The sequence below is a fragment of the Pseudonaja textilis genome, chromosome 6 (assembly GCF_049901715.1).
Source record: "Pseudonaja textilis isolate UNSWEBS1 chromosome 6, rPseTex1.2, whole genome shotgun sequence".
Lineage (NCBI taxonomy): Eukaryota > Metazoa > Chordata > Lepidosauria > Squamata > Elapidae > Pseudonaja > Pseudonaja textilis.
The window spans coordinates 62,069,211-62,121,460 of NC_141995.1; the positions used below are offsets into that span (position 1 = coordinate 62,069,211).

General features: G+C 41.2%; 2 protein-coding genes across 2 annotated transcripts; both read left to right on the forward strand.

Moving 5' to 3' along the window:
• The first annotated feature begins 15,099 nt into the window (after positions 1–15,099).
• Positions 15,100–28,345, forward strand: TMEM128 (transmembrane protein 128). The gene is made up of 5 exons (XM_026699989.2): positions 15,100–15,209; positions 17,931–18,072; positions 22,593–22,754; positions 25,423–25,531; positions 26,267–28,345. The coding sequence occupies exons 1-4, from the start codon at positions 15,119–15,121 to the stop codon at positions 25,520–25,522; spliced, it is 495 nt and encodes a 164-aa protein (XP_026555774.1). The 5' UTR covers positions 15,100–15,118; the 3' UTR covers positions 25,523–25,531; positions 26,267–28,345.
• A 5,233-nt stretch (positions 28,346–33,578) lies between these two features.
• On the forward strand, positions 33,579–48,915 carry OTOP1 (otopetrin 1). The gene is made up of 5 exons (XM_026699988.2): positions 33,579–33,715; positions 34,994–35,052; positions 38,472–38,602; positions 44,157–45,091; positions 48,639–48,915. Exons 1-5 carry the CDS (start codon positions 33,614–33,616, stop codon positions 48,807–48,809), a joined length of 1,398 nt encoding a protein of 465 aa, XP_026555773.2. The 5' UTR covers positions 33,579–33,613; the 3' UTR covers positions 48,810–48,915.
• Positions 48,916–52,250: the final 3,335 nt, after the last annotated feature.

The following is a 52,250-nucleotide window of genomic DNA, read 5'->3' on the forward strand; positions in this document are numbered from 1 at the left end:
TTTACTTATTGGAAGGAAGTCTGGGATTTTCAGATTCGGGATTTCCCAGATGTGCCAGTTTACTACTCTAATAAAAGGGAAAGTTGAAAACATGTCTGGTTCGGAGTTATTTGTTGGAATCAAGTTTTTCTGGAATGCTGAAATTATCCTGAATCTCTAAATAGCTACCAGCACCCCGAAAGGGGGTTGTCTGGGGTGCTGAGCCCTAATACTGACCTAAAGTTCAGGTGGTGCAAAGACTGAGTGAAGATGGAGGAGAAGGAGGAGATCACAGAAGGAGCGGTGGGAACGGGTACCGGAGGACTAATTGAGACCTGGTATCCTCTTTCTGAAGAATTTGTGTGAGCCATTGAAGCTGCAGAGGAGAGAAGAAGGCTAGGCACTCGGCCCAAGGAAACGGATTCCTGGAAAAGTTGTCAGGCTGATCCAACTCCAGAGATGGGACCGGAAGAAAGGCCGCCGGAACATCATTACTACTCCAGCCCAGCCGAAGACACAAGCCTGAAGATAATGAATGAGACTTCATCGAAACATTGCCTAGATACTTCCAATCTTACGCGGGAGAAAACCCGAATAACCAAAGATCCATATATATATATAATCAGATTCTGCATGGTATTCTTTCCCTCAATTACATTCTAAGTCATTTATTATTTCAAATGTATTAATCTATTCAATTAATTATAGAGACTGATATTAACCTTTCTATTACCATCCTCATAATTCATTTTAACTTTATTCTTCTTTTTATTAAGTATGATTAAGTATAATTATTAAGTATGATTAAGTATGATTATGATTCTTATCATTTCACACTTTCACATTTATTCCAGTTATATCTATATATGATTTAACAGTAATCCTTAAAAAAATCAAATAAAAGAAGTATCAGTTCCAATCTTTTCAATTTTAAAATCTATACTCTTACATATCACAACACATTACCTTGCAGAATCCCCTTTCCTATTCTTTATCTACCCATTATCTCTAGTTCTCCTAACTGCATAATTTCTTTTCATTTTTGTTTGCTTTCTACATCCCCTTATTTTCTGGTCCTTTCTCTTATTTTTCCCTTTTTCCTTTACTTTTTCCCTCCATTTCTTACTCCAGTTTTTATCCCCCTACCTCTCTTGAGCTTTCTTTTGTAATTCCCTTTTCTGCTGTTTCCTTTTTCTTTGTTTGACTTTCCAAACAATTTCCTCTTTAATTATCCCCTCAAGCCTCCAGATTTTAATTTTCATTCTTTTTTCCCCTTGTTTTAATGTTCATTGTTCCATTTGTTCATTAAGGCTGGCTTCTTCTTTGTTCAACTCCTCCCCTTCTAGTTCTCTTTGTTCTTTTTTGTTCTTCAACTTTGCCATTTCTAATTTTTGTAATGCAATACTGCACATTTCCATTATTTCATTCCTTTATGCTTCTTAATTCCAATTTTATTTCCATACAAAGTTCTGCCATTTTTGTGCACTTCTTTTAATTTTTATTTTTCCTTTTTTTAAATGTTTAAGTCCAATCCAAATGTCCAATAATTTATTTCAACCAACATCTCTGATATTTATTTTGAACAATCAATGTCCATAAATCTTTATTTCCAGGTTCTTTCTGTTAATTCTTCTTTCAATTTTTTTCAAAGTCACCAAATAATCTCAGGGTAATTTCTTCACACTTCTTTTTTACCTTTATAATATTCTGTGTTTTTTTCATTTTTCAGGGTTTCTGTATAATTATAACAAAGTTCCTCTTCTTTTATATCAAGTTCCAGTTTAAAAAGGACCCAGCACTTTTCAAAGAGCCACTGAAATTTTTCCTTTACCATTAGGTGGTGGTCTCTGTTATGTCCAAGTTCCACCCTTTCTTTTCATTTTCTTTCTTTCTCTTTTTAGGCTTTTAAATTCCAATTATTCAATAATTCCAATTATTAGCTATTATTTTAGCTATTATTTCTTTTTAACACATCCAATTTCAGCATTTAGTTATGCCTGTTTAGTGCCAAATCATATATTTATCCAGTTTAATTTCCAAGTCTTTTAACTTACTCTTTCAATTTAGTTCTTTTCAAAGTTCTAAGCCACTTTCACCTGTTTCCAATTTTCTTCTCTCTCTCTTTCTCTAGTAGCTGCTTTTACAATCTTTCCTAACAATTTCTTATTTTTAATTCCGGAGTATCCTAATGTCCATAAATTGCACCTGGTTCACACTTCACTCACAGCTTCTCTGCTCCAGCACAGTCTTATTTTCCCGGACTGCCTCCTGTCTTCACGGTGGCTAGAATTTTAAATTTTTAAACTAGACATTTTCTCTTAAATTTTGAAATCTTTAAATGATCTGTTAGCATATCAAATTTCTCATTTTTCCTTTTAAAAAATATGTAGTAAAACCTCCTACATTTTCACTTTTAATTTTTTCAATCCACTCATGGGAATAAAACCTGATACTATTGTGATCTGCAAGACATGTTCCATGTATACACTTATGCCCATAGAAGACCTAGACTATATATGTACCAAATATGTTCTAGTAACTATTTGAGTTACTAGAAGTAAAGCTAAATTGTTTAAAATAACTCTAACCACTCTGAAACTCAACCTACAAAATGAGAAACCTCTTCACAAGAAGATAATGCCCAAATTGAACATAATAATGATAAGTATCTTCTAAAATAATTGACCTTGTAAATAAACTTTTAGAAGAAGATAACAAATGGAAACATGTCTCTCATAGGAAAAAAACCATGAACCTAGTACAAAACTCCTGTTCAACCCAGCCCATTCTGATGCAGCCTCACTGGAGCTAACCAATTGATTTCATAGAATCCCCCTGGAAGAAAACATTGCAGACACCTAGAAAAGAAGTATCATCAAATGTCCCTTAAAAAGTAGCTTCATCAAGTACTTCTGTGACAGGTAGAAAAATACCCCCAAACCTCCCTAGGAAAAAGGGCAAGTATTGGTAATTCAATTTTCAAGAAAACAGAACCAGCCATCTAGAGACAAGACAGTCAATCTAGAGAGCAAAAATTAAAGATGTGGCTGAGAACCTGTTGTGGTTAGCCGGCAGCAGATACTGATAGCTGAGGAGAGCGAGGACTTAGATGAGGGGCCAGGACCATTAGGGAATGGACTGCTGCCTTCAGAGATTGTGGGGGCTGGCAGCAATGAGGAGGAGGTTCCCGAGAAGCCTGTGCCAAGTGCGCGTGCATGCAAGATTGCTCATAGGAAAGAGCAGCTACAACAGCCCAGGCGACTCAGGAGTAAGGCTGCAAGGTAATGGTCCCTCCTTCAAGAAGATAAAAGCTTTCCAGCTGTGAAATGAGCGTACTTTGCAGAAGGCAAAGATGTTTTGAAATTACAGCCTCTTGGACATTCCAATATCCTGGGTTTGTATTTGAAGATTCTTATTTTGCAAATTATTTCTTGTCTGTTATCTTTTGGCAAGCCTTGCACAGTTTGGCAAGGCTTGTGCTTGTCACAGCTCATTATTTTGTAAAAGCATTACAAGGTTTCTGTTCTTTTTGAATTGCGTTTGATTTGTCGGAAAAGGGCATGGGTCAGAACAGTTTGCCTTCTGCCCCAAATGAAACCTGTTTTTTTTTTACCGTGAGATGGATCAGCTTCGAGCAGAGAATGCTCTGTTGCAACAACAGCTGGCCTTGTTAGCTAATCAGGTAGGTCAGCTCCAGGCTCTTGCTGCTCCACTTCCTCATCCTCGAAGAAAAGGCCTGGTTGCTGTGCCGAATAAGTTCAACACGGCAACCAGGCTATGTTTCCAGCATTTTGGGGACAGTGCCAGCTCTTCATTAGTTTGAGAGCAGAGGACTTCCCCACTGACCGGAATAAGGTGGGCTTTGTAATTAGCCTGCTCTCTGGCTCTGCAGCGTACCGGGCCACACCGTTACTGGTGCAGGATAGTGCTCTGCTGAAGGACTTCTGGGGGTTTTGTGACCATCTGCGGTTGATGTATGAGGACCCCATTAAGACCCAGACTGCTGCTCGTTGTTTGAAAGACTTGCAGTAGGGACAGCAATCCTTGCAGGAGTATGTCAGCGAGTTCCGGCTGCTTAGCCAGGTTTCGGCCTGGAATGAGGCAGCATTTATGGACACATTCCAAGACGGGCTGACGGACGAGTTGCAGGATGAGCTGGCACGGGTGGATTGTCCTGCGACCCTCAACGCATTGATTCATCTGTATCTGAGGATTGACGGTAGAAAAAATGGTAACTCTCATCAGCCTTTTTATGCATTGCCACCTTAGTATAGAAATCTTCCTGCCATCAGACCCATGGAGTAGATATACAGGGATTCCCACATCGAACATTGGTCTTCAGCTGGTTCACAGCGCCTCCAGCATTTGCCTTTGGCTGGGACAATTGTCCCTGTAGGTCTGCCATGTCCCTGTCATCTCATTATTGTTTTGCCACTTTCTACTTGCAATGGGCTATAAACTCCTTACTTTTCTTTTGATTTCTAGAATACCCCAAAGCACCCTTCTCTATTCTTTTTTGTATATCTTCCCAAACTCTTCTTGAGTTTTAGCTTTTCTGACATAATTTCTATGGTTTCTGGAGAGTCTTATGTGTTCTCCTTAATTTAAGTTCCTTCCACTTCCTGTGCCTGCCTTGTTTTTTTCTTCAGCATTTTAGGGAGTTCTGTATCCACATGGGCTCTTTGGATTATTCTCATCAGGAACTTGTACTCATTGTGATAAAAAGAAACAAAATATATCCTTTAAAGGAGCATATAAAAGTCACACTAAAACAATGTACTTCTCATGACAATAAGGCTTTAAATATTTAGAAAAAACGTATGTTTTGTAAAAGAATGATCTGCCTGAATTCGAAACTTCAAAGACACATTGAGTTTCTTTTTAGTAAAATATAGAGATGATTAAATTCGTTTTCTTTTGGAGCAGCTTAAGTTGGTTTTCTTATGCAAGGAACAAATCTTCACAACAAATGTTTTCTGATCCAACAGAATTTAACTTTCATATAAAGTATCACTTCCTCTTAAAGCACAGGTAGTAATTCAATATGCTTTCTTTGGGCAACAGAGTGGAAAAGAACGTTAGATCTGTCTTCTCTGAGGGAAGGGTCTTTTTCCCCTGGAAGCTTAATTGGGAGAAACAATTGCTGAATATATGGATTGTGAGATCTGGTAACCTTTGACGACAGCTCAGCATTCAGAACAATACAGCCTTTTAAAATGTACCATGAATAAGTTTAATGTTTATTCTCTAGTTTTCTTGTTAGAATACTGCTGCATCTTAAAAGAAAAAAAATACACGATTTATTCTTTGAATCCTCAAATATTCAAATATAAAGAAGTTCTGATAAGAGAAAATTGAAGATCATTGGTTTTCAACAGTGAGAAGACCTTAAAGTTTAAAAATGAAACAACTAACATTTCAGAGTAAAAGTTTCATCAAATCATAATGTTCTGCTTAGAAATTGATGATTTTAGATTGTTCAGTCTGCTGGGTAGGATATAAGATAAAATTTTCATTACAGGGAATGCATTTTTGTTATGGGAAAATTTTATGTACATCAAAAACAAGTTCTTATATAATCCAATAAATTATTAGCAATTTATAAAACTTTTCAGTTACTTGATTTCATGGTAAGCTTCAATCTACTAATTATAATCACAAGCTCTGCCTCTTTTCACTGGAAAATTAACAGATATAAACAAAATCACATTAAGAAAACAGTTTTTTACATCATTTCTTCCCACTACAATTTCCATCTTTTTTTAATTTGCTCCTGCAGATAGTCACAGCTTCTGTTCTCCAGTTTATAAGTCCCTCTTTTAAAAAATTAAACTATGTTTAAAAATTAAACTAAGAAATACCTGGCATGAGACAATCTGTGAGTAGACAGACGACCTTCCTCAATAGATCCTCAGAATCTAACAGTGATGTTGGGTTGTTGTTTTTTTACTGATTTCAAGGTTTCCTAATTCTCAACCTTAATGAATTTCTATCCTAAAGGGATTTCCCATTCATTTTGCCATGCAACTAACAAGAGTCAGAAAGGAGAAATTGGAGGTCTAGAATGATCCTGATGGGCAGACCAAAATGCCTCCATTCTTACTCCAAAGCTTCCCCAAGGAAGTTGACTTCACTATGAACCCTCCATTTAAGTGGTTACTTGACACCAGCTCCAAACCAGCCCTGCAGCCCTGTAGCTGCCACAAGTCTAAGACCAAATCTACACCAAATCTTCAAATCAAAGAACATGCTCCAATAAAAATGTACTTTAGCTTCCTAATTTCCTATCACTTTGTCTATTTTGTAGTCCCACCAGTTTTTGCTTGCAAGTAAATGGTATTTAAACACAGTCTTAAACTGTGTTTAAGAGGAATTTTATGGGAGATCGGATACCACATTGCAACCCTAAGGCCTGCAAATAGAAATAGAATAACTGAATTCACTCATTTCGTCAGAAGTGATACTGAGTGAATAGATAGACGAAAATGGAATGGTATGTCATGGAAATGAAGAAAAGAAAGAAATAGTGCAGAAGTATTATGAAAAACTATACGAGCAAGAGAATATTGAAGAAGGGAAAGTAAAACAGTATCTGCGAAAAGCAAAATTACCAAAAATACCTGATGAAACTAAGACAATGTTAGAAGGGAAAATAACAATGATGGAATTGACAGAAGCAATAGACAAAACATTGGGAAAGCACCTGGCCCAACGGATGGACTACCAGCAGAATTTTTTAAGACACTACAGGAATCAACCAGCACTATAATGCTTGAAGAAAGAACGAGGTATTGACAAAAACAAAGTTCCTGACTCATGGACAGAGGCTTATATTACACTTATACCAAAAGAAGACACTGATCTACAACAAATAAAAAATTATAGACCAATATCCCTGCTAAATGCAGATTACAAAATATTTGCCTCAATAATGGCAGAAAGACTTAAAAGATAATTGAATCACTTTATACATTCAGATCAAAATGGATTTCTGACTAAGAGGCAAATAAAAGACAACATGAGAATAATATTGAATACACTGGAATACTATGGAGCACATCCAGAGAAGCAAATGGCTTTGGTCTTTCTAGATGCACAGAAAACCTTTGATAATGTAAATTGGCAATTTATGTTGTTGCAAATGGAAGAGATGGGCTTTGGAGAGAGATTTATTAAGACAATTGAGGTAATATATTATAAACAGCCAAAGTAATGATAAATGGAGACTTGACAGATAATATTAACATCAAAAAAGGAACCAGGCAAGGATATCCACTGTCGCCATTGTTATTTGTATTGACCTTGGAAGTATTGAATAGAAATATTAGGGAAAATAAAGAAATAAACAGAATGAAAATAAAAAAGGAGGAGTATAAATTACAAGCATTCACAGATGATCTGGTTTTTATATTGGAAGAACCATTGGAAACAGGTCCTAAGCTGATAGAAAAGAAAAAAGAATATGGGGAGATTGTAGGACTTAAAATAAACAAAGGAAAAACTAAAATTTTAGTGAAGAATATGCAAGATGTGGAACACTTAAAGAGGACAACTACTATAGACTGAAACAACAGATTACAACAGACCTGGAAAAATGGAAAAATCTACAATTATCCTTAACAGGAAGAATAGCAACAATTAAAATGAACATATTGCCAAAAATACTATACTTATTCCAGACAATTCCAATAAAACTAGAGAAAAAATACCTTGAGGATTTAAATAAAATCATGTTGAAATTTATATGGCAGGGAAAAAAGACAAGAATTAAGTTAAAATTGTTACAGGACACTAAAATGAGGGGAGGTTTATAATTCCCAACTGGGAATTATATACCAGGCAGTAATACTGAAGTGGATGAAAGAATGGATTGTCTTGAGGAATATTAGACTGCTGACATTAGAAGGTCATGATTTGCAATTGGGATGGCATGCATTCTTATGGTATAAGGAAAGTAAGGTACATGGACACTTTCAGAGGCATTATATTTGAGATGCTTTATTAGTAATATGGGAGAAAATAAGGGAGCAGCATTATATGAAAATATCAGTCTGATTATCGACAACAGAGACATTTACATACCCAAATGTTTTTAAAATGGAACATATTACTAGATATAATAAAATTTTAAATGAAAAGGGTGAACTCAAAACAAAGCAAAAATTAGATGAATAAGGGATGAATACAAATTGGTATACATTTTTGCAGATATGAAAAAGATAGTAAGATAGATGGGTTCCATAAAGAATTGACTGAATTAGATAAAATCTGAACAGGCACTGAAGAGAAGATGATTAAAAAATTATATGGTTATTTACTAGGAGTGAAATTAGAAGAGCAAGTTAAAGAAACTGCCTGGACAAAACTGGAAACATGAGAAAATTCCGATAGAGGAAACAATTAAGAAAATAATGGAATGTGCAGAAATGAGTAGATTAACAATGGCAATTAGGGAACAGGAAGAGAAGGAGTATTATAAGATTTGGGATTATTTTATGAATGGCTAGAAAGAAGATTAAGAAATTGAAGTATATTGTAATAGTAATAATATATCATAATTTATTTCTAATAAGTAATAATATGAACATAACTTAGTAAGTATTGAGATGTGTTTTTGAAAGATAGCCTAGAACTAAATTAAACTTTAATGATAATATAATAATGTAATATGATATAGAATGTTGATTAGAATAAACTATGAATATAACTTAATAAGAAATGTATATCAATATTAGCATGTGCACAAGATACCCAACCGATACATTGTAAAATTGAAAGATGGTTTTATTTTTTGTTTTTGTTATGTATATATTTTTAAAGTCTGCCTTTTTTTGTTGCCATTTGGTTTAGCCAGAGACCTTACAGAGTCCAGAGAATGGTGAATCCAGCCACCCTCGAGAAGCCAGTTCCTGTCTGGCTTGCCAGAGAGGTTCAGCCAGCTGAGTATAACCAGCCTGGGTCAACACCCCCCCAGGGGGTCAGCCTGGCCTGATCCTGGCTCAACCGACCTTCACCTTCCCCAGCGAAGTGAGTGTGGCTGCCGAGAGTTGGATTTCCTCCTCATTCCACTCAGCACAGAGGAGATCACGGTTAACCACCCTCGCCAGTCCCGATCTACCAGACTGACATCTCAAGCCATGATCACTGTCAGCCAGCCATTGGGGCCCCTAGACCAGGCCAGCCTAGGATTGCGACAAGGAGCCATGGGCCTACCAAAGCCAAGCAACCTGCCTTGCCAGCCACCTCTCAGGCTGCCACTGGTAGACCAAATCTCTCCCAGATGGGCATACTACCCTGGCCAGGGGTGGATCCAATGCCAATGGGTGCCAGCACCCATGCCCCAGCTGGCTCCAGTTCCACCACCACTGACCCTCCACACACACTTCAGAGTTACTTTTGATGGAAGTCCTAGAAAGTTGGCATACATCTTGAACTGGATCTGGTCCCACCTCAATAGCTATGGAGGTCAGTACCAATCCGATCAAGAGATCATAAGACCAACAAACGGAAATAGAATAACTGAATTCACTCATTTAGTCAGAAGTGATACTGAGTGGACATATTAAAACAAAATTATAATACAACATGAACAAAAAATCTGTCATTGCAGAAATTTACACAGATTTTCTTTGTTGATGGTCTTGCTCTATATTTTTCCTACTGGGACAACATAGCTTTTGTCAGGACTTCTGGTTAGCCATTTTACATTTTTCTTATTTTAGTATAATTTGTAAACAAAGTGTGTGGTCCAGGATGTAATAACACACTATCTCCCCTTTTTCAGTTTTTAGTTTGGATTCCCAGGGGTACCTCACTGGGCTTTCTTGTTGATTAACCGTCCTCTCTTCTCATCCTGTTTAAATGCATGACTGTTTATAGCTACTGCATTCCTTGCATCAAACACACCATTATCCATCTCCTCTTCTTAAAGGGTCATTTTTGGATGGCAGAGTAATTTAATATACACATGAGAATTCTCCCTTGAACTCAACTGGTTGCTCAATGTCAAACTTTGATTGGACTGTAGCATCTAGTTGCATTTCAACAGATGGTTTGCTGATCATGTTTCCTGACTGAGCGTTCAAGAGTTTGGTGGTAATTTAAAGAAGAAGAATGCTCACAGAAATACAGTGTAAATTGTGTACTATTGATAAAGTATTATTAACTCTTCATCATCCAGTTAGGATCACCGTTTTTTTTTTTACATTACACCTAAATGCATCCTAAACACAAAGACATGGAGTCACATTTCTGGAGTGAGTTTGCTACAGAGCAAAAATTATTATCAAAGTCCGCCTTTTTCTTTGTTGCCATTTGGTTTGGTTATTTTGCCAAAGAAACTGATAGTTCTGCATTGGCAATTGAATTGCTAACTGAATCACTGTTTGCTTGGAAACTTGTTTACCTTGAAAGTGTCTAAGGATACAGGAACACCCAATCTAAGGGGTAATGCGCTGCTACCATCAGATTATCCACTAAACAACAAGCAACATGTGCAATTCTCTGTAAGAGAACCAGAGACCAGTTTTTTTAAAAAAAAACATTATAAAAAACCAGAAATGGCTGTGAGAAACTTCCTTGGCTCTTAGACTTTTCAGTGTGGCAGCTTGAAAATACCCAAGGAAGACAATTTGGTTGCTTCCAACTATGCTCTGCATGGGTTGCCCTTCAAAAGCATCCAGAGACTTCAAATAGTTCAAAATGCAGTGGCCGGGGCGCACATGGTTTTGTGCAGACCCAGGTGTCCACATGTGTCACCTCTCTTGCAGGAGTTGCATTGGCTGCTGATTTGCTTCTGGGGTGCAAGTCAAGGTGCTGGTTGTCCTTTAAAGCTCTACACGGCTTGGGACCAGGTTATCTGAAGGACCAACCTTCCTGGTTACCTAACTTATAGCAGGGAGGCAGGGAATGTTCTTTGTCCCATTTCCTAATGAGATACAACCGGTGGGACCCAGGAGGAGGGCTTCACCACGATGGCTCCCTCCCTTTGGAACGTGATCCCCATAGAGATTAGGCTGGCCCCCGCTTTGATACTCTTTTACAAGACCTGTTTTTTCCAACCAGCCTGGGCAACCCAGAGCAGGCTGGAACTCATCAAGTGCTTATTTGAGTGCTTATTGTTGCCATAGGGAAAGGGGAAAGGGGGTATTGTTTTTACTCTTTTTATATTGGGATTTTTCGTTGTTTGTAAGCCGACTAGAATCACTGAAAGGGAGTGGGCGGCCATATAAATTCTCTAAATAAATAAATAATCTAGACTGGACCATGTCTGTGAATGACAGGTGGAAACCTACCACTGTCTCCACGTCTTTGAAAGCCCCAATTCAAAGCAGCCCAATGTGGAACAGGCAGATATTAAGCTAGGCGGGGATCTTTCCCCCCCAGGGTACACAGCCATAGTTCTGCCAATTGTCTTGCCAACTGAGCATGTGTTCACTTCTAGACAAGTGCTGCTCCCGGATCCTGCTTCTGTGAGAAAGCGTCTTTTCACCTGGTCATTCCTGGCTTATTTCTCCACATTTTTGGCAGTTTCAAGATTTTCTATCTGGGCCAGAGTGGAAATGTGTCACTCTGCTGGAAGCTTATGCATGAAAACAACCGGTCTTAAAGTGATATAGTATTTACTAACTCAGAGCTCATTTCTTTGTTATCATGGGGAACAATTACTGACATCCATGTATATTGCTTAAGTGTGATTTTTTTTGCTCACACAGAATTGAAGTGAATCTCGTTATTATGTAATATAACTATAATGGCGACTAGGAAATGGATGCACAAAAAAAGGTGGTAAACCAACCGATACAATGTTTGTAAATCTATGAAGGAGGAGGATGTTTTTATGTTTTATGTCTTATGTTTTATGTGTTTTTGTTTGTTGTTAAAATCAATAAAACTTTTTCTTTTTAAAAAAAGAATTGAAGTGAATCTCCTTCTTCCTGCAGGTCTCCCCAGAAGCCTCAGGTCCTTCGAAGGACCTTTCTGGCTTCTGGTGTTTGGGCAACATCTCCAGAATCAGAATAGAGCTGGAAGGGGCCTTGGAGATCTTCTAATCAAACAGGAGATTCTATACCATTTCATACAAGTGACTGTCCAGTCTCTTCTTAAAAACTCTGATGAAGCACCATCCCACAACTTATGAAGACAAGCTGTTCCACTGGTTAATTGTCCTCACCGTTAGGAAATTTCTACTTAATTTCAGATTGCTTCTCTCCTTGATTGGTTTACATCCATTGTTTCTTGTCCTGCCCCTTTGATGCTTTGGAAAATAAATTAACCCCATCCTCTTTGTGGCAGCCTCTCAAATATTGTAAATACTGTAGTCTGCTTCTTCTCTGCAAACAGCAGGTGGGGCAATGCCGGCTAGGTGTAGATCTTATCTAGAGGGATAGGTTTAAGGCATTCAGTAATAATTCTGCTAGCTTCATTAAGGGCAATATCTACCTTCCCAGCATATCCTGATTTATACCAGACTGGGCAGCCATATTTGCCTGCCAAGAAACAAAGAGCTGGAGCTGTTGTCTTAAGAATCCCTGGTTTGGCACCAGAGGCAGAGCTCATTCATTTTCTAAAGATGTTTATTTTGTCTACTGATCTTCAGTTTAGTGTTCGTACAGTTCTGCCTATATGCTAGGGCCCTATCTAGAGTGACCCCCTAAATATTAAGGGCTGTGACAAGATTCCAATAACTTTGTCAAACACCTTACTGAAATCCAAGTGTACTATATCCACAGCAATTTGAGCCAAGTTGCTGCAGTGGTTAGAATGCAGTACTGCAGGCTACTTCTATCTTGGATATGGGATCCCAGATGGTGCTGTCGACGGCAGCCTCAGTGAAATGCTTTCTAATGGTTTTTTTATTCGTTATTATTCTCTGCAATTCACTACAGATTTCATACAAGACCATCTGCTAAGAATTGGGCAATGTTTGGTGTCAAAATGCCTTTCTTTCGAGGATTCGATTTTCTCGCTGGGAGAGCTCCGGCACAAGGATACAGACAACTGCTTGAAAACTGGATCTTTTTATTTTTCAGGAAGGCGGGGGACAGCGAGAAGCCTGCGTTCCTGGGCTAGCTAGCTTCTTATGGTAAGTCCCTGTTTTTTTATACCCTTTTCTCCCTTTGTAAGTTGATTTTGTGTCAATGTTTGTGCTTAATGTTTCAAATCCTGTTTGAGTTTGTCTTTATTCCCGCTGGAGGGCAAACTCTGTGGGATGGCTAGATTGTATTATTGGTTTTCTCTAATCTCTTTTAACTTTAAGATAGTTTTGCATATTTGTTCTGTGGCAATCTCCTGTCTGTCCCTTTTGTAATTTATATTTTGTGTCTTTTGTCTGTTTGTTTTGCTTATTTGGTATGTCCTGTGTTTATAAGGGTTTTCTAAATTATCTTTTTGTTTCCTTTTCTTATTTGTCTAGTTTTCTTAATTACTTAGGCTTTTGTCTATAGGGATTCTTTAATACCTTTTTTATTTGGTTCCTTTTCCTATGTAAGTTTGTTTTATGGCTGACCTGATGTTCCCCTTGGGCTTTTCCTGTTTTTGTGACACTACTGTCTTTGTGAAGTTCCCTTTCCACATGAGCACATCTGGGACATCATGTCTCACTCCATCCACCAATGCCACATGGCATCACAGGTTGTCCAGGAGTTGGGGGATGCTTTAGTCCAGGTGTGGGAGAAGATCTCTCAGGAGACCATTCGCCACCTCATCAGGAGCATGCCCAGGCGTTGTAGGAGGGCAACAACCCAGCATCAGGACCGCTACCTCCGCCTTTGTGCAAGGAGGGACAGGAGGAGCACTGCCAGAGCCCTGCAAAATGACCTCCAGCAGGCCACAAATGTGCATGTGGCTACTCAAAAGGTCAGAAACAGACTCCGTGAGGGTGGTATGAAGGGCCGACGTCCACAGGCTGGGGTGGTGCTTACAGCCCAACACCGTGCAGGACGTTTGGCATTTGCTAAGAACACCAAGATTGGCAAATTCGCCACTGGCGCCCTGTGCTCTTCACAGATGAAAGCAGGTTCACACTGAGCACATGTGACAGACATGACAGGGTCTGGAGACGCCATGGAGAACGTTCTGCTGCCTGCAACATCCTCCAACATCCTCCGGTTTGGCAGTGGGTCAGTAATGGTGTGGGGTGGCATTTCTTTAGGGGGCCGCACAGCCCTCCATGTGCTCGCCAGAGGTAGCCTGACTGTCATTAGGTACCGAGATGAGATCCTCAGACCCCTTGTGAGACCATATGCTGGTGCGGTTGGCCCTGGGTTCCTCCTAATGCAAGACAATGCTTGACCTCATGTGGCTGGAGTGTGTCAGCAGTTCCTGCAAGACGAAGGCATTGATGCTATGGACTGGCCCACCTGTTCCCCAGACCTGAATCCAATTGAGCACATCTGGGATATCATGTCTCGCTCCATCCACCAACGCCACGTTGCACCACAGACTGTCCAGGAGTTGGGGGATGCTTTAGTCCAGGTGTGGGAGGAGATCCCTCAGGAGACCATCCGCCACCTTATCAGGAGCAAGGCCAGGCATTGTAGGGAGGTCATAGAGGCACCTGGAGGCCACACACACTACTGAGCCTCATTTTGACTTGTTTTCAGGACATTACATCAAAGTTGGATCAGCCTGTGGTGTTTTTTTCCATTTTAATTTTGAGTGTCACTCCAAATCCAGACTCCATGGGTTGCTAAATTTGATTGCCATTGATCATTTTTGTGTGATTTTGTTGTCAGCACATTGAACTTTGTAATGAACGAAGTATTTCATAAGGATATTTCATGCATTCAGATCTAGAGTGTCTTATTTTTGTGTTTCCTTTATTTTTTTTGAGCAGTGTAAATTCCATAACATACGACCAACATATCATGAACATAAATATTCCTACAACGGTACAGAAACACACTCGGCTCCCCAGCTGTTCTTCCCCAAGGACGCGCCTCCCTGTTGGCGGACCCCGGGGGATCTACTCGCCAGCAGCCGAGGCTAGAGAGACGCGCTTCGGGCCCCTCTAGCCGCCTCAGAACCGCCTATTGATAACCCGCAGCAACGCCAGTTCCACAGAACTGAACGGGCGGGGAGGCTGTGTCGTGGTTTCCGCTAACGTCACTTCCGCCGCCCTCCGTTCGCCGGATCCAAGATGCCGAACGGCAAAGAAGTAGAGTTGTTGGTCCGGCGGCGGCGAGGGCGGGGGAGCGGCCGTGCAGCAGGACAGGAGAGCAGGACAGCGGGTAAGCGTTGGCTGACTCCAGGAACCGGGCGGGTGCACGAACCGAGGGACTTCGCCGTCTCCTTGCCGAGTGCTGCCGCGTCCGCTCGGCGTCTAACTCGGAAGTGCCCCGACTTGGGGGCGGGGGAGGTTTTCGGAGGGTCTCGTGTTGGGTGCATCTCCTTGCCCGGGAGCAGCAGTTCCCACTCGGGCGCTGATAAATACTTCCGGGGGCCAAAGTTCAGGATGACCCCGAAACCACTGATCGGTAGCAGGCGGTTTCCGCTATAGCAGGGTCTCCAACCTTGGCCACTTTAAGACTTGTGGACTTCAACTCCCAGAGTTCCTCAGCCAGCTTGCTGGCTGAGGAACTCTGGGAGTTGAAGTCCACAAGTCTTAAAGTGGCCAAGGTTGGAGACCCTGCGCTATAGGCCGGGCATCCCTTCCCTGTCGTGCCTGGACCGAGTCAGGCAGGGAAGGACAGCTCACTCCAACCCTCTCTTCATGGCTCTGGGCGGGGCGGTAGATCAGTTGGCGGTAGTCAAGCCACGAAGTGGGTTGGTCATCCATTGGTGAGGTGACTGGCGTGGATAACCCGGAAAGGGCAGGCTCCCGATATCCCTTCTGCGCTTCACTAACTCCTTTCAGCTGAATTTGATATCGAAGTAACAGTGGCATTTATTCAATCTATAGATTGCCCATTTCCCAGCAACTATGCAGTTTACAAACGTATAAAAAATAAAAGATGACACTAATCAAAAGGAGCAGCGTTGGCAAAGATAATCCAGACAGAAACAAGGGAAAAAAAGTTGGGCATTGATCTCACATATACACACACACACACTTAACAGCCTGAGTGAAGAAACCCAAAAAAAACGTGCTAACCCAACCAGACTGGGCCAAATTATAATGTTTTCATTGTCCATTCCTGTACAAATAGTACAGTAATAATAATACTTTATTTGCGGTCACAGACCAAAACACAAGCACAACAAAAGAAGAACATGGGAAAATTAATCATGAACAATTATTGGTCACCAAAAACTCGACTAAGGGGAATTACAGCGTTCTCCTCTGATGGTTACAGCTCTTAAAAAAACATTTGGGAACCAAAGAAGTGCTATATGAGGAGCCGTCCCCTAAATATAAGAACAAATTACTAACATTGCACCTAGAAGGGTCTGTTTCAAGGAGAGACAGTAACTTAGATCTGCCTGCGTTATACACAGGGCAATACAAAAGGACATGCTCCACAGTTACAACCTCAGCTGTATCACCGGGACATAGCCGCTCATTAATCGGGAGCCTCTTAAATGGCCCATCCAGTAATGCTGAGGGCAAGACATTAAAGCGAGCTAGGGAGAAAGCTCTTCTATACTTGGGAATGGTTAGAGTGTAAAAATAGGAAGCCATCCTCAGTCCGTAAAATAGTACAGTATTGGTTTGTTTTCATTATGGTTGAACAATACATTAATCTGTAGAATTCAGGTAAATTATTTCTGTTTTTCTTTAGGCAAGAAAAACCAAATGCACTGGTATAGAATAGGACAGGTGGTACCTGGCTCAATAGCACTAATTGCTTAGGAGTCCTAGTGGACAATTACTTAAGTTAGCAGGGTGCTGCAGCTGCTAAAAAGGTCTATGCAGTCCTAGGCTGCTGCATTAACAGAGGGATAGCACCAAAACCATAAGAATGGTTAGCACCCCTTTATAAGGCTTATTGCCTTAAAAATTGAAACATTGCATCCAGGTTCACCACAATATAAAAAAGATATTTCTACAAAGAGCGAAGATAAGAGCAACAAAGATGATTAGGGGACTGGAGGCTAAAATATGTGGAGAGGGTCAATCTGTTTTCCAAAGCATTTGAAGGTAAGAAAAGAAGCAATGAATAAAAACTAATCAAGGAGAGAACCGACCTGTAGAAATAAGGAGACATCTCCTGTCAGAACGATTAGTGGAACAGCTTACCGTTAGATGTTGTGGGTGTGCCGTCACTGGAGATTTTTCAGATTGGACAGCTGCTTGTCTGAAATGGTATAGTCATATATATATAGTGTGTCTTGTTGAAGAGGTTAGACTAGACGATCTCCAAGGTCCCTTCCAACTCTATTATTCTGTTATTGAGAAAAAATATCTTGGGAATTTTACCACCAGTGTATATAATTTTAATATGCACTGCTTGAATGTAGATTAAATATAAGATACAGTAGCTGTTCTCATGGCTTGAATTGGCTCTCATAGCTTTTAGGCAGATGGATATACTGCTTTAATATTTAGTGAGGTCTAAGAGGATTGATTAGGGTTTCTTTCACTCTGCATTGTAGCACAAAAACTAACTGGAGGAATGGAACTGTAAATTGAAAATACAGTTTGGCATTTTATATATTTACTGATTTTCAGGAAATGACGACAATTTCTTGATAGAAACATTTTGACAGGTTAGTTGGTTAGAAAAGGGTTATTGGGTGGGTTTTGGAAGTGATTTCTTTTTGTAGTTTTATCCTTTCTTCAGACAAAGTTCTACTGCTTCCTGGTACAGCCATGCTAAATCTTCGGGAATCCTGCTGGGTGCTCACAGGATATGCTTTCTAACAGGCATATAAGAAAGCCATGGAGCCTTGAGAAGAATCTGTTCAGGTTTAGCAAATTGTAACTAAGAATGAAATGACAAAGTGTTTTGTTTTATTTATTAACATTAGCTACCGCATTTTACAGTATAACAGTGGTTTTATTTTTACAGTTCCAGGTACAAGCATGGAGAAAAAGGATAAGCCTCTCCCTAGGCTTAACATTCATTCTGCATTTTGGATATTGTCATCAATAGCTATTACATATTATGTTGAATTTTTTAAAACTGTTAAGGAAATTATTCAAAAAGAAAGGTAAAGATCTGTTTCTATACAAATAAAAGTTGTTACTTTATTTGAACAATATGTTCAGCTTACATTTTAATTTGGAAAAAATACTTACTAAAATTATTTGTAGGTCCTGCCACCCGTCAGTACATTAGGCATGTTACAATTTGAGAAAGTAAATTTCTTATTCAAAAATCATTTGAATCATAACTCAGTATTCCTATCTATACCTTCATTGCAAAGGTTTAATAGAGGATAGTAACTGAAGTAGTTGGGATGGGAAACTAGCCAAGAAGACTTGTTTAAATGATTTTATTTATTATATAGATACAACCATAGTTATACAAAACACATAAAAACATGTATTCACTTCTCACAAGACCCAGAAGGGTTAACAAAGATAACAGTTGCACTAAGTAGGAGAATCATTTGGCTTAAAATTAAACCTGAAAAAGAGCCAGGTCATGTTTAATAAATTCACCAAAGAAAGAAAGAAAAATATCTGGAGAAGAAGGTGATACAATAAAAGAAATTGAATGTTGTGTTAAATATGATAGGCAGACATTTGGCAATCTAAGTGTTATTTTCAAGAACAATCTCCCCTAAGCATGAAGAGAAAAGTTTTTGATCAGTGCGTGCTCTCTGTTCTAACATGTGCCAGCGAAACATGGACACTAATCTCGCAATCAATACAAAAGTGGTGCAAAGAGCCGTGGAAAGAGACATGGTTGGCACCACAATACAAGATAGAAAGACCAGCACATGTAAAAAAAGTGGAAATGGACTAGTCACATACCCAGAAGAACTGATGCCAGGTAGACTAAGGCAGTCGTAGAATAGATTCCATTCAATAAAAACATCTACACAAAAGATCCAAAAACAGATAGATTGACGACATCAAGTATTGCGGCCCAACTAGCAAAAGAAAGCTCAATATCACATTGGTTGGAAAAATACGGCAGAGGCCTTCATCTTGTAGTGGTTAGGCAAAGGCTAGAACGAAAAACATATAAGAACATATTTCTATTTCAATATATCCTAAGTATATACACTTCCATTCCAGATACATGATATACAGTTGTGCTCATAAGTTTACATACCCTGGCAGAATTTATGATTTCTTGGCCATTTTTCAAAGAATATGAATGATAACAAAAACTTTTCTGTCACTCATGGTTAGTGGTTGGCTGAAGCCATTTATTATCAACTGTGTTTACCCTTTTTAAATCATAATGACAACAGAATCTATCTCTGCACATTTTAGTATTTTTTTTATAACACATTCATCTGTAGGAATCTTTTCATTTTTCCATTGTTGTGCAAACATAATTCTTGCTGCTGTTCATACATGTAAAATTAAGTATGTTTTCTCTTTAATATGCTGATCTAGTACTATTCCCAACAAAAATATTTTTAGTTTCAAATCTACATGTTGTTTTATCATTTTTTTCTACGCATCTATGTATTTTAGTCCAGTATTTTTTTTTGCCTTTGAGCATGTCTACCACATAGGATAATATTGCTCTGACCCAAGCTTCGTCAAACATAATTAAACACAAGCTTGTTTTAAAAGCAAAACCTATTTTAATGCAATGCTGGGAATTACTTTCATTCCCATCCAGAACCAATCTTAAACAATTCCCCAAGACGGATTGCCAACCTTTTGGATCTCAGGGACCACCAAACTCATAATTTTAAGACCCTGGGAAAATCCCCCAAAAAGTCTGCAGGAAAATTCCCCACCCCGTTTTCCTACCAATCATTCTTTATTTGGGATTGCAGGATACCGCCGAGAGAGAGAGAGAGAGAGAGAGAGAGACTGGAAAGCAGCAGAAGTCTTTCTCTCCCCCAACTTCTGCCAGAAATGAGACTTGTCGCGCTGGCTCAACGTCTTGGCGCAGGATGCCTTGCAGGATCCCAAAGACTCATTTTCTAGCGGAGTTTGGGGAAGAGAAAGACTTTTGCTGCTTTCCTTGCATGCAGCCAAAAGCAAAAGAAAGAAGCGGAAAGAAGCAGCCTGATGGCCAGGCCAGGCATGTGGGGCAAATTACCCCCCTCCGCCCTTCCCCCTCTCCCCTCACTACCTCGTGTTCGTAATGCAAGCGACGCAAGCCTTGTGTTCCTGTGGGCCATGTGGGCAGCAGAGCCTTGTGTTCCCGCGCAGCCTGTATTAATTGCTTTAGGGGGGTGCTTTGGGGGTGACATTTCTCTGCGGACCACCAAAATTTTCTCATGGACTACCAGTGGTCCCCGGCCCACTGGTTGACGACCACTGCCCCAAGATAAGCACATGCCTTTCAGTGCTGTGGAATGCTGCCAAAAACAGAAGTATCCAATTAATTATAACAGAAACCAATTGAAGTACCAGAAAAAAACAACCAGAATACACAGAGCTTCAAGGAGGACTTGGAATCTATCGAACTACTTTGCTTCCTGCAAAGGTTTCATCATTGAGGTCTGACTTTCATCCCTTATGGGAGGGGCCAATCATCTCCCAGACTTACTCCCGAGTCGCTCCTTCTGTTTCAGCTGTTCTCGCCTTCTCGCAGCTTTGCACATACGCACCCTGGGAACAGGCTTCCCTGGGTCTTCTGCTTCGCTGCTGCCAGACTCCGAAGCCTCCATAGGCAGCATCCCACTCCCAGATGGTCCTGGCCCCATCCCTGCATCGGACGCAGGACCCTCGTCCAAGTCCTCTCCAGACTCTCTGACTGGTCCCCTTTCTTCCTCACTGTCCGATTCCGCTGCCATCTGCACCGGCTGCTGGTGAACCACAACAAATATTGATAACATGAACCTGGTATCTGATTACACTTCCAACATTTAGCTGATAAGCTTTCATTCATCTTTACTAATCTCGCAGGTGGTAAATGCATTTTGTATACATTTTCCTTATATGCCGTTGACATTGTTGGTTTGCAGTTTTTATTCAATAATTTCTGCCATTTATCTAGTTCTATGGAATAAGCCACATTTTTTCGCCCATTTTATTGTTTCTTTCACTTGCTCTTCTTCCATTTTAATACTCAACAAATAGTAACACATTTTTAAATGAATGTTTCATCTGTCCCTAATAGTTCCGTTGGTTCTTTATAAAAACCATACATTCTTGCGTCTTTCTCATATCTTGATTGAATTTGCACATGTGGCCACCCTGCTAAATCAATCCCTTGAATAATCAATTCCTGTTTAGATTTGAGTTCCCCTTTGTCTAGAGCCTTGGTGGTGCACTAAGTGCTGTACTGCAGGTTACTTCTGCTGACTACTGGCTGCCTGCAATTTGGCAGTTCAAATCCCACCAGGCTCAAAGTTGACTCAGCTTTCCATCCCTCCGAGGTGGGTAAAATGACAGCCCAGATTGTTGGGGGCCGATATGCCCCCAACAGGTTAGGGAGGACTGGAAAGCACTATAAAGCGGTATATAAGTGCTATTGTTATTGCTAAAATCTCCCTTCATCTCACAATTTTTTCCGTATTAATCACATTCAGATGTGTCAATGCCTCCATTGTGGAGAGCCAGACTGGTACTTTCATAAAGTGTCTTTCTTTGACTTTTCCCCATACTAACAGTAATGCATTTCTAACCAAATGTCTCTGAAAATATCCATGTACCGTATATACTCAAGTATAAGTCGACCCGAATATAAGCCGAGGCACCTAATTTTGCCACAAAAAACTGGGAAAATTTATTGACTCGAGTATAAGCCGAGTTTTTCAGCACATTTTTTGTGCTGAAAAAAAACCCCTAGGCTTATACTCGAGTGAGATTCCCTCTGAAAGGAAAATGGTGTGGAGCTACGGAGCTGGGCAGCCGCTTCCCTGCTTCCGTGTTTCCTTCGCAACTTGTAAGCATGGGGGTAATCGGAAGCAGAAAAGTTCTTGCATGAGGATATATTGTTTTTTCTTTATTTAACTGTTTTTAGGGGGGGAATCATGTGAGAATGCTCAGACACGAAATCTATCCGCCTGAAAATAAGTGAAACAAGAAGCTCCGCCGTGCAATGAAAGCGCCCTGGCTCTAGGCTCAGAAAACAACGCGAGCCGAGGTGGCTTCGTTTCCTCAGCCCCAGCTGCTTTCAGTCCGCTCAGGAGGAGGAGGAGGAGGTGGTGGCTTGCCTTCTTACAGGATGATTTTTAATCATGATTTTCTAGTCTAGTTTGTTTTTAAATTTAATCTCATGAGTCAGAATCCCTAGAAATCATCCTCTAAATACCAACCACACCTAACCATGTTTGGCTTCTGAGCCCAGACAAGGTTGTCCAAATGTTTTACTTAAACTCAGGCCTCTTTTCTCTCTCTCTCCTGTGGTTCCAGTCTTAGTTTCTCAGGTGCCCATATGCTAAAAAGTCCCACACATACCCGAGGAGGACCTCTTTAACAGTTGAAACCTGAAGCACCATAAAGACACAAGTCTTTCTCAGCCAATGTAAGAACAGTCCTGATCTGGATTAGCCTCCTAATTGAGCCAATGTTCATACCATTGATGTATACTTAATAGCTAGCTTATTGTGGCACTTACTCAGTTCTCCTTTTCTCTGTCTTGCAGTGGGTGGTTTGTCCTTGGCAGCTGTTTATTAGCAGTCAGTCTGTCAGTGGCATTTTATTGCATCATATATCTCGAATGGTATCATGGAATTGCAGACTATGAAACTAGCTATCCCACTCTCGTTCCCATCACAACTGCTAGCTTTATTGCTGCAGCAGTTTGGTAAGTTGGCCAGTCATAGAATAAACTGATATTAATGGAGAGACCTAACTTAAAGGTAACTGTTAAAATATTTGTGAGAGGAGACAATAAGGTCAATTTTTGTAATGCTGTTCTATCATGTTAGCTTTAGCTCTCTTGAGGCCATTTTAAAAGCTTGTGTAAAATTTAACATGTTCAGGGTGTTTCAGAGCCATTGATTTAGCTTCACCATATGTTGTTGAGACTTTTGGTCCTGATGAAATTCCACATTTGTTAAAGAATGAACTGGGGTCTCTTAACTTAGATAAAGGGATTAAAATTGGTATAGAGAAAAAGTATTCAGCAAAGTAATATAGTTTATTATTACATTTATATCTCACTGCAGTCAAACCACTTTCTGGTTAACATAACTTAGGAAAAAAATAGTTAAAATCCCCAATAGGAATAAAATCAGCATAAAATAAAAACAGTATAATAATATAATAATGTAACTTAAGCACAGAACCACTCCTGCTACTATGAAGCTACCCCTCCTGATCAAACACTAAGAGCAGTTTCTCTCTAGATGGCTCAATAGATTGGTAAGCTCTGTGCTGGTAGAGGTACCTCAGTGGCAAACCCATAAAGGTGTTTGAGTTAAAGCCAACACTTTAAATTGCACTGTTAAGCTAATTCCAGTGTGTTGAACATAGAATTTTTTCCCCCAATTATTCAATTATTTCAAAAACAAAGTTATGCTCACTGCTATTCTACGTATTTCTGTTGCTTCACTTCTCATGGCTCCTCAGAAGCTGCCAGGTTTAGTCAGCAGAATGAGGCTGTTCAGAAGCAGTCTTGTTCCACACCTGATTCACCTGGGGGCATTTTCCCAGGAGCTCTCTGGAAGCCATACAGGTGCATGAGGCATCCATGGATATTCATGGCAGCTCATCCATATTCCGTATAGCTTTTTTCTGTAATAAAATACTTCAAAGTATGCCATATTGCCAGATTGGCATTGCTTCCAAAGTGTTTAATTTAATTAAAGGGGTACTGGATTAAATCTTTTTATTAAAAATAAAAAGTGATTTTGCATTCTCCAATTGCAATTATATTGCATTGGTTCATTGTACATGAAATAGACGGGTGAGGGAACAATATAGATTTTGTTCACTGTTTTGAAAGCGGGCCATTTCATACCGTAACAGGACTCACATCGGATAACAGATAGGTATTAAATTGCACTTGCCCTTGTGCTGCTGTGGAATAGACAAGAGTGATTATATTTTTTTTCTTACTAGTATTTTCTGGCAAATGCAGGGTCCACCTTTTTCAGATCAACTGATCGCTGCTCCATTGGTTGTGACAGGAATTGCCCAAGCTTGACGTCTAAGGCTGCCCAGGCCTGGGCTAAGTGGGAAGGACTGGCCCCCAATCACCCAGCTTTGCTTTCATGCTGCCGCCTTGCAAACAGAATTCAGAATTCTCCTGGTTTCTAGCCTGGTGCCTTAATTCCTAGACCAAACTGGCTCTCAACTAGATTGATTATAAAGAACCTAGGAAAAAGGGATCGTTTTAAATCACTGGTTTAAATTAAGTGCTAATTTATATTACATATATTTCCTAAATACTAGCGTAGCCTAAAGCTTGAATTAAGTTGTCTGCAGCTGTATGTAGGCATCAGCACATACCTGCACTACAAAGGGGCTGATGGGTAAGTGTGGGTTGCAGATGGCTGCAGACAGGCCCACCACGCACATGTCCTTGCATGCTGATTGGTTGATCCTACTTCCTGTCCTGTGCCTTACCGCTTGACCATCTCCTAGCCACAATGTTACCATGTTCAGAAATAGAAATGCAAAACCTCTGCAGTCTTCCCCAAACGACAGATGCCATACATTCCTGATACGCAGTGACAGAGAAATCTGATCCAGGCTTAATTCCTTGATATATATCTTATGAAGTAACATCTTAATCTACAAATTTATATAATCTCAAGAACATGGTTTATGAATTGCTAGCTTTTTCCAGAGTGCACACACATGTGTATCAATTACAGATAGTCCTTGGTTACCAACCATTCATTCAGTGACGGTTCATAGCTACAATGGGTCTTCATAGTAGCCATTGTAGCATACATTTGGTCAGTCATGTAATGTCAGTTTGGCCATCTGGCAACCATATTGCAGTTGCGATCAAATATGGTCACAATTTGCAAGTTTCAGAGATGCTTCCACAAGCAAAGTCAATGGGGAAGCCATGTGATATGTTTACTAAACATATGTGATATGTTTAGTCTTGTGATATGTTTACTAAACCATGACAATTCATTTAATTATCCTGACAACTGACGTTGTAAGTCATCAGTCACATGATGTACTTGATGACTACGACCTTTAGTGACGGAATTCCCCTGTCCCTATTAGTGAGGACAACTGGTACTTATCATGGTTCTTTTTATAATTATGAATTAATTTAAATTTAGAATGCTATCTAGAGAAAAAGGTAAGAGACTTAGCAAGAGTAAAAACAAAGATATTTGTGTTTCTGTGTGTGTGAACATATATTTATTTATGAATAGATTACTGAAAGACGTTTCAAGATGAATAAAAGAGACTTTTTAAGTTAATAGGTTAAGCATAAGTATGATAAACTACATGTAAAATTGCTAATATTAAACTAAAATTAATCATTCTTTTTTCATTCCCAGTTTTAACATTTCCTTGTGGCCTGTGTGGTCATTTCTGACGCCTCCAGTGCTCTTCATCCAGTTTATGGGTATAGTCATGCTTGTGTCCCTGTTGGGCTAGACCTCGCAGGTAAGACCGTCTGGGTGCTTAACTCTGTTTCTCTGAATGACCAAATCTCTTCACTGGCATACAGTTATAGACCTGGAACATGTTGCGAGGCTGACCAAAGCAAAATAAAATTGAACTGTTACTTTCTGTGGTTTGGAAGATGTTTTTTGTGGAATTGTGTAGTGCTTTTTGGCAGTTGTATCACTCAGTCTGAAGTACTGTCAGCACCAAAGCTCCTGGTAGATGGTTGATCTTAGCTGAACTTGAAAAACTTAAGCAGAACTTGGTCTTACTGCTACTTGAATAGGGCACCATCAGGAAATCCAGGCATGTTGTGCTGACTCAGAGATTTTAAAAAAAGAGATATCCTATATACCTATTTTTATTTTCTGAGCAACGGTCTCCCTTTTTCTATTTTCTAGTTACCTTTTCCATACCACGGTTTAATATCATATGCAGATCTAATTGTCATTCCTACCATTTCATTTACTGAGTACTTCAAAATTACTTTCTCTCTCACTGTTATGTTGTCCAGAAAGTACTTCTTTGCTTATCAGAACGTCCTCAAGTATTTCATCAAATGCTTGGTGATTTGAAGATTTGAAAGGTCCATTTGTACAGTGATCTGTGGAAGAATTACTTAATGAGAATAAACAAGATATGGTTATTTTGTTAATATGCTAACTCAGGCTGATTTCTCACTGTTGCATTGTTTTTTATGATCTCTTGACTGAAACTTGTCATATTTTGTTTTAGGTTCTGTCTACTCTTCATGTCATAGTGAAGGGTCTGGATTTAATCATTCTCCCCATTTTGAAGTTTGGGGCAACACCTATTCTCGGCCACTTCAACTTCAGAATACACAAAGGGTCAGCAAGATCACCATCAAGTTTCTTCAGTACTATGGAAGGAAAGATTTAATCAGAAGTACATAGAAATCCCATGGCCATGTCTCCTTCATTTTCAAACGTCATTTTTGTTCCTTATGCCATTCTTCACTATTTCTTGTTGAGCAAAACTGAACCAATTGCATTCCAAAAAAGATAACCAAAAGCTGTGTTTAAACAAAATGCCATTCGTTTGTTTGTAGGCTGAACTGCCAGATGGCAGGATTTGAAGATGAAACCTGCGGGTAATAAAGTTTGGACAGTCTAAAATCTCACCTTCATCGAGTAAAACAGTTGAACTAAAATATGGTTATGAAATTAAGTATCATGTCATATTCTCTGAGCTGTTTTTAATGTTTCAAGATATTTACATCGTATAGATTGTTGACATACCCATGTTTCCCCCCCCCACAAAAGACCGGGTCTTACTTTCTTTTGGGCCTTAAAATAAGTACTAGGGCTTATTTTTCCAATGTATGGGAGGCCCACTTCTTCTGTTTGCTTGTGGCGGGGCAGGAGGCTGCTCAGTGTGCCAATGCAGCCACCGTGAGGCAGAGGTAGAACTGCCCCACGTGCCTTGCACTGGCTTACCTCAGGGCCCCCATAGCCAAGCCACCCACACCCCAACACCTGCCTCACCTCATGGCTGAGGGATCAGCACACTGCTCAGCCTCCTGTTCTGTTGCCACCACGAGCAAGCAGAAATGGGCTGGCGACCACATGGGCTCCTGTTGCACATGGCTATCAGTACTGCTACCGCGAGACAGGCGTTGGGCTGTGGATGGCCTATGGGGGCCATGACTTAATCCGGTGTGGGGCAGCTCTACCACCACCCTGACTCGCTTCATGGCTGTGGCACTACAAGCAACCAGATGGAATGGGCAGTCAGCCGGTGACGCAGGCTCTTTGATGGGGCTTATTTTGGAGGGTGGGGCTTATATTAGGTGAACACGTAAAACATGCCAAGGGTTATTTTTGCAATAGGTCTTATTTTCAGGGAAAGGGAAGAAACAACATAATTGCATTTTAATTTAAGGTGAATTCTTCATCTCTGTGCATTATACAGAACGGTAAAGATATTTTGCAGGGTCTAAGATACTCAGAATGCTTGGATTCCTTCTCTGCCATAAATTTATTAGATCACCTTAGTGAAGTCAAAGTCAATTCCAGATTTAGTGTCCCCAGATTTAGTGATTTTCAATATGATGCTGATTTATATGTATGTGTATATGTGTGTATATATGTATGTATGTATTATGTATTATTACCTTTTTAAAAAGGCCTTAGTAAGACCAGGCTTGGCATACTGCATCTAGTTTTGGTCACCATGTTATAAAAAAGATGTAGTGACATTGGCAGGAGTGCAGAAAAGAGCAGCAAAGATCATTAGGGAGCAGGAATTGGGTTTGTCTAGTTTAGTGAAAAAGTAGGACTTGGATAGCAGTATTCCAACATTTGAGGGGCTGCCACAAAAAACAAGGAAGTCAACCTATTTTCCAAAGCACCAGAGAAGAAAAGAAGAAACGGTGGAAACCAACAAAGGAGAGACGGAACCTAGAACTAAGAGAAATTTCCTGACAGAACGATTAACCAGTGGAACGGTCTGACCTTCAGAAGTTACGGGTGTTCCATCACTGGAGTCTTTTAAGAAGAGACGGGACAGCCACCTGTCCGGAATGGTATAGGGTCCTTTGCTTGAGCAGAGGGTTGAATTAGATTACCTCCAAGGTCTCTTCCAAATCTGTTATTCTGTTATACTAAGAATTGTATATGTGTATCCCTCCACTTGGAAGGAAAAGCAATTTATAAGTAAAATGGTTTGCATGCCTTTGGGATCTAGCTGAATTTTTCTAAAAATTGGAGTTGTTGTTTAACGAGGTGCTTTTATTGTAATTTATTTCACGGAAAGACAACAAATACAGTTTCTTTTATTAAACAGCAAACCAACCTGGAAGAGCATGTAACAAAATCATTGTAATCTTTTGACAGGATATTTAGTATATGATGCCTTTAGCTGTTGGGAACTAGTGTGCTTAAAAATCAGCCCTCTCTACTATTCTGTGCTTCACCTTGAAGAGGAGTCTGGCTACTCAGGATCAAGCTTTAGGAAGTTGCCTTATTCCAAGGAAAGTCCTCTTTTGAGCTGAGTTGTTTCCCACGAATACACTTTCAATCTGAAGTCTTCTGCAGCATTCTCTTGAGGTGTCAAGATTAAATGTGAAAAACACTTATAGTAATTACTTTAGTTATAAAAATGTTTGTGTGTCATAATCTTCAACAGACATACATATACATACATACATACATATATATATATATATATATATATATATATATATATATATATATATATATATATATATATATATATATATATATATATAATGTTTCCCTGAAAATAAGACCCAACCAGAAAATAAGCCTTAGCACAATTTTTCAGAATGGTCGTAAAATATGCCCTGCCCCCCAAAATAAGCCCCAGTTAAGATCATCAGCCAGGTGGATGCAGTTTGTACAGTATGTTCCCGAAAATAAGACCTAACCAGAAAATAATCCCAAATGCATCCTTTGAAGCAAAAGTAATATAAGACGCAGTCTTATTTTCAGGAAAACAAAGTATTCGGGGTTTTTTTTGTATCAGCCGTCCTCCCCTTCGATGAAACTAAGGCGCGAGGATTCCTTCAGGACCCAAACGCCGCTTTCCAACCGGAAAAGCTCACCCGGAAGCACTTTCTCATCAAAACAAGATGGCAGTGCCCAGCAAACCGGCGGCCCGGTAGGAAATGTTCCACGGCTCGGTACCGGTCCAGGGCCCGGTGGTTGGGGACCCCTGCTATAAAGGACTCAGATGTACTAGGTTTGGGGGAATAACCTTGAGGTACTATTATAGGAAGGCAAGTATGATAACTAGTTTCCATTATCAAAACCTGGTGGGAGGAAACTCAGTTAGGATCTACTGCTGGAAGGATATAAACTGTTCAAAAGAAACAGTCCTAACAAAAGAGGAGGTGAAGTTGCATTATATGTAAGAAATCATTATACCTGTACAGAAATGCATAAAACCAAGGATGAAAGCCTCCTTGGATGCATAGGGGTTAAAATAAAAGGAAAAAAGAATGACATTGCCATAGGCGTATATTCTAGGCCACACAAGCCAAAAAAAAAAGATTAACTTTTTGCTAAGCAGTTAATTAATAGAACAATAGCACCTAGACTTATATACCACTTTACAGCCCTCTCTAAGTGGTTTACAAAGTCAGCATATTGCCGCCAACAATCTGAATCCTCGTTTTACTGACCTTGGAAAGACGGAAGGCTGAGTCAACCTTGAGCTGCTCAAAATCGAACTCCTAACAGTGAGTTAGGTCTGCATTCTAACCATTGCACCACCACTACATATATGTAGGAAACATACCATAGTAATACTGGGGGATTTAAACTACCCTGACATCAACTGGGAAATAAATTCTGAATGAAGCGGGAGATCAAATAGGCTCACTGGGATCCTGACTGAAAACTTTTGCCATTCAAAAGGTAGAGAGGACTATAGGAAAACCTGTATTGAACCAAAACTTTACAAACAAAGATGAAATGATGGTGTGTGTGTGTGTGTGTGTGAAATTGCAGGAACTTTGGGGGAAAGTGACCATGTTATATTGTAATTCAATATAATGCAGACACAAGCAATAGAACAAAATCAAAGTAGCGTCTTATACCTTAAACAGCCGATTTCAACAAACTTAGAGCGAGCTTGGGAAGGATTCCATGAATGAAAATGTTAAAGAGGGTTCTACTCTCTGTTTTTGCTGGCAGAGGCACCATGGACCAGTCCTTTGCTATTTCCTCTACACTAGCCAAACCCAAATCCTGCAAACCAGGTTCATCTTTTCGTCTCCAGCATCTTCGTTGCTTTCCTCTTCTCTGCACTTTTTCCAAAGTCTCAACCTTTTTTTTTTTGTAACGTGATGACTAAAACTGGATGCAGCGTCCCAGGTGTGGTCTTACTAAGACTTTATAAAATGGATCTTTCTACGCCTGTTTATATACCCACGTATTCGCTTTTTTAAGCTGCTGCTGCCGCACACTGCTGGTTCATATTTAAGGGATCGTCCAAGGACTCACAGTTATTGTTTTTGAGCCAGGTTTCGCCTAATCTCTCCTTGGACCTTTAGTTTGTAAGTGTATTTGTCAGGTGAAGCTGTTCTCTGTGTTCCTTATTTTCTTGAATTTGAGGAGTACTTCAGTTAGAAATATCCATGTTAGACTTGACGTTTAATTGGACTCGTATTTAAGTATTGTAAACTGAAGATAGCCTGGGTCCCTCACCTTCCGAGATGCTCCGAGAAACACTCGTCTGTTGGGCGCTGCCCCGTTCCCTCTCTCCTTCAGTCATCTGGCTGCTCGGATTCTCACCCACCGACTTCAGAGGCGCAGTTTGAACCGAGGCAAAGGGGTCGCAGCCCCCCGAGTCTACGGTGACTGAAACCCGATGCTTCCTGCGTCCCGCCCGCTCCAGGGCTCTGCGGCTCCTCCATCCCATAAATACTACGCGGAGACCGGAGGAGGGATAGCAAGCAGGAAGGCTGCCGCGACGGGGAGGTCTTGCTGCAGAGCCCGGACGGAGCGCCCTTTTCCCGCGCATTATCCGCCTTTAGGAGCCCGAAGAGCGGAGGCTTCCCTGGGGCAGCAACTGGCGAAGCGCGGCCCTTGGGAGGGAGCATCGACAGGGGCCCCTGCCCGCCTCTGCTCTCCGCTCCGGAGATGCTTCCAGGCTGAGCCGGCCCGCACCCTCCTCCAACAGCGGGCATCTCCAGGCCAAAGCCTCTCTCGCCCATGGGTCTCCAAAGAAGCCCCTTCGAGGCCGCCTCGACGGGCCCCCAAACCAGCTCCACGGCGGGTGGCTGGCAAGGGGAGAGCCCAGCCGAGGAAGCCCGGCTCCCGCCGATCCAGCGGCTCAGACGGGCTGAAAGCCGCCGGTGGCCTCTGCCGCCCGGGGCCGGACGAAGCTGCCCGCAAAAAAGCGCCGAGACCCTGAGCAGCCAGTACGGGCTGCATCTCCTGCTGGCCGGGCTGCTGTTGATGTTCGCCTGGGCGGTGCACGCCGTCGGGGTGGCCAAGAGCGCCGTCCTGGCCTACCTGCTCTCCCTCATGGCGCTCCAGCTCCTCTGGATGGTTTGGTACCTCGGCCGCCGCTGCGCGCACAAGAGGCTCATCCAGGACAAGGACACCCAGGCCGGGGCCCGCTGGCTCAAGTGTGAGTGCGGCGGGGCGAGGGCGAGCCCGGCGAGGGCGCCTCCGGCTGGGAAAACGCGGCCGGCCGCTTGGCCGGGCGACCCTTGGGAAGTTGGGAACAGGCCCTGGAGGTCTCCGCACCTTTGCTGCTGCCCAGAAAGCCGCGCAAATGTCCTCCGTGTAGGCCAGGGGTGTCCAACCTTGGCAACTTTAAGACTTGTGGACTTCATGCTCACTTTATATATACCATTTCATATCTTATTTACCATTGTATATTTTCTATATTGGCTTCTCCCCTCTTTTCACTCTCCTAATTCTATTTTATTTATTTCATCTCGATTTAAATCGTTATACTGATATCTTTTGTCCGTTCTGTAATCATCTATTTTTCTTTTCTTATTAACACAATATTTCTCCTGTAGTCACTAATTGAAGTATGACGCCTTTATATCTTTCCCCTAAATTTAACACTTAAAATAATATATAATTCTCATTCCGATTCTGCTTAGCACATTCTAAAACTACCTACTACATTTTAAGATAGAAAAATAATAAATTTGTAATATAATTGAAACAATAATCCATAGTATATTCAACTTTATCATTTATGTATTTTTGGTATTTTGTTAAATCATATAAAGATCCAATTTTCTAACATTGTTTCAAGTAAAGATACAAGAATACAATCTTATGTACTTTTGCAGAATCTCTTTTGTAATCCTAGTCTTTTTACACACACACACACCCGTCTCTAAAGAAATGTTAAGTTAAGTATAAGAAATGTTAAGTTGCTGGAAATGCCTGGCATATGAAAATTACGGAGCTTATCTCACTTTTTAAGGCCATGTATATAACAGATTACAGTTTTGATGTATCCACAGGGAAGCTATTAAATAATTGTTTTCTTCATATATTTTCTACAGTTGCTAGAAATATATGCTAATGTATTAATTCAACATCATTTTCTGTCTGTTTGCAAACATCTTTCCACCAAATGGTAACCACCAAATCGAATTCATGTCTTCTGAACTTGATCTGTTTCTCAGTAGTTGTGCACGTGCAGAAGGTCTTAACATGATCTGTCATACAGAACCTCAAAATAACTGAGGGGAGTTAATATCTTGGGCATAGGAGAAGAGGACAATTCCAGGCAACCCCACCCCACCATTGTTTAATGGTAGATCCTTTTGATACTAGAGTCTAAGGGTCTAATGATAGACCCTTTTGTTACTCAAGAAAAGCCACTTTTCTTGCATATCTTGATCTCTACTGTGTGGAGAAAGGGAAATCGCGCAGCAGAACGTTTCCTGTTCTTGAGAATATTCCTTGTTAATTTTAGTGTTCCATTTTTTGGGGGGGAAGGATGAAAAATAACATTACTGCAAATTGCTATCTGTTTTTGTGTAATTTGCTGGGCTTTTTGTGCTTAATTTTAGACAGTTATTTTGAGTGCAATATAATTAGAAATGTAGACTATAAATTGAATCAGTACAGAAAAAAATGAAAGACTTTGTCCGTATGATAAGTTACAGCTTACCAAATAGCAAAAATAATTCATCTACCTCCCACCTGCCAGATTTGGAATGTTGCAACACATCTTGGCAACATAACATGTTTTGAAGGAATTGGAGTATAGAACAGTAGGGAGAAGTTAAATCGATCTATACAGCCTGATAACCTGGTGCACAAATTTTATGTCAAGTGAATAGAAATGGGAGACATAGAATATTCTTTATTCTTGTGTGTTCAATCATACTTGGCCAATAAAGAACTACCGGTATTCTTTTCTAATTCTATTCTTTTATATATACAACCCACAATTTGAAATATTGCTGCTAACCTGTTAGATCTGGAATAGCTTCTGTGAATGAAGTTGAAAAAGGCTACCAATTGAGCTATGTTAAAGTTCTTACTTTTAGCATAACTCTTTTGTTTAACATTTGTTCCAGGTGGAATTACTTTATTTGCAATCATTACTTTAATTATGGATTCTTTCAAAATTGGATACTTCATTGGATTTTCAAGTTGCTTATCAATTACAGAAGGCATTTTTCCAGTTGCACATGCAGTTCATACAGTATTGCAGGTAAAGCCATTTGCTCACTTATTATTCCAGATGTATACAACTCCTTTAGGATTGTATTATTGTTGTGTAAGAGCCTAAAATATAGAACTGGATGTTATGATTCTGCACAGTTCGGAGAACTGGCAAATCACTCCCTTGGCTGGCCTCGCCCCTCCTTGCCCACCCAAACAGCTGATGGATGGTGGGATGGGGAGCTGGTCCTGGAAGCCCCGATGCCACCAGAATTGCTGCCACTGCTCTTTTATCTATTTTTGTATTTTCTAACACTTTATAACTTAATAAAAATGTTTGATATATAATTCAGTGAAAATGTTTGATATATAACTTAATAAAAATGTTGGATAATAAAAATAGTTTCTAAAAAAGAGGCACAAGCCGGCATTCTTTGTGATAGGAAGAAAAGTATCCCAGACTTCCTGTCCGGGGTGATCTCCCTCATTTTTCCTCCCTTAGAACAGCCTCCCTTTCTCCTCCCTCTCTCTGCCTCCCCGACAGTCTCCTCCCCCTCAGGATGGTGGTAGGCAGCAAGTGATGGGGAGGGCAACCGGACAAGGACTTCGATGTTGTTTTTCTTGCAGTCTGTGATATTCTTATAAAAATGTGTATTAATCAATAATTTTCTATTTCCGTTCTCTCTTTCTCTGCTCTAGCCTTTACTTCTGGAAAGACATCTGCTTTAGCTAATTTGGCTTTTTATTATCATAGAAATAGTCTTGTCCTTCGTGTTCTTGTCTAGATTTACCATTGACACACCCCTTTTTCAACTTTTATCTATAGCCTTTTTGGGGTATTATATGGAAAGGCAGTCAATTAAAGGAAACAATTACGTGTTTATTTAACAGATATATGTAGCAGCCATCTACCATTGGAATTCTGGGTGGCAAATAATAAAAGCGTAAACAGGGCTCACTTAAGAAGAACAAATTGCAGTTACTGTAAAAAAGTACTTTATCAAAATGTTTCATGTCCAGTTACAAGGCTATCTTCACATCCCCATACCTGAGAAAGGCCCCAATCCTGCTGGCCATCCAGAAAGGATTGTGAAACATCAGTATATCTCCACCGCTATTGCGTTTGCTGATAGCTATCCAACAGCCCTTTCTAGAGCGACTTGGTCCCTATTGGGAAGGCAGGGCCCTCAGATACTGTCTGAATTGAGACAAGGAAGAAAATGTCTGGGCACATTTTTCTAGATTCTTTTAATTGTTTTTATACACGATTAATTGAATGCTACTTTTTCCATGGGACCCATTATAATTTATTCATGTTTGTTTTCAGGTATATTTTTTATGGTGCCACGCAAAGGATGTTATCCAGTCCTTCAAAACACTGGAGAGGTAAGGTGAATACTGTTCAGGGAGGGAGATAATACAGTGTTTTAAAGTTTAATTAAAATATATCAATAAACCTAAGAAATTATGAGTGTAGCCATTTATTGCAACCAAGCAGTAGAAATGATGGTTTGACCTCAAAATTAATTGAAATCATTTTTCATAAGTATGATTGCAAAAAGTGTCATGTCTTCTAGTTCTAGTTTACTGCTTAGTCCTAAGGTATTTTTCCCCACCCATACGCCCCAATGCGCTCCCCTTTCAGTCAGGATTCAGGCTGAGTACCGAGGCAGCATCTTGACTGCATCTTTGGAGAGCTTGAGGTGTTCACTGGCTCTTCTGGATCTCTCAGCTGATTTTGATATCAACCATTTTGCTGGAGCAGCCTTGAGGACTGGCATGGGAGGACTCTTCTCAGCTGTAGTCAACGTTGGGTGGGGGAGGAGAGGTCCATCTCTCTAGGCCCCTGTTTCTGGGGTTCCTCAGAACTTAAGTTTGCCTCTCCTCTTATTTAATATCTATATGAAGCCGCTGGGAGAGATTATCTGTTGGCAAGTGGTTCACCATCTTCAATATGCTAATGATAACTATATATCAGTACCCTTTGTGGGCAGATGCTGCCGTTCAGGTCCTGGTTCAACGTCTGGAGGATGTGGGAATCTGGATGGGGAGAAACCAGCTGCAACTTAGTTCCCTCTGCCCAGGGGTGGGATTCAATTTTTTTTAACAACCGGTTCTGTGGGCATGGCTTAGTTGGTGGGCGTGGCTTGGTGGTCATGTGAGTGGTGGACATGGCTTGGTGGTCATGTAATTGGCTGAGCGTGGCCAACTCAATATCACTCACATCGAGGCATGCATCTCCTCGCCTGGCCTCTCATGACTGTGAGGATGCTGCAACGGTTGTTAAGTGTGAAAAATGGTCATAAGTCACTTTTTTCAGTGGCATTGTAACTTTGAAAGGTCACTCCACACAAGCAAAGTACCAGCAAAGGAGGGGAAAAAACTCCAGAGAAGTTCCTGAGACAGGAAGTCTAGTCCTGCCAAGAATGTAATAAGGGTTAAAGGAGAGGCAGTTTCTGTAAGCAACACCAGAATGTTTCCTTCCTGCCTTCCTTACAGGATTAGCCCAGTAGTTTCTTCTAACAACCGGTTCTCCGAACTGCTTAGAATGTTAACAACCGGTTCTAGTGAAGAGGTGTGAACTGGTAGAATCCCACCCCTGCCTCTGCCCCCACCTCCAGCATCAGGAGAATTGATATCTCTAACTCTGGATGGGGTAACTTTCAGGCTTGCTCCAGCTACTGTGGGTCCCTAGGAAAGAAAGATCCTCAACTCCAGCTAATATAAGTGATAGGTTCTTTTATTAAGGATTAATGGGTTGCAATTAAAGCAGGCTGGAACAAAAATTCCCATGCAAATAGTTACAAAATTTCCCCTTCTCCCTGGCCCTCCCACCTTGGGCCAGTTTGTCTTCATCCAGTGGTGTGCTGCCTAGGTGTTTTGGGAACTGCTTGGATGTTTGGTGCCACTTAGTGCAGTTTGCATTCCTTTCCCAGGCTCTGTGGCTTTGAAGAATAGAACAGGCTGGATTTCAAACCTCTGGCTTCTGTCAAATCTGTCGCTTCCTCCCCCTTGGCTCATCTCTACTGACTACATGCCAATTGCCTGTTTCCTCCCCGCCTCCCTTAACAGTTTATGGCAGATGCCACCAAAGTGTTAAGCTGACAATGGCAGATAACACTTTCCCTGAGAGATCCGGTGCACAGTTTGGTGGTCCTGCTATTAAGAGCAGGTGGTGGCTGTGGCCAAGAGAGTCTTTGCACAAATGTGTGACAACTGAGCTCATCGTTCCTGGATCACAAGGCCTTGTACACAGTCACCTGTTGCCTATTGCTTGGATTACTGCAATGCTGTGAATGGGGCTTGAAGGCATCTAGGAGCTACAACTGATCGTTTTGGGTGCCCTGAGTAATGCTACTGCCCCATGTGAGCTGCGCTGGCTTCCTTCCGCTAACCAGGTGCATATCACCTTTAAAACCCTGCCTAGAACCCTTGTGGGTTCACCACTCCCTGAGGATACCTGCCCACCCTACTAGGCTAGACAGGGTAGATGTGCTCTGGGTCCCCTTCCTTAATTGTTATAATCTGGTAGGATCTTGGTGGAGCACCTTTCTAGTGGCTGCCCCCGCCCTTTGAAACAGCCCACCTCACTTGAAATCAGGGAGATCCCACCCCTTTTAGCCTTCTGGAGGGCTGTGAAGAAAGAGCTTCTCCCCCCAAACATACAGCTAGGATGGGAGTTGAGCTGTGAGGATGTCTGTTCTGGTGCCATATTGGAGAAGGAGGTACCTTTGTTTTTAACTATGATTTATGGACAGTTGTCAGCCACTTCGAGTTATTGCATGAGATAGGTAGCCAGATAATCGTGAAACTAAATAAAACTAAATAAAATAAAGCAAATATATACTTGTATATACATGGCAGAAGTTATTTTAAAAGATCGTTTGTTGCTTTGGAGGATGAATATAGACCTTCTCTATACAATATTAAAATGTGTTCAATGCTGTTGCCAAAGGGAGCGGATGTCAGCCCTTCAAGGTAGACCAAAGGTGAACACAAAGTCATGAATACTGAAACTATTTTTTACTATAGGGTTATTGTAACAGAATCATGCAACTCTGAATGGCTTCCTCTTTATCCTAAAGGAAACTGCGGAGGGTGAAACCTGAGGTGTTTTCTCAACTTACACTCCTGGTTTGTGCCAGGATAATACTCTTATCTGAGTGTTTTGCCCTGGTTACAACTCTTCCTCCTCTACCTTTTTCTAAGTAGATACTCCCCTGTAACCATCTTTTCCTCAGGAAAATTTAACTTTGGCATACAGAAGATCACTGCGGCCTACTGTTAATTTAATGATATAGGACAAAGGTAGACTGAAAAATAGAATTGGAGCACACATTGTTTGGTGAGTGAGTTTGGAAAGCTTTAGTATATTTCATGTTCCATTTTACCGATGAATCTGAAAGATCTGGCTTATGGGGAAACAAGTTCTGCAAGAAATATGAATTTGCAGGACCGAGAAAAGGCCTTTGTGGCTCCTCATTCATTTGCTGGCTCTTCTCTCTGTTGGAAGAGAGGGCGATCTCGGGCTTCTCCTATTCTAGAAGCAAGACGTGTGGCGGCTGCCTCAGAATGACAAAAGATGTTCCCTCACAACTGATGAAGGTATTGGAGTCTAGATACCAGTTCTGCATGGTTTCCCAGGCCTGTTCTTTTAATAGAAGGCATCTTTGGGGTAGAGCTATGTTGGCATAGTGTGTTTACTTAAGTACATACAAACATCTAATATTGTTGCATCATCAATATTTCATACCGGAAAGTTATGTGTACATAATATAATGTGTTTGCATTGTTTATTTTTTTAGGTTTGGAGTAATTCATTCAGTGTTTACAAATTTGCTTTTGTGGACAAATGGTATATTAGCTGAATCAAAGCACCAACTTAATGAACACAAGGAAAGGTTAATTACTCTTGGATTTGGAAACATATCAATAGGTGAGAAATGGTCTTAGTACATTTGGGAAAGTGGTTCTATCCAGTATCTTAATTGACCCATAACTAGGAATTTTAGAAAGTAGGCTGAAGTTGGATCATTGCATTCAATATCTTAATTGTGTCCTTTTTTTCTTAGTGTTTCCTAGAACTATAGAACAGCCAACTCCGCAGAAGACAAAGAAACAGGGTTGAATAATTTGGGGGTCATATTTTGCATGGTGTTGAAGAGTATAAATGGGAACAGGAGAAGAACCAAATATGCCAAAATGATAGTAACATTCAAGTGCAACCGGCTGCAATTTGGGGTTAGCATAGCCCCTGGCCTTTTCCAGAGCATTATGGAAAGGCTTGTACAAGGTCTGCCAGGAGTAGTTCCTTACTTCGACGACATAATAGTCTCGGCCAAAGACAAGCTCCAACTAATGGAAAGGGTTTGAACGGTATTAGAAAGATTCCAAGAAGCGGGGCTCAAGTTAGAAAGGGACAAATACTACATTGCCGTACCGAGCGTAGAATTCTTGGGGTTCAAAATTGATGGGTCAGGTATCTGACCCACAAACAACAAGCTGAAAGCAATTAAGGAAGCCCCCACCCCACAGAATAAAAGTGTACTCCAAGCATTCTTGGGCTTATTAAACTTCTATAACATACTCTTATCACAGAAGGCGACCTTAGCGGAGCCACTCCATAGACTGTTGGATAAGAATACACCCTGGAAGTGAGGAACCCCCGAGGACACCGTGTTTTCCAAAATAAAAGACATTATAACATCTGACCACAGTATTGATGCAATATAGTGAGACCTTGCTCCTACAGCTCACCTGCGACGTGCCTCCATACGGCATCGGGGCAATACTTAGCCATCGACTAGCGAATGGGAAGGAAGCCCCCGTAGCCTATTCTTCTAAGACCTTGTCAAAAGCCAAGAGAAACTATGGCCAAATAGACAAAGAAGCCCTCGTTGCCATAGCCGGAGTGAAACGTTTTCACAAATCCCCATACTTTTTATTTATTTATTTATATCAATTGCTTACAAGATAATAGGTATAAGTAAAAAAACATGGATACATATAAGAAAAAATAAATAAATAAAAGAAACAATAGGACAGGGATGATTGGTGCACTTATGCACGCCCCCTACAGACCTCTTAGGAAAGGGGTGAGGTCAATAGTAGACAGTCTAAGGTTAAAGTTTTTGGGGTTTGGGGAAGAAACCAGAGAGTCAAGTAGAGCATTCCAGACATTGACCACTCTGTTGCTGAAGTCGTATTTCCTGTAATCAAGTTTGGTGCGATTAACCTTGAGTTTGTATCTATTGTTTGCTCTTGTGTTGTTATGGTTGAAGCTGAAGTATTCATTGATATTTGACATTGCAATGTATGATTTTATATACTATACTAAGATTGGACCGAAGATGGCATAGTTCTAGGTTTTCTAGTTCTAGAATTTCAAGTCTGGTGGCATAAGGTATTCTACAATGAGTAGAGGAGTGGAGAACTCTTCTTGTGAAATATTTCTGGACTTTCTCAACTGTGCTAATACCAGATACATAATGTGGGTTCCAGACTGATGAGCTGTATTCAAGTATTGGTCTAGCAAATGTTCTGCATGCTCTAGTTATTAGTGTAGTATTACCAGAGAAAAAGCTATGTAAGATTAGGTTAACAACTCTTAATGCCTTTTTGGCTATGTTGTTACAGTGGGTTCTAGCACTTAGATCATTAGAGATGAGTACTCCAAGATCCTTGACAGAGTTTGGATCCTCAACAAGGTCTTGACTATTCAGCCTGTATTTTATTTTCTGATTTTTTTTCCCCAATATGTAAGACAGAGCATTTATTTGTTGAGATTTGAAGTTGCAATTTGTTTGACCATTCTGATACATAGTCAAGGTCTTTTTGAAGGGTAGCAGTCTGTGGTGTTGAATAGCTTTACATCATCAGCGAAGAGAACACAGTTGCTCTTGATATGATCACAGAGGTAATTTATATAGAGTATAAAAAGAGTTGGTCCTAGAACACTGCCTTGGGAGACACCACTGTTGACAGGTACAGAATTTGATAGGACACTCCCAATTTTGACCATTTGTTGTCTATTTGACAGGAATGCTTCTATCCAGTTATGCAGGTGAATAGAATAGAATAGAATAGAATAGAATAGAATAGAATAGAATAGAATAGAATAGAATAGAATAGAATACTTTATTGGCCAAGTGTGATGCAATAGTCTCTCCATCAGGCTTTGAAAAATGCCTGGTGCTACACTGACTCCAAACTGGAGCCTGTTACATTTGAACGCACCTCGATGTGTGACTATAGTTTGGGCTTCGGCGGTTTCGGCATTGACTGGCAGCTGTTGATAAGCTTGGGCCAGATCAAGTTTTGCAAATATTCTGCCACCCCCAAGTGAATGTAGGAGATGCTGAACGACTGGTACCAGATAGGCGGTCTGCTGCAGTGCATGATTGAGGGTGGCCTTGTAGTCTCCACAGATTCTCAAGGATCCGTCAGGCTTTATGGGGGTGATAATTGCTGTCTCCCATCGGGCGTGATCAATGGGTTCTAGCACGCCTTGTGCAGTTAATTTGTCCAGTTGCTCATCAATTTGGGGTTTGAGAGCAAAGGGAACTCGGCATGGTTTTAGGCGAATGGGCGCAATGTCGGGGCGGAGATTAAATGAAATAGGGGACCCTTTGTACTTACCTAAATTTTCACTGAAAACTTCCCGGAAATCTTGGATGAGGGCCGCTTCCCAGTCATCGTCTTCAGTATGGTGGACGCCAGCCATTCCGATTCCTAATCGCACGAACCACTGAAGGCCCAGTAGGCTTGGTCGGTCTCTATCAACAATGGTGAGTGGTAGTATTGCAGTATGTCCCTTGAAAGAGACCTGGAAATGGCTGGTGCCCGCAACTGGAATCCGGTTGCCTTGGTAATCTTTTAATATGAGTCTCTGACTGCTGAGATCTCAGTGGCGGGTGCTGGGAATCAGTTGTTTGAGGGTTTTCCAGGATACCATAGATAGGGAAGACCTGGAGTCTACTTCCATGATGCATGGTTGATTTTCGATGGTGACTTCTACACGGATTTTCTTTGTATCTTGTGATGAAGCGTGGCCAATGGTGATGGTCTGATGTGCTTCTTCTCATCTGGGTACGCCAGTTAACCTTCGGGGTCTTTTGTACTAGTTCCACTGGTTGCTTGGGCGGTCCCTCTGTAAGGTGGGGTTGCCATCGGTTCTTTTTGGGCTGTTCCGTCTCCGTCTGGGGCTGGAGCCTCTTTTATTTCTGCATACCTTAGCAATATGTCCTCGTTTTTCACAAAAATGACAGATGGTGTCTAGGAATCTGCACTTGGATCGTGGGTGGTTTCCACTGCATGGTCAAAACTGGGAGCGTCCTATCAAATTCTGTACCTGTCAACAGTGGTGTCCCCCAAGGCAGTGTTCTAGGACAACTCTTTTTATACTCTACATAAATGACCTCTGTGATCATATTAAGAGCAACTGCATTCTTTTCGCTGATGATGTAAAGCTATTCAACACCACAGACAATACTGCTACCCTTCAAAAAGACCTCGACTATGTATCAGAATGGTCAGAAGGCATCCATGAAGCAGTTTTTCTCAACTATGGAATGTTGTCATTGTAGAGAGTCACTATCCACTGGGCAACTAGCCCCTCCAGAGCCAGAGTAACCTATGGCTCCTTTGGTGGGGATTTCTGGGCCATAATCCGCCATGTCTAGACCTGGACCAGGAAGAATCCCAGTTGCTGGGAGCCTCTGTTAAACTTCACCAACCGGTGTGTGTGTGTGTGAGTGTGCCCTAGAGTCCCTCCTACCTGGGTCTGGTCCTGCAGGTACTCCCTGCTGGGCAGCCGCTCCCAACACTGGGGTGATGGCAGCCGCTACTGTTGGTCTGGCTCAGGTGCTGAATCACTGCAGCGGGAGTGGATGTTCTGTCCCTGACGGTGGTGGGGGAATGCGCCTCAGGTTGCCCCATTTGAGCTAGGTTTTTGCATGCTTTGAGGTCCTCTGCATGAATTTTATGGCCTGGTTCATCATCCAGTTCGCTCGATCACTTTCTCCACACTCATCATCTTCTTCTTCGTCCAGTCCCTCCAGCTCAGCTTACTTTCCATGTTGGTGCCTTCCCCTGTCCCCACAGGTAAATGCCACCTCCCAGGGTTTCCCTATCCACTTCTCTTTTCTTCCGAGCCCTAGGGACTATCAGGGCCTCATCTCCTCTAGCCACTCAGAAAGATCCAGTACTCCAAGAGGGGTCCTCATCAACCCCTCTCCCTAGGTTTCAATTTTTTCCTGGTCGCTCCCTTTAGTCGACATTGTATGTATGGTCGACACTGTATGTACGGTAGAGGTAATATCTTCTCTGGGTAGACCAAAATTGCAGGTTCTGCTTAATGTCAGACCTGCCCCAAAACAATCATTTAGGAAACTCCAATTGATTGAAGTGAAAATAACTTTGACTAAAAATATTGGTTCCAGGAAGGTGTGGCAGAATCTGAAGTTCCTGCTCACTGATATAAAAAGCCAAACCCAACATTCCCCCATCCCTCCCCTCCCCCGATGTCTGGTCCGCTGCCATACAATCCAGGATCGGCACAATTTTGTGGGAAACTGGGTTGTTTAGGCTGCTGGAATTTCACACCCAGGGCAGACAGCCTTGAAGATGCCCAGCGTAACCAGTACAAAGGTCTCGGGTCTTCTTCACAAGTCAGTTCCCCCTCCCCATTTCCCATCCGTTGCCCCAAATTCCTCCTCCCTCCCTTCCTCTTCGATGGCAGGATGCCAGCAAGGCACCAGGCCAACAATGGAAATCCCGACACTGGAAGACTTATGAGGCCCCTGGCAATTCTGTTATTCTGTTAACTTTTTGTCACAACTTAGCATGCAAATTTGGAAAAAATATCACTTTAAGAGACTTATCATATCTTATTTAAAATATGAATATTATTTGTCCTTGACTATACAATACTTAAAGATGGTCCTCAACTTACGACCACAATTTAGCCCCAAATTTCTGTTGCTGAATTGAATTTTGTTGAGTTGTTAAGTGAGTTTTACTCTTATTTTATGACCTTTCTTGCCAGAATTATTGTGTGAATAACTGCAGTTATTAAGTTAACCGCTTGATTAATTAAGTGAATCTGACTTCTCCATTGACTTTGATTGTTAGAAGGTCACAAAGGGGATCACATGATCCCAGGACACTGTAACTATGAGTCAGTTGCCATGAATCTGAAGTTTGATCATGTAACCTGGGGACGTTGCAATGGTCATAAGTGTGGAAAAATGATCAAAAGTCACTTTTTTCAATGGAGTTGTAACTCCACAATTGAGTTGTAACTTCAAACAGTCATTAAATGAACTGCTGTAAGTTGAGGACTATCTGTATAAGTTCATAATATATTATGCTAAAATATAACCGTTTTTGTATCCTGTTTTAGGAATGTTTTAGATAGGAATTCCTTTAGATGGGAATTTTAGGCGCTCTGATTAAGGAATGATTTAATTCTTTGTTTTCTTTCCGCATAGAACTGGATGACCACACACCACTTTGCAACTGTACCTCCGCCACCCTCTGTTCCATATTTTCCCAAGGAATATATTATTTATACCCCTTCAATACTGAGTATCACATTTTGGCCTCCACAATGCTGTACGTGGTCTGGAAAAACATTGGGCGTAAAGTTGAATACCTACAGCCACATAAGAGGCCATTCAAATTTCAGGGCACAGCAATAGGCAGCACCTTAGGTCTCGTCGTATTTATTACAACCATAGCCGTTGTAGTTGTTTATCTTATTCAGATTGGCCGTTCAAAACTGAAGAGTGAACTAGCACTTATTATGTTTTACTTGTATGCCATCACAGTACTGGCACTCATGTGTGCAGCAGGCCTTGTGGCGATTCTAATCTATAGACTTGAAGATAATTCACTGGATATTTCTAAAAACCCAGCTAGAAAACTTGATGCGGACCTCTTGGTGGGGACAGCCTCAGGCTCCTGGCTTCTTTCTTGGGGTTCTATTCTTGCAATTATTTATGCTCAGTCCCACCCAGCATATACTTGGTTCAGTTTGCCCTACTCTGTGCTTGTTATCATTGAGAAATATATTCAGAATCTCTTCATAATTGAATCTATACACCGTGAGCATGGAAAGAATAATTATGACATTAAGACTCTGCGAATATTAACAGTGTCCAGCGGAAGCAATCTCTCCCCTACAGCTTCTTACAAAGAAATCTATAATGGAACAAATGGAAAGTTGTCCCCCACATTTTATGGAAATAGTTATCCATCTGAGGACAGTTCCAGTTGTGCTCTCCGTGAAAACATCAATCAAAGCAGGATTCCAGTCCCTCCATCCTCTCCAGATTTTTCATTCACTTGGAGAAAGTTCTCTGTCAACAGCAAAAGAAGTATCTTGAAGAATGTCGCTGTATTTTTGTTCTTGTGTAACCTCTCAGTAAGTATTTAAAACAATTCAATTTATTTATGTAGCAGAACAATTGTCCTCAGTGTGTTTTGCCTTTAACATTTACTTTTTTTCTCCAGCTTATTAGCAAATTAATTTACCTGTGATACATCCTTTGCAATGAAGCAAAGATCATCCACAAGTGCTAATAGTTGTACCTTTCCAGCGTATATGCAATCATCAGCCTTGCAACTCTTGAACCCAAGACCTTTCAATGCCTTATCTAAACATATATTCCAATTCCTGGCTGACCGCTTGAGCCCATAAATGGCCTTGTTCAATTTATACACCGTGTTAGGCTTTTTACTTTCACACCCTGGTGCTTCAACCATGTAAATTTCCTCCTCTAATTCTGTATTGAGGAATGCAGTGGTGATGTCAAAATGCCAAATGTTATGGCCATGAGATGCTGCCAACGCTAGCGCCAGCCTGATGCTTTCACTCTTTACAGTTGGCACAAATACCTCATCACAGTGCGCATTTTTCATCTGTGAAAACTCTTACGCCACTAACCTTGCTTTATGTTGTACCGTACCTCATTATTGGGCAGTACTTTCGTCTGGTGTATCCACTTGCATCCTACAGCTTTACTACCCTGTGGCAAAGTCATAGATGTGAGCACTACATGTTCATCCATGGATTTCATTTTCTTATTCATGGCTTCTTTCCACTTTTAGGTAATGTCAATATTTGCTTATAGTTTATTGGCTTATACTATACATTACACACTTTAACTTTACTAGCAGAATACCTGTCAGGTGGAATCTCTTTGTTCCATCGCTCTGACCTGCGTGGCATTGACTCAATGATGGTATTCAATTTTTTCTCCTACCGGTTCTGCGGGTGTGGCTTGATGGGGGAGGGTCATGTGACTGAGTGGGCGTATCCAACTTGATATCACTCATGCCCATGGCCACTCAGTCACATGACCTCCTCCACCAAGCCACACCCCCAGATGGCGCGTGGGCTACCGGCTCAGCTCTAATTGCGAAGAACAGGGCGGTGATGGCGGGACTGAAGCTCTTTTTTGGCGCGTTCGAAAAGTTGAGGCTGGTAGTTTTTGGCGCAAAAAGCCTACAGCCGCTGTGTCCTTTTTCAGTACAAGAAGCCTCCAGCCAGCCAGCTTGCTTCTGGCTGGCAAAGAGGCATGAGCTGGGAGGCTTCTTGCATCGAAAAAATGAGGCAGCGGCTGCAGGCATCTCACGACAAGGGGGTGAGATGTGGGCTGGTGCTATTGTGGTTAGCCGGCAGCAGGCGCAGATGGCTAAGGAGAGTGATGACTCTGATGAGGGGCCAGGACCATCAGGGAGTGGACTGCTGTCTTCAGGGAATGTGGGGGCTGGCAGCAGTGATGAGGAGGTTCCCGAGGAGCCTGTGCCAAGTGTGCATGAACACAGGATGATTCGTAGAACAGCTGGAGCAGCACAGGCGACTCGGGAGTAAGGATGCAATGTAATGGCCCCTCCCTCCAGGGAATATAAGCCTGGTTTCAAAAGTTTTTTGCTTTTGCAGAAAGCAAAAACCTTCTACGGACTCAGCATTGTATGTAGAGACTCTGGCTTATCTGAAGAATTCTGTCAAGCTTTTCTGGTTGGACTCATTGGCTGCAAGCCATCTTTTATCTACAAAGAAGTTATCTGTAGATTAAAGCTGAGAAGGTTTGAGTTACTGAGTCTGTTGGAGATTTTCTTGCTGGTAACAGGGTTGGGTCAAAGCAGGTGGGGAGTCCAGTGGCTTTCAGCCCTGGCTGGCCTTCCCTGGCAACCAGCTGCAAAAGGAAGGTAAGGTTGCTGCCACAGAAGACGAAAGGCAGTTGTAGGGGAGGAAGCAAGGAGATTATGTTCTGGGGCCTCTGAAGGAAGGGAAACGGAGTGACTTATCGCACTTAAGGGAGAGTGGGTGGCAAGCGGGTGGCGGCTCTGGGTCAAGGCTGGAGCCGGGGAATCACGTGTTCCCAGACCCAGCCAAGGTGGGCGGAGACTCCAGGGCCTCGGGGAATAGCACGTCCCTGGGACCCCAGCCCCTGACCCAAGGAAAAGGGTGAGTGGGCAGCATGCATTGCTTACCTTTGGTGAGCTGAGCTGACCGGGCATCGGCAAGGCAACTGGCAAGGCGATTAGCTGGGCCACGTGGTGAAGACAACATATATAGGGCGGAGGTGGGCGGAGCGAGCATCGAGCACCCGGAAAAGGAGAGTGAGCAGCGAGCAGCCGGAAGGGGCGAGCGGCAAGCAAGTGAATGGGTCGGGGGCATGGCCAGCCAGAAATCTCTACCGATTCGGTGACTCAGGCCAAATCATTGCTACCGGCTCTCCCGAACCAGTGCGAATCAGCTGAATACCACTTCTGCCTTGACTGCTCCTGCGTTTCATCCCTCTCTTGCTTCACATCTTGTTCAGCTTCTCCTCCCTGAATGCTAACATCACTATGTGAATTACCATCACTAAGTGGATCATCATCACTAAGTGGATCATTCCAGAAATTTGCATCAATTCTGTTCCAATTTTGCTCTGTGAAGCTAGAAGAACTGGAAATCACCATTTCTGGCACACACAAAACATTATTAAACCTTGTTTCCAAATATGGAATTTGCAAATGGGGTAGAGAGCTCTTTTTAATGTTTTCAACCATCCTGCAAAACCTCTTGCCTTGTTTCTTACTTTTTAAAACAGGCAGTCTCTCAACTTTAATTACAATTCGGTCTTTTTCTGGGCTTCTGGGCACATAACCTGTTCAGAGTATTGCAGCGCAAATTCAGGGCCAGAAAACACAGATGGCTGAGGCTTCATTTAACTTCTTTATAAATACATGAAGTAAATTTTACAATACCAGTTGTAGATTTCTCCAACATGGAGCAAACTCCAACAGAAGCACACATCAGTTTCACTTTAGTTCAGCAGGCAATAGACTGTCTTCAATAGACAGACTCAGAGCTTAACATAACTGCAGAGTTGCAGAGTTTAATATAGAGCCACCCCTAGGATACTTCTAGTTTCAGTTTTCAAAACAGTCCTCATTGGCTGACTCAGTTGCTATACCTATTCAATGGCTGACCTTGTTACCATGCTCTATTCCAATTAATGAATATACTCTGACAATATAGTATTAAAAGTGGCATAGTGAGTAAATGCATTTAATAATGAAATATCTTAGAATGTCTTAGGAGAAAGTGATTGGTCCAGGAAAAAAATAATGTACCATAGCATCAGTTGCAATCAGAAACCAGGTGCTGTACCTGACAAGGTCAGTTATGTCCTACAATGGATTATTCCCTTGGTTCTCATAGTTTTTTTAAATTTTATTTTGTCCAATTAATATTAAGTTCTAGTATTTTTCAAATGTATAATTTTAAACCTAAGAAAAAGATTTTGAAACCTGGATAAAGATTACATGATCATGTGAACAAATACACAATACGAAATAAAATTGAGAATTCTGCAAGTGAATTTTTAATTAAATTATATGAATTGAGCTGAAAAATATTGTTCCCAGCATAATCTCATGGATAATATCATCTATTAATATTCTTTTTTTTACAGCTTTGGATTCCACAAGCTTTTGGTTGCCGCCCTGAATATGACAATGGCCTGGAAGAAATGGTTTTTGGATTTGAACCTTGGATCATTGTGGTGAATCTTGCAATGCCCTTTTCCATTTTCTACCGGATGCATTCAGCAGCCTCCCTCTTTGAGGTCAGCTGCAAAATGTAAACCGTACAATTTCATCAAGAAGGAAGGATGAAAGGCTGGGAAGATCCAAGATCATTTAAATGAATTCTTCTGCCGCCTCTTCACTCCATTGTGAGGAAACTTAGGCAAACATGAATACGTCTGTAAAAGCACTTGGCCAATACACAGCTGCAGGGTTGCAGATTTTAAGAAAAAGAGGTGATTTGGCACTTAAATGGGCATGGATGTTATACCCCTCCCCCACTTTGGTACTTCCAAAGTGTGGTGCAGAAGAGGAAGGATGTCCTTGTAATGTCTCTGCAACGCTGACCTCAAAGGAGATGTTTGAGACTGTAGACTCTATCAAGGACAACACTGCAAAATCTTTCTTCAGCTAATAGCATGAAGGCCACTATTTGAACAACAACAAAAAAAAGGTTCCCTGTAGAAATTGAACTTACAGTTTTCATGAGTTCTGAGGAATTTTTAACATATAATGAAAAATGAAATGCAAAAGCAGTATCCCCACCAAAATACTGTACACCTATATTAATATTACTAGTAATAATTACAGTAATGATTGCTAATAAATATTCAGCAGTGTCATTGATTTCATTCATCCGCAAAGGTGAGGAAATTCAGAATTATAAAACTTAAGCCTCTGCTTGTAAAAGGAGAGAAATAACACCAAATACAGGAAGTTGTGCTATGTGACTCCGGTGCTGCTTCTCACATAGGTTCAACGGCACAACATGCCATGTGGCCGACTGCGAGCTGTGGCACCATCCTGACAAGCCATGTAGCCTTGTGCTACAAGCAGCGGCACACTTGTGGTGCGCCACATGGCATCTGGCCACAAGTGGACATGGGCAGCTGCAGAAGAAGCTGCAGAAGAAGTCAGCGAGTGGTGCGACAGGTGTCAGGGCATGGGAGGCCTGGCTGCAGTGGTCCTAAGGTAAGTGGGTAAGACATCCCACAAGAATAAGACCCGGTGCTTATTTTGGGCCCAAAAGAAAATAAGACCGGGTCTTATTTTTGGAGAAACACTGTATATTCTTTCCAAGAAAAAAAAAACATCAAAGATGTGACTGAGAGCCTTACTAATGTAATCAATCCTTCTCTTTCATGTGGGGATGAACAATACAACAATGAACCAAAAACCCTATCAAGGTGCTATGAGTAACTTGGCATGAAAGCTAAAGAGTTAGGAGTACATATAGTGTTTGCATCTTACTTCCAAAGAGGAACAGAATTTTAGAAATAAACCACTGGCTTAAAGGATGGTGGCATCAATAGAACTTCTAAGAATTCTTAGGCCACGGCCCACATTACTTATATGAAGGCTGTGGTGGGATTCAAATAATTTAACAATAGATTCGGGGCGAAGAGGTGGCCTTCCTTCCACTTCCGACCTGCAGTCTCCAGTGTTCGCCTTCAGCTCTTTCATTAAAAAGGATCACTGGAGATGGAGCACTGCATACAGGAGGCCCTGCTGGATTCCAGGGGCTCCGGCCCGGTACTGTCATGATGGACGTGGGGCTCGAAATGGATGAGGCTGCCAGGGCCAAGGGCGCACTACTTAGAGAGGCAGCTGATGAGGCCTGACCCTGACGCTGTCCCCACCACGTGCCCGATGGGTGGCTCAAGGCTACTTTGCCTGGCAACGGACCCAAAGAATTGGGGCTGGATGAAGAAGAGGAAGCCAAGCTGGAGACAGTGGGTGGCGTGACTTCCCGCTACTTTCAGAGCTGGAGCTCTCACACTGGAGGCAGCTTTTTCTTGGCCGGCTGGCTCATTGCACTGCTGCCACTCTGGTGCTGTTGTCAGCACTTGGCGCGACAATGGTGCGCATGCCCACAGAGAGGACTCTGAGTGCCCCCTCTGGCACACCTGCCATAGGTTCCCTACCACTGGTGTACGGTCTCCTGCTTGGCCAGGAGGTTGGACTAGATGACCTACAAGGTCCCTTCCAACTCCTAATCTGTTAAATCTATTAAAAACCAGTTTTAAGTTCCCATTTCTTCTGATATGCCACATTTAAATTCTTAGTCAATAATGTCATTTTTAGCTTTATTTTTAAGCCTGCCATTTCTCCAAGTAGTTTACTGATGAAAGCTTAGTAAGTACAATAAATGTAATTTTAAATTCCGGAGATCGCAGGATGTCTGTTTCTTTTTTTACAAGTATACCAGGAACTCGTATTTTTAGAATAGTTTGTTATATACAAGATAGTCAGGAATACAGGAATATCATGAGGTAAATTAAACAGTATACATGTAGAACACACAGAAGAAAAAGACAGGAAAAGAGGGAAAAACCCCTTCACAATCAATCATAGAGTACATTGCGACATTCATGAGTCAACACACTCGAACTAATCAATTACAACTGTGTGTTTTAGCCTATTATACACTTTACTGTTCCAGCTACTAATACTCCTCCAATTTATAGATGTACAGCATTTAAACCAGGTCATTTTACTAGATCCTTGTGTTTTTGTATTCTTAATGTATTTGTCATGAGGTCACCTAAATTTCTCGTGGACAATAAATTAGGCCTATTACAATTTTTTTCACTGCTTCTCTGACATTACAATACTTTATGTCAACATGCTTGCTTCTGGTTTTTATTCTTTCACCTGTTGCCATTTGTACACACGTTGTGTTATGTTCAAATATTGCTATAGCTCCTTTCATTTCACTATCCAAACAAATCCTTTAATAATTGTATATACCATGTTATCTTTGAACACAATCCTGATTAATACTATGAATTCTGCTTCAGCTGTAGAAATGACAACTGAAGTTTGTTTTCTAGATTTCCAATCCACTAATGTGTTTGCAAACATTATAACAAATCCTGACTGATTTTCTATCTTGTACATCATTAGCCCAATCACTGTCTACAAAACATTTCAAAGTCAATTCACTTGATGGTTGCAAATGCAATCCTAAATTAATGGTTCCCTTTAAATAACATAGTATTCTTTTAATTCCTAACCAGTGTTGTTGTGTAGGCTTTGATGTATAACAGCTTAAAGTGTTGACTGAATTGCCAATATCTGGCCTTGTGATAAGTACAACAGACTTACTATGACTGCCTGATAAGGTTTCTGTAAAAATAAACATTTTTGAGGGTTTGAAAATCTGGTATCATGGGAATATGCACACTTTTACAACTGTCCATATTATATTTTTAACAATGGTTCTATTTTATTCTTTTGACTTAAAACATACCACCCTTCTTGTATTTTATTTCTACTCCTAAATGGTTCTTTATTTCTCCTAGACTCTTTAACTGAAAGTTCTTTTCAAGCTGTTTTGCAAATGAATAAATTTGTGATTGTTCTTTAGTTATGTAACAAATATCATCCACAAATGCTAATAATACAGATATTTTGCCTTCACACTTTTGAGTATACAAGCATGGGTCAGCTTTACTGCTTCTGAAACCTGATTTTTTTCAAAATAGTATCTAAACATT

Bases quoted from the DNA above. Each gene is read 5' to 3' on its own strand.
- OTOP1 (XM_026699988.2), top strand. From the start codon at position 33,614: ATGGATTCTTTCAAAATTGGATACTTCATTGGATTTTCAAGTTGCTTA. The intron at 35,053-38,471 runs GTAAGGTGAATA...TTATTTTTTTAG, and splicing joins TCCTTCAAAACACTGGAGAG to GTTTGGAGTAATTCATTCAG. The intron at 38,603-44,156 runs GTGAGAAATGGT...CTTTCCGCATAG, and splicing joins ATTTGGAAACATATCAATAG to AACTGGATGACCACACACCA.
- TMEM128 (XM_026699989.2), top strand. From the start codon at position 15,119: ATGCCGAACGGCAAAGAAGTAGAGTTGTTGGTCCGGCGGCGGCGAGGG. The intron at 15,210-17,930 runs GTAAGCGTTGGC...TTATTTTTACAG, and splicing joins ACAGGAGAGCAGGACAGCGG to TTCCAGGTACAAGCATGGAG. The intron at 18,073-22,592 runs GTAAAGATCTGT...TCTGTCTTGCAG, and splicing joins GAAATTATTCAAAAAGAAAG to TGGGTGGTTTGTCCTTGGCA.